Here is a 72,089-nt window from a genome sequence, read left to right on the forward strand (position 1 = left end):
ATTAAAGTCTGATATTATATTATTAATGTCATATATTAATTTCTCATGTTAGATATTAGATTAATAATATTAGATATTAGATTATTAATGTCAGATATATTGGACTCACATACGGTGAGTGTAGTCTAACGCAAAACTTTCTCCATGTAGAATAGCTAGGGCCCGAAGAACTTTTTGAACATATGGAATTATGGAGTGCTATCTTAAAGGGATCGAGCGATCGCTCTACCCCTTTTACCCAAAATTGAAAATCTTCCTGTAGTCTAGAGTTGACACTTTAAATAGTAAAGCACGAATCCTGAGGTGGCTTGCTATAAAGTTTAAATTCAATTGTCTATAACCTTTTCAATTCTTGCTGATCAAATTGGATATGACCTATCATTGCATAACTCTAGAACTCTACTTTCATCTGTAGTTTGAATGATTGCCTTAATTCCATGTAGTGAAGAAGATATTGCTGTTAAAATTATTAAATTGAGAAATGCATTTCTGATTAAGTACAATTCTTTCTTTCTCACCCTTATTTCTATTATTCCATCTTCCATCATCAAATGTAAACTCAAGACAAAAGGAGCATCTAAAAAGTTGTTTACACTCATCTTATATAATTGTTTTACTTATCTAAATACCAACTATATTCAATGTTTCCATCTTCCATCATCAAATGTAAACTCAAGACTAAAGCAGCATCCAAATAGTTGTTGGGAGCCCAAAAATATCACCAATCAGGTCATACCAATATAATCTATATATTTCACGGATGCTCCTACACCAATTAACCTTATGGATAATTAAAGTTAGGGCATGTTCATTTTACTGAGCTGAACTGAACTGAACTGATTGAAGCTAAACTGAACAGAACTGATTGGAGCTGAACTGAACTGAACTAAACTGAACTAAGCTGAAATGAATATTTTATGAGAGAGGGAAATTAAGAGCTAAACTGAACTGAACTGATTGGAGCTGAACTGAACTAAACTGAACTGAACTGAACTGATTGGAGCTGAACTGAACTGAACTGAAAATAAGTAAATATGAACAAGCCTTTACTCATATTAATGAATAGGGTTAATCTTATAAGCAAATGTGGCTATACACAAAACTTACTAAAATAAATTAGAACAAAATAAGTTCAAATAGAAGAAAATTATTTCAAATAAAATAAAACAGAGTACAATAACAAAATAAAATAATTTCATGCAAAATAATTTCAAACAAAATTATATTAGTCAAACAAAGACTTAATTTTAACTACTATGGAGTACCCTTTTTAGGGGAGTTGATATGCATAACACATGTATTAATTCAACTCCGTACAAAACGAGAGTCGAACCTTAGGATGGGGTGACTACAAAAATTGCGACTCAATAAATGTTGGTGATGTGGATATTTGCCATAATTAATTTGTAACTTAGAATACCCCCCTTGAATATCCATCATTTAATAATTAAACGGTAGGTTAGGTGACTCATTATAAAATTTGTGGGTCATTTGTGATTCAAATTTAGCATACAATGTCAATACACTAGTTTGACATAATATTTACAAAAAAATAAGCATTAAAAAGTTAATACGAGTATTATAAAACTTTATACTTCGTATTATTTAACAACATATTTCATAATTAAATTTTCTTTTACTATTCCCGCCAAAAAAAAAAAAATGGTTTGCATGTTAGTCTAATTCATAAATTCATAATCAAAGTTGATACTAGTAAAAAATAAAATTCAAACACATTGTTACATGAGAAGCTAATAAAAGGCTAGCAAATGTAACAATAAGAAACTTTTAAAAATACATAATTTCTTCATCAGAGTGCCCTATACATTATAGGTATTGCAATTCATCCACCATACCACCTGTAAATATATATAACTTTACCGACAATTCATTACAAGTCTACGATTAACCTAATTAACAAGTTCCTAACAAAAGATATAAATGTCAACAATAGTTAATCTGAGATTTTCCTAAAACTTCAAATTGTACAACAATGGCACAATTAATTGCAAAGATACAATTATTTACTTAATCAAATTCAATTACGAAACAAATTCGAATCTCTCTTCTCTTCTGCTTCATCATCTCACTTATTTTCTCTCTGCTTTTCTTCATCATTTTCAGAATCAATCTAGGTATAACTTAATCATTGCAATTTTCTACTCGCTTAACTTTGATATTTTTTGAAATGGTGTATGAATTGGTAGCAACAACATTACTTAATATTTATGGATTAGAAAGCTGCAGACAATAGAGTAAATAAAAAAACTTGTGTTTTGACCCGATTCACAATAATATTATTGTGGACCCGAGGTTCTACACGTGCGCAACTGACTTTGTATTGAATATAGTGATCCTAATATTAAATATAGTAACCTTAATTTTAACACAATAACCTTTAATAAAATTTGTGTGACTTTAACATTATTGCAAAGATGAAGTATGACGTTATAACTCTAATTTTAATCTAGTGACCTATATTATTCATATTGAGTTGTATTTTAAAATTTTCATTAAAAAATTAATCTCTTATGACCTTTATAAAAACACAATCACTTTTATTTTTACATAATAACTATTATTTTAACATGATGACTTTTTTTTTTTTTTTCAAACTAATAAAACGATCATAGTAACTCTACTATCAGGTGTATTTCAGAGTTTGTTCAAAGTAAAAGGAGGTCAAGTAATTTTGCTTATTTTGAATAGTATGAATGAGTAACTATTATTTTAACATAATGACTTTTTTTTTTCAAACTAATAAAATGATCATAGTAACTCTACTATCAGGTGTATTTCAGAGTTTGTTCAAAGTAAAAGGAGGTCAAGTAATTTTGCTTATTTTGAATAGTATGAATGAGTGAAGTAATAGGAATTTTTTGGTCATTTTGTATAAATGTGCATAAAAAAAGGTACTTGTATTAAGAAAGGGAGAGGATGAAAAGAAGAAGAGGAGGTTGGGAAAATCTATTAATCTATTAACTATTACTAAAATAAAACATGCTGACATCATTAAGAGATACATGTCAATTTCTTAATAAAAATTTTCCCGCCTAAACTATTTTTGACATTATCTTTTTTTTTTTTTTTTTTGTTTTTGTTTTTTTCCCTCTTATATTCCAAAACTAAATAAATGTAGTTTCAAAATTAATTAATGAGATTATGATTTTTTTCGAATATAAAATTGACAACTATTTAAACAAATAATAGCTACTTAATCCGTGCAATGCATGGGACTAAATTAGTTACTTACTAATTTTTGTTTAAATGAATGAAAAACGATGTTGGTTATAGGAAAAGGAAGTGAAAAAAAGAAAAAAAAAGGTTGGACAATTTTGCTCATTTCATGTCGATGAGTAATAGGTTTATTCATTTATATTTATTTATATTTATATATATATTTTTTATTTATATTTATATATATATTTTTTTGTGACAAACGAACTACGAAGTATCAAATAAAAGGAAAACAAACAAAAACAACAACTTTCATCAAAAAGCTAAAACAAATAAAAAAAAAAACAATAAATGACGACGTCGTGCTCAACCAGCCAACCAGTGAGCAAGAGTAACCCATGAACGAGGAACCTTTTGACGTCGATGAGTAATACTCCGTAGTTATTTGTTCATTTTCTGCAAGTGAGCAAAAAGAAGTTTGTGGTATAAAAAGGAGAGAAGGAGGTACTCCATAAAATGAAGAGGTTGGGTAGATTTGTTCATTTTGTATAATGAGCAAGAAAATATAATTTGCTCATTTTGTATAAATTAGCCAAAAATAAAAAATAAAAAATATTGCATTCATTTCATGCAAATTGCGAATAAGCAAATTGTGCAATGCGTAGATTTTATGTAAATGAACAAATATCACGGAGTACTAATATATCCTTGATTGCACCATATAAGGTACAACCGGTTATAACCTTAATGCAATATTTTGGTTAGTTGGCTAAACATTAAAGGTTGTTTTAGTATATTCATTGACGGGGCTTTTGAGGAGGACAAGTATTGAATGACTACGTATAAGGATTAATACTTTGTACTCCATATGTTTTATGTTTCAAATCAAATGTTATACCAAACATCAAATTTGTACATAAAAATCACAATTTGTGGTATATCAAAAATCACAATTTAACAAAAACAAAAACTTTGCAATTATTTACAAGTTTGCCAATAACATACTTCGTATACAATTACGTACAGGCATATATCTTACAAGAATTTCCCTTTCTTCAATGGTTGTAATCAAATACGAGTATTTACCTGAAACGTTTTAGAAAATAGTGTAAATTTATAAATAGATTCATAGAGTATGTAAAGCATAACAAAACATCATTGATACAGATTAGATCTTGACTTTAGAACTATTTGTTCTTTTGGGAGCATGATACTATTATTTGTTTAATACTATCATGTTCTGGATTGTAGGATCTACCATAGCATAATTGGTAAGAACAAGGAAAATAGTATATGAAAATTTTCACAAACATTAGTTGGTCTACATATACATTCGAGCATTCGGCATCAAGTCACAGCTCCAAATCCCTAACTGCAAGACACTACTATCTTTATGCAAAAGCAATTTGTGAAGAAGCTTACATGGTTGAGTTTTACAAGGGCGCTGCAGGTCAAAACTAAGTTTGTTGTAATCAGGGTTTGAGGTGTGGACAGGGAATCAACGAAGTCTTCATCTCCTATACATCGTTCTCGCTTTTCATGTCAGCTCATCTGCAATGCTCGCTTGAAGGTTACAACTATGCATCTGACTTTGAAGTAGGGTAAATCTACTAAAAGACAATACACAAGGATAGTAGTGTACCACACAACCAGAGCTTTTTCTGAGAATTAAACCAAGGAGTAGGGACCAATAGTTGTTTGACGAAGAACTTCGGAGCTTTGATCAAGGCCATGAGAAGCCACCTAAATGAAAAAGTGTTAGTGTACAATAACTTGAAAATAGAAATGCAGTATTAATGTATGACAATGGCTGTCAAAATAAAAACCCATATGACAATGGAGCAACAAAATGATGTTAAAATTTCAGCCCTCACCATGTACGTCAAAGCAGCATACCGCTCCTCATTTAGATACAGTGGCTTGCCCCTACGCATTTTAGCATCCTGCGGATAAAATACGAGTAATGGAAAATGAAATGAAGATGATGGAAACCTAAATCAACTTTGTAATTTTCTCGACATATAACAATACAACCAGTCTATCAGTCCGCCTTATGGATTAACTGAAACATGAGCATGTTGACTTAATCAGAGTGTAGACATACAGTGAGTAAAAGTATTTCACCGAAAGAAACCATCAGCTATACTTCACTGGGCTTTGACAGAACAAATACTTGCATAATGAAATCTTCTGATATTTTACTGTTACCTCTTCACCATATGCATCAAGGTAAGGCGAAGGCCAAAGAGCTTTGCGTACATTTCGCTGAAGTAAAATTGTTGTTTTCTATTCACAGGGGTTAAAAAGAAAAAGCAAAGTGAAAATCTACACAAAAAAGGTGGAGGAGGTAGGCATGTAGTCCCAAGAAAAAGAGAGAACAATGAAAATAATCGCCTGCAACAGGTCATGGAATCCTTACCCTAATTAAAAGGAACACCCCAGTCCCAGCGCCACATGACATTGCATGAGCTTGGCATTCACTTCCACTAGATACAATGATAATATCAGAAGTCAATTAAAATTTACAGTTTGAGTAAAAAAAAAAAAAATCATTATTCTCTATTGATTCAACAAGAATGGAAAGCGAAACTAACCTGCAGCAAGAATTCCAGGCTGGAGAGCACAATCTACCACACAAAAGGCACAAAGCAGGTTCATTTTGCACAGTCTCACAGATTGGACATGGAACTTTTATATACCTGAAGTATTCAAGCAGCGTCATTTCATAGAGAATTTTAGCTTTATTTAAGCAATACACTTAAAAATCTGTTTCAGTTAAATTTAACAGCAACAATGACAATAGCCCACCCTAGTCATGACAGTAAAGCGTGAACTTAACCTAGCTAACTAGCTTCTAGAGATTTCTATTTTGAGTAGAATTAGCATACCAAAATCAATTCTGAAATCACCCACTGTTGTTTAAAAATAAATAAATTTTGAAAAATAAAAAGTAAAAAGAAAATTCAGACAAAGCAAACAAAAACCTCTGCACAAGATCCTGGTAAACAGCAGGAAGACGTATCAGCTGAAATGGAACAGCTGGAGTTGAATACAGAGTACGGTGAACACATTGATCCTCAAAGTCCTTAGAAAAATGATGAAACCATTTAAACATCATAGAACGTAGACCTCCATCTTTAAGAACAATATCCAGTGGAGGAATTCTAAAAATATTGCGTAATTCCTTTGTCTCATCCCTATTCCCCAGCATACCAGCATCCTCCTGGCAATCAGAGGTACCTATTGATTTATCAAAGTCATCGACCCATGAAGGGGAAGGAGAAATTTCAGAACACTTGAGAAGTTTCTGTAACAACAGACACCTTCGGAGATATGGTAAGGTTAAATTATCAATCACATCTTTGACATGACAAGACGGATCGACATGATTTGAAATGAAAATCTGCTTTGTAATGACAGATTTTTCAGCTAGCTTGGCTATATCAGCAATCAGGCAATCATGGAATCCTAAGTCATTCACGTTGCGGTGTGCGTATGAACAGTATGTGAATACAGCCTGAAATGTTTTAAAGCATACAGAGATGACGAACAACACATAGTTGCAGCACCAATAAAGTAATATTTAAGAAATTCTAACACACCTGAATGATAGAGACACCATAAAAGACATGCACAAGAGATAAGAAAGAGTCTTGTGTTGACAGGAATGGAGAGGGAAGGCAAAATAGAACCCACATCAATGTTGAGAAAGGATCATGGATAAGAACAGGGTGTGAAGCTTGATCCCAAAATTGCATATCAGGATATGCCATCTCCCCATTTGCATGTTTTAATATCCACAAAAATTTTCCTGAAATGTTAAACTAATCAGATGCAACACGTTTATGAAATAAGCTCAGCAAATTTAAGAGCCAATATGAGAGAAAATGACGAAAGTTACAGATTTATACAGAATTGCTATCAAACTAAAATTAAAATTTAGCAACATATATATATATATATATATATATATATATATATATATATATATATATATATATATATATAAATTGGCACCATTGATCATATTGAGTAAATGAGTACTGTTCATGTACTGTGCCTCCCAAAAATAAACGCATCAATTAGCCAAATATACTTTATTAAATGAAGAGCATACTACACCATCATAGAATAAACATTATATTATACGGCGTGTATGTGGAGATTCTCAAAGAATGTTGAAGTGCAATACATTACTATAAAAGATATAGATGGGGAAGTTAATCATATATCCAAGCATTTATTCACACATTTTTTTCCTGAAGCAAGTGAATTGTCACATTACAAAAATTAAATAATATGTTATACACTTGTACACAACCCAATTTTCCCACCCGAAGGGAAAAAAACAGCTTTTACAAGGAAAAGTAGAGGTATACACTATATTAATCAACTTTTTTTGAAGATCGTCAATACTCAATAGAACTAAAATGCAAAAGTTAAAGAAATCTGCAAAAAGCAGCGAAAACTGCAAAGACAGACATAAAACTCAAACTAGGAGACCTCAATATCTGCAAGAAAATAACTTAGAGGCCAAATTAGAAAATAACACCTGTTAAAAGACCGTATTTTGATTTTAACACCTTAACATTTCAAAGTTTTATTATAACACCTACTAAAAAATTAAAATTTTGGTTTCACCACCAGAAAACGGATTCCGTGACGGAAATTTTGCATGGGCCCCACAAATTAGCTTACCCTCCAAATTTCTTCCTATTCATTTCGACTATCACCCACATTCCCAAATTGCTTCACTGAGTCACTCCACAGACTGCACCCCCCTTCTCTCCCCCCACCCCCCCTCCCCCTCCATTTCTCTCTCCTCCATTGAAGCGCATTCTGAATCCTCCATTGAATCAGCTTTCGACCTCTCTCCTCCATTGAACATTCTGAGGTAAGATGTTTTTAACTTTTATTTGTGCTTTCTATGATTTTAGAAAATCAATTTCACAATCCAGTGATTAATCAATCGTAATCAATATCCCCAGATCGTCGGCGACCTGCTTGCTTCGCCGGCGACAACACCACCACCGACGCCACCTAGAAACACCCACCCTTCAAATCCAGAACCCACCACCACGAACCCACCACCACGAACCACGAACTCATCACACCACGAAACCAAAACCCCCGACTCACCTAGCTCACCCACGCGAACCTAAATCCACGACCCACCACCCACGAACCACCCACCTAACCCACGATTCACCACCCACCAACCCACAAAACCACCAAAGTTAAACAGAACGACCTAGCACCACCACCGACGCCACCTAGAAACACCCACCCTTCAAATCCAGAACCCACCACCACGAACCCAGAACCACGAACCCACCACCACGAACACAAACTCATCACACCGCGAAACCAAAACTCTCGACTCACCTAGCTCACCCACGCGAACCCAAATCCACGAATCAAAATGGGTAATTTACTGTTTTACCATGGCATGATCTGCTGCAATTGAAGAATTTTCGATCGATTTTGCTAATAGAAAACAAAAACCCAGAAAAATAACAGTATATAAAGCTGGTTTAGAGCAAATTTCTACAGCTCTGTAAAAGAGCGTTGAACAAGCAGAGGAGAGAGAAAGTGAGAGAGATGATGAACAAGTTTATTTTTTGAGGGGTTGTTTGTTGTTGTTTGAGTATTAAATTTGAGTTAAATTTAATCATTTATTGAGACAGTTTTTTGGGCAGTTAGCATTAATACATAATTTAGGTGGACCACTTTTCATAATTTTTCTACCATTTTCCTATTTTGGGTGATAGTCGAAATGAATAGGAAGAAATTTGGAGGGTAAGCTAATTTGTGGGGCCCATGCAAAATTTCCGTCACGGAATCCGTTTTCTGGTGGTAAAACCAAAATTTTAATTTTTTAGTAGGTGTTATAATAAAACTTTGAAATGTTAAGGTGTTAAAATCAAAATACGGTCTTTTAACAGGTGTTATTTTCTGATTTGGCCTAACTTAGATTTAACTACAAAGCTTACTTAACATGAAAGCATTAGACTACAATTTTCTCATCCGTCCACCACTAATTCTTTTCAATAAGAGGAGCAATTCAGTCAATTACAAACACTGTTTCAAGATGGATACATAAGAATAATATAGAGGGAATATACATAGACATCAAAAAGATTTTCCCAAAGACAAGGGAATTGCACTCAGTCAAAAACACAGTTTCGTGATGGATATACTAATAAAGGATATAAACATCTAAATTTTTTTTTAAAAAAATAAATAAATTCTCTTACCTTCTCCACTGATTGCTCCCTCTGGGCACTTATCGTTGTTAATGCCAGAGCAAATGGATGCTGAAAAGAGTTGAAGGCCTCTAAACCTTACAAGCAAATCAGGCAAGTGTGTGCTTCTAGTGCTTTGGATGACTTTTAACAGCATTGGCAGTATAAACCCACAAGATGACCTATATTCATCATCCAAAGAGCTAAGGCCTTTTCTTGCACTTAGAGAGCTCTTTTCACAACGAGATGCAATTTCTGTTGATACAAGTGAATGCTTGAGAGTGGCCCACATAAGAACAGAAGGGCTCGCTCTCCCCGATCTTAAGAAAACGTCTTGTTTCCCTGGAAAACTCATTCCAGTTAGCAATTGGAAGACAGGTTCAAGATTAGGGCTGATACTTGTATTTCTCTGCATAGGTAAAGCCTTCAGCATATCACTTCTCGAAACAGTAGAAGCTGCAGTTTGTAACATAGACAAGGCATATTGAAGCCGCAATGAACCACACTCCTGCTTTGATGCAGTCAAAGAGCCAAGAGAATGCATTGAAGGGATATTGAAATTTGTAGGCTGCTCCCAAACATTATGAGAATCATCTGGTACAACAGGTAGTGTAGAATCTGCAAGGCGGCGACATACAGGACAGAGAAACTTGCCCTGTAAAGAAGTAATAAGTGAAAGATAACAAAAATTTGGAGAGAAAAAGCAGTAAGGATCTTATAGAACTGTACTTGATCCAAATCATCAATAAGTCTGCCTTCAGATACCATTCGTCTGCTGATAAGTCTGCAATTTATATCATCAAAATAGCTGTGAACGCCTTCTAGAGTAAGACCAGATATAACAAGACAAGAAAGCTATTACCAAACAGAATACCATACTCTCATCAACTGATTTTCAAGAATTACACTTGATTGTGCAATGAAAAGGACATTTGAAATAAATAAAAAAAAGGTGAACTACGAAGAGGCATTAGTATTTAACTTAAATGTACAGGTAGGGCAGCTGTTTATGTTAATTTTTCATTTTTTTTACTCCTTCAAACTAGCACGCTAAGTTGAATCTGTCATCGCCTGCATGATAACCAAAATTATACTTCCTCCGTTTTTATTTAGTTGCAGCACACCCCTTTGGCACACATTTTAAGGAAGATATTAAACTACGTAAAAGGATAAATTAATTTACAAAATTTTACCACCTATAAATAAGAAGAAAGGGATAAGTTGCTACGGTTTAAAATTCATAGCTTAATTCATTCGTTTACCTAGTTTAATCAGCTTCTTGAAAAGCGTGATAAAAGGTGTGTTGCATGTATACAAAAACAGAGGAAGTATAGCTTAGAAAGAACGATGGTTCAACCCATTCATTCCATTACAAATCACAATTGGTCAATTGCTGATAGCCACCACTATACTGAAAGCACTAATTGGGCCTGCTGTGTCCCGTTTTCTCCTCACAATAACATTACTTTCTGTTGATCTCAATTTGACTATGAGCTTGTGAACTTATCAGAACCTTTTGTAGTTGTGAACTTAGCTAGGCCTTATTTGATCATTTTCACTAGTATGAAATTTATTCTCCATGAACAAGTTTATTAAAGGTGAAGAGAATGAAGTCTATATATTGATAAATTGATTTTACATCTTGAACATATATATTTGTATCAATTTTATCAAGTGTGGTAACTCTGGTAAGATTAGTATTCTCATACTACTGAATTTTAAGAGAATGTCCCATGTCACCAGCTTTACTGCCAGCCCATTCTGAATGCATGCATAAGTACAATAATAATACACACCCGTAAGATTAGTGCCATCGTTCTGTTGTGCTTGCACACATCATTGTTTATGATTCGTTCTACATTCAGAATTCCAAGTTTCCAACAATTGAAGAAGCAAAGTCCACAGCAAACAACTTTTGCATAACTTCAGCAGTAATAAGTGAAATGAAACCAAGGAAAATAAACAGATAAAAAGAGGAAAAAGAGTTTTCAAAGAAAAAGGGAAAAGAAAGTTCATAGGTGCCCAGGGTTTGGCAAAATACAACTATGGGCACCTGGGTTTTCTCACTGTGGACACCTAAGGTTTACAAAATGGTTTTTTTTTTTTATCCAGACAACTCACCCCAATGTAGTTTATATTTCTGATAAATGATAACGTAGTATATATGAACTCAAAAACAATCAAAACACAAGAGAATCAGAATTATTTCATCAAAAAATCTTTATTAAAACACGTTTAAAGAAAAAAAAAAAAAAAAATCTGAAACAGCTAAAGCAAGTGAACTATTGTGCACTTTTTTTTTTCTCCAGTTAGTCCTTGATAAGCTTTATTATCTTCACCTCATATTTATTCAGCTAAAGTCATTTTTATTAGCTAAGCTGATTTTTTACTGAGTGAAACTAATCTTAATGAACACTAATTATTACTAAATTACTATCTTTTGTTTATCTAAGGTACCCAAAGTGAGAATACCAAAACCAATGGTACCAAAGTAGAATTTTGTCAAATATCTGGCACCCAGAGTAGAAGTCACAGTAAATTGAATCACCTAGCAAAACTCACCTTTCATTTGATGACAAATAACGATCAAGACATCCCTGATGAACTGCATGGCCACAAGAGGAAATATGAATCCCATCACAATTTAAGGGGCCAAACCCATCATAAGAAGGAAATATGTTGTTGTTTTGTGAAGTATCCTTATACTGTTTGGTGAGAGCAGCTATGTATTTTCCAAGCAACAGAGAGACCTGGTTTGATGATTTTGTAGTATCTTCTGCAGTAGAGATTCTTTCACCATCGCTCGTAAAACCAGAGTTGTCATTACAACTAATCTCTTTGTAAATAGATAAAAACAGATCTTGCTCTAAAGACTCAAGGGAGCATGCAGTCTTATTCCTCATCTCAGCAAGTTTTCCAGGATTTTTTGTTTTTTGAAGCTCGGGAAACTTAGACTTACAAAAAACTACAAAATTATTAAGTTCTTCAGGGTGAGCCTGTGCAGCAAACTCATCTATTGCACCTTCAACTAATGGCAACAACTCAGATGATGGTAAACTCTCCACAGAGATAGCATTAGAACCACTACTAGCAAGAGGATCCTTTTCCATACATGCTTTTACAGAGCTCTCCAACCCATCAGAATGCCAGCCTTGGTCCCATGCAGAATAACCTCTGTCAACAAAGTTTACAATCCTAGATTTCTGTTTATTTTTCAAAACGAATAAGAACAATAAATAAATTAGTGTTATAAGCAATATTCAGAAGATTACTGTAGACAATATCTATTAGCCAACAAAACAACCTTGATGTGGTTGTCTTAATAATAGTTACCACAGTAGCAAAACTTAATAAATGAATATATATATATAAAAAAAAAAAAAAAAAAAACTCCATTCTTGGATTTGAAAGCGAATTGATAAAGCTGATAAAAAAGCTGGTCTATTGAGAGATGCTAGAAAGCTTTGAAACCAGTGGGTTTCTAAGGATGCTCCTTATAAGGACTCTTTAGTGTTTAAAATTAAGTGGCATAAAGATAATTTAGAATTCCTCCTCTAGAGCTAGAAAAAAGATTTAGAATCACACAGCAAAATGCAGTTATTGGTATTTTGTTGGTTTGTGATTCCGCCTCTTAAAGCACAAAATGTGGACCAGATAGGTAAACTAAATCGGGTCATAGGGGATGAACTGACCTATATATTCAGAAATGACAAGGTTCAAGCTGCAATAACAATCACAAAGCCTTAATTCTAAAAGGATGGGGTCGGCTGCAAGGATCAAGAATTAATTTCTTTTGGTCACCCACAGATTTATCTTTTCTACCTTACTGGCTATTATCTAGTATTAAATGCTTTTGCAAATCCAATATAATTCATATTGTTTTCAAATCCCTCCATGTCATCTTCGGCCTCCCTTGGCTTCTTCTAAAATCTGATCAAGACATGGCCCACAGGATTAAGTCGGGGTGGCTTAAGTGGAGAGCGGCCATGGGGGTTTTATGTGACCGAAGCATTCCCTTATAGTTGAAGGGAAAATTCTACAGGACTACCATAAAACCAGTGTTGCTCTATAGTACTGAATGTTGGGCTTCTAAGAAGGATCACGTTAAAAAGATGGAGGTTACGGAAATGCGGATGTTAAGGTGGATGTACGGAAACACTATAAGAGATAGAATCAGAAATGAGGTTATTTGCAAGAAGGTAGGTGTGGCAGGCATTGCAGACAAACCAAGGGAAAATCGTCTGCGTTGGTTTGGGCATGCAAGACGGAAACCTGAGGGTGCATCGGTACGAAGAGTGGGATCATAGAGGGGTTAAACGAGGGAGAGGGAGATTGAAAATGACTTGGTTGGAACTTGGAGTTAGGAAGCATATGAAGTATATGAATTTGCATGAGGATGAGGCATTGGATCGTAAGGGATGAAGGAGGAGGATCTTTGTCAATGATTACACTTAATAATCAAATTTGGTTCATGTAGCCGACTCCAAATATGGGATTAAGGCTTTGTTTGATTGATTGACATCTCTTATTTCCTTTCTGGAGCATCTACTGGCCTCTGTTGTGCATGCCCAATCCAATGTAATTGGTACTCCCTTATTTTATCCTTAATACATACAGCTCCAACCTTACTGAATATCCTAATTACAAATTCTATGATGATATCACAACATCCATCTCGTCAAGCATAATCATGCTACACCCATCTTCTAAACTTAATCCTTCCTAAATGCCTCACATTCCAACCCATAAAAGAATTATGTTGTAATAACCGTCATATAGAATGTTCCATCCAAAACTACAGCCTACAACCGCAAATACAATATTTCCTGGCAGGATCAAGAATTAGTTTTAAAGAGCTGATAATCCAATAGAATGCATTGTTGATAGGATAAAAATTTCTAATAAGATGTATTCTTTGAGGTTACATTAGAAATGGAGCTTCTGTAAAAACAAGAGAGTCCCACTAGAAAGAGTTTGATATCAATATCTTCAGAAGGATGTATTCTGTTTAAATTATCCCATCCCACAGGAGGAAAAAAAACCACTCTTGATATGCCCAAGCATTGTTGTATAATTGACGTGCAGGCTGGCCATAATACTTTGACTCTTTGAGAAGTCAAAGCGGGCAACTCTCTATTTTCCATTTCAGACAAAAGGAAATTTCAAAAAAAGCTAAACCAATCCCACTAGGCCAACACCACCCCAAATTGGCAAGAAGCCAAAAGAGAAAGATAATTCATGCAGGGCTTTTCATCCATTCTTTTCTTTGCCTTAATGCCTTCGCCTATCTTAAAAATGGAAGGAAAAAAAATTCCCGAAAAAGAAAGGGCAATAAAATGGAGAAAAAAATACGCGTATTACGCTAAAACTAGGAACGAAGAATGAAATTGGCATACCTGAAGTAAAATAAGGAAAGATACTGGGTTTGCAGAATTGGAATCATGGCAAAGACAACAAACTTGTGTCTCTTGCAGTACATTAGAAGCATGTTTCACATTCCCAAAGCCAGAATGATCAGACTCAGTATCAGCTGAACCCGTCAAGTTTGCTAGAAATTTAGATTGCTCAACTTTCATTTTTGCCTGTACAATGCAAGAAAAAAATCATATCATAAACAATTATCACAACACTAAAGCCAAATATGTCAAGAAAGTGCTGTAATAGACTAGCTTTAGGAGGGGCACTTTGGGAAGTTTAGTATCATTAGGTTAATAGTCTTAGCTTTAGTATAAATAGGAGAGGGGGAAAGGAAGTGGTAGACAAAAATTGATTAAGGAAACCTAGGGAGAGTTATGGCCTAAAGCCATTGTGGAGAGTTGTGAGCTAAACTCACTTTTGAAGATTGATAGCCTTAAGCTATTAACCTATCTTTGTAACCCTTTCACCATTATCAATCAATCTTAAGCTTTCATCATTATTAATTTGCTAGTTAAAATCAGAAATTCTTGCTGTTACATTGATTTTGCTGGGTGACCGAGCTCAGTTCATCACAAGTGCCCATTCTTAAAAGTTATATAGCCACATCCAAGGGCAGCTTATAGAAAATTGTATTAAATGAAAACATAAATAAAATATTTAACTATTCAATTGAGGTACAAATCCTATCATTGACTAGCTGACTTCTGTCCTCCTGCACTCTTTCAAGCCTTAATGTCAGTAATCAGGTTTTTTATGCGTAGTATAGCCTCGGTGTCTTACCAAAATGGCAGCTTGTCTTTCCCTGGCTTTCATCTTCCGCTTCTTTGTATCGGAAGCTGAACTTAAATCCACTATATCATCAGTTCTGTAATTAACAATTTCAGGAGCAAACTGCTGCAGTTTCACCATGCATTTTGAGTCTAATTCAGCAAACTTTTTCAGAAGAATTTCTACAAAGGAAGAAATATTGAAGTTCCCTGCTTCCGTTGAGCTGACCATGTTATCTTTCCTGTGCATCCTCATCAACATGACCAGAAGTAATAGTAAGCTCGGGCAACCAGATTCATCATGCAACCCCACTTCAATTTCCTCTGTTGCAACAAACAGCAACGGAAAGCAATCCCCATCATGAGTAGATATATGGCCAGATTTTTTCTGTAAAGAGCAAATATCTAAAGCTAGCGAAAGCAAGTGCAGCGCAGTTATAAGTACCCCATCGGGAGCACGTGATTCTGCTGATCTGTTTTCTTTAACGACAGAGGATTTTGCTGATCTATCCGTAAAGACAGCATAATAGAGGACAGCCCGAATAACCTGGAGGGTAGTCTTGCAAGTAGCTACTCTAGCTATTCCAATTAATGGATGATAGACGTTTGTCCACTTTGGCAATTGAGTACTCAGGGCAGAAACCCCACAAAATCGAGAGTATCTTTCTTCAGCAACCTGCAAGTCTCTCGGTTTCCAATATGGATGATACAGATCCAGTTCTTTCCAATATGGCATTCGTAGAGAGTACTTCCCCTGAAGTACAGAAATTATGAGACAGAATGCATGAATGCTCCAGACACAGAATGGAAAAGAAAGGAGAAAAGAACAGGAAGATAAAAGGAAAACCTGATTTAATCCTGATGGACTGGAGTATGAAGCAATTTTATCTAAGACCTCCTGTAGCAGATCCAGTTTACATAGTTCCTTAGGTAGACCCTTGACAAGCTCACTATGTGTAGCATCACCTGCTGCAAGCTTGCAGATCAGTTCTCTTTGCAGACTCTGAGATGTTGTTAGTCCACACAATTGCCTCTCTTTGACTATCTGTATTATTAGAGTGAGCATTTCTTGCATTAAAACAGATTCATACCTGCAGATATGGCAGTAACAAGTAAACCAATTTGATAGAAAAGGAGACAATAAGCATCATTACTAAGCCATAAAGCCCAAGTTCAGCACAAAAATAAAAAATCAAAATAGAATTAGAAGACAAAGGCAAGTTCATTGACATTTCATAAGGAGAGCTTCAGGAAATAAATCAACAAGTGTTAGCTATGAAGTTCAAAGAGATGACATACTCACTAACATGCTTGAGATCCAAAGCAAGGTAATTGGACAATTGAAAACGTTCTAAGATTCTTGTTACATATAGGTCAGCTGGAGCAAAAGCAGCACATAGCTGCAGCAAAAATAGATCAAGCTCCGACTCTTGATTAGACCTGCAAAAAAGAAAAAAGTTTAAAAACTAAATGAGCAAGTGGCATTAATGAACAATACCTTGATATGCACCCATATGCATACAATCACAGCCACATCCCGTTGTACTTGCAAACAAGCACAATTTATAGATTGATGCATAGCGATAAATAAATGGATAGACATATTCAGATTTACAAACTATTTCTACATACCAGCGAATAGAGTGATATCGATGATACATTAATATAGCAGAATCGCCATTTTTTCCGCCACATCCCAGCACGAACCTGGGAACAAAATACCCTGCTTTGAAGAGGATGCTCCATCATGAATGAAGAAAATCCGTATGGATGGCAGCCTCTAAGTACTTTTTGAAAAAAATCAAGGTGGTCGGATAAAGGATTCAGATATGTGAAGTCATCCTTATTTGTCAGTACAAAGTCTCCATAATAGTGCCTAAGAGCCTGCTTCAAAATTAAAGACAGCAATCCATGAAAGGGCATATGTAATGATATCCCCTGTGAGCTTATATCGTAGTCAATATCTGGCCAAACAGATAAACTCAACAAAGACAAGGCATCTTTATCAACAGATGTTTCTGATTCCAAGAAATTCACATCCTTATCCACATCCCCAGTATTAACTGGGCAGTCATGTGTCAGTGTCTGAAGTGTACTCCCTGAGGAGACATCAGATGAGCCTGAAGTGTACACCCCCTTTTTGACATTAAATGAGGCCTCCTTGAATGCGGATATGCAATATGAAATGTCGCTAGTGACATGAGAAACAAGATTACTCTCTGCCAACCAACAGTCTATAGCCTTTGTTGTCTCAAAAGCCAACTGTAAGACAGAAGGCAAAACTTCAAAATCTTGATTTGCGTCCAACTTCTGTGATGAAGCTTCACCAGAAAGCCTTCCAACTTCAGCTAGTTTTTTACTATATCCGTCATCAGTGTCTTTTTTCACTCTCTCAGAAGAAGCCTCATCCATCTCTTCACTACCATGGTCAGAACCAGAGAAACTACCCTTTACTAAAAGAAAATGAATTTTGGCAATATAACTGCACATGTTAAAAGGTAGCTCAGCATTTACATCTTCTCTAAAGTTGGTTCTTTCTCGTTGTTGAGGATTCATGCCTTGCACTAAAGACATAATTTGCAACCAATCTTTGACAGTGTCGAATCGTTCATGAGTCACATACTTTAGTAGATCAGAATGGCTTAGAACATGATTAATGTCTGTCATGACACGGATACATAGATTGTGTACACCTGGCCACATGCTAAACTGCATAATAATTTCCAAACAGCATATTAAGGCATAAGATATGGAATTCCCTACCAATAGTAATTTATTTAAATAAAAATTGGTAACATTCTTCGAAGATGATAAGAAAAATGAAACAAATTAAATCTAGAGTACGAGCCTGATATCAGGAAAGAATCATTTGAAAAAAAATGGAATATATAGATAACAAAGTCATATCAAATACTCTAATCCCTTCGTCATTTAAGAGCAACAATTTCCAAAAACGGCCATTATTTTTAAAGAGCAAATCCTCCATTAGGCTCTACTCTCCTCAACTTATTATTTAAGATACAATAAGTTCATATAAGGGCGCATTCATATAAGATTAAACAAGGGTTGATAAGTTCACAAAAGATAAGATAGGGTTAATAAGTTCCAATAGAGTCTAACAAGACCTTATAATAAGGTCCAATAAAGTCAACAAGGTTCGAATATTAAAAAAAAAAAAAGGTCAAATAATATAAGGTAACATAAGATCAGATAAGAAAATGGCTAATAAGTTGAAATAAGATAAGGGCTAATAAGTTCAAAAAAGAGAAGTTTAGGGCTATAAAATAAGATAAGTGAAATTTCAAGTGAAGTGAATAATACCTTTCCTCCCATGGTCCACACTCACATTTCTTCTTATATTATTTCCTCTCACATCTTTACCTATAGAATAAAATATGAAACCACTCTCCGTAATTTATAATTTCCACACAAACCCCACTCACACAATATTTTAACAAATTTAACTCAGCCACCTAAATTCCATGCTAGACGAAGTGTAGCACTTATATTAAAACAGAGAGAGTATCACATAAATCATCAGCATACTTGCCCTCGCCTTTGTACAGAAACACTATAGAAAATTGAGAAACAAAATGACATAAGTTACCACAACAACTCTCACAAAAGCACTTGTGATCTTGCTTTAAATAGAAAGACATAGCTCTCAAAACATATCATCACTTAACCCCCCTCCCATAGTCCCAATGTGCCATCCCACAATACATCAGAGATCAAACCTAAGTAATACATGATATTGTGAGCAAGTCCATTACATTACACTTTATAACCAAGGCTCATATTACATAAGCGTAAATACAAGCTCACAACAAATAAACAGAACTAATAATAATTAAAAATAAATAAATAATATTACCTGAATACGGCCATCATTTCCGCAACAAGAAAAGAGAATCTTCCCCAGACATCTTAACAGCACAACCAAGAGATTACGCTCCTTTACAAGATGTGGGGCCAGTGTTGGCACAGTAAAAATGTGCACAGAAAACTTCATCACTAGAGAATTATGAAAATCATAGCTAGATGTCTTAAGAAGCTCAGAAACAGTAACAGGGTAATACGCTGTGAATACTTCCGCAAAATCATGCTTAAATATAGGTTCACACAGAAGCTTCAGTAGCAACTCATGCAACTTCTTTGTGACATCAGGACTTAAGAACCTCTCAGATCTTACCAACAATTTCAGTAAATCAACTGTGTGAATCAACCTCTTAGAAACAAAACTCAGCAAACTTTCACTGTGATTGCAGAAGTCCAGAAGCATCTCCACCACACTGTAGGAAAGCTCATTAACAACTTTTCGCAGCTCAGTACCATGTTTATTGGTTGACTCTCTTCTTAACATGTTGTCTTTCCAGAACTTGAGAAGCAGATCCAATACTGGTTCCACTGAACAGGCTATCTCATCTGGAAGAGGCTGTATTTGTTCTGCGCCTTTGTGCTCTGAACAAAAGCCCTCTCGTTTCCAGGCAGACTCATCGCCACAATCACAGCATCCCGCACCAGGAGTTGTGGTAAAAAAGTCATGATTCTCGTGATTTCCTTTCTGGAAACAAGGAAGACATATTGCACAAGCTGGGTCATGTCCACAGGTATTACAGCGAAATGCTAAATCATTTTCCCTCCAAATAACACCACACACACCACGCTGACCAACATTTAAACTAGCCAGGTTATTCAAAGCGATATTTGGTTCGCGCTCAAACATCAACCACTTTAACCAACACATACTTTCACGATAGAGATCTTTCAAGTTCAGATGGTCCAATGCTTTCTTAGACCCAAATTTCCTTTCACAAACAACCCCTGCATTCCCTGCAGTGCCTAGGTCTGTAGGTATAATGGCTGAGACTATTTCAGACAACAAGGGTTTGTTGTTTTTAATAAAGCACACCAAACCAGGCTGGAGATCTCTTAGGTACTCCTCGGGAACACCAATCATGGATAGTCCCTGCCAAAGAAGACAATCACCATTTAGCAAAATATAATGCCAAGATAATTGTACGTACATACTACATAAGCGGTTGTCAATTGTGTGTGGGCCATTGTGTGCATGTCATCATTCAACATAAAATATACTACTCCCTCCGTTTCTAAATGTTCTTGTTTTGACTTTTTTTTTTTTTTGAGAGAGAGAATCACTGTCAAAGCAATATGCATACACATAGACATGCACATGCCACAGAAGACATGCACAAAATCCTTGGCACACTGTGCATGTTTCCTTGGTTTCTCCATAGATCCCAAAATCCCACGCATCCAGGTTATTGTTTTCTGCTTTTAAATATAGCATTTTAAGGAAACATTTTCTTATCTGTTTTTGATGCAACCATGCGAATTCTACCCAATACAGAATGTAAATCATTTTAGACAATGATACAAGCAGATGTGTATACAATCATATACTTCAAATCTACAGCCTATAAAGAGGCCTAAATATTTCCAACACGTGTATGAAAGACAATTGTACACATACAATAAAGATTACTTAATATTAAAAGGATCTTCATTGATAAAACTTCTTAAAAACAACTCTCCACTAAAATGCACAACTCATATTTATTCAACTGATAATGGAAATCATTTATGAAGGATTTCCGAACATCATTGTTGATAGCATAACTGAAAATATTGCATAGACTTCTAATAAGAATTCCCATACCTATGATATCACTTTTTATATTCAAGCTTCATGGCTCTATAAATATCATTTAACATAAGAACATAATTTATAACCCACAACTTACAATGCCTCCCTAATGTCTCCAAGCCCCCATCCACTTCTAAGTTGCTCATTTGAGCTTTGGCATCTAGTTCTACTCAGGCTTGACTACTCATGCAGGACATGACTACATGTCTCAAGCTTGAGTGTAATATGAAATTATAGCATTTTTTTTTTTGCTGAAAATGAAGTGCCAAATTGCAAGGCGACATGAGTGCTTTGGGGATTGAAGAAAATATGATGTTGGATAGGGTGGTGTGGAGGGAGAAAATTCACGTGAACGACGCATCGTGATTACATATATACTTTAAAATTTATTTTTGTTGTAAATTTTATTTTTAGCGCACCAATGCTTTATGAATAGTATTGTTTTTCTTTGCTTAAGTTTTCTCAAACCTTTATGTTTTAACTTGAACATTTTAACCACTCTTTTAAAACTTTCTTGAATTTAATTCTTGATTCCCTTTTAAAATTCCCTTAATTTTTCTTAAATGCTCTTTCTTTACTTACTTTACTCACCTTTTTTCAAACTATTTCTTATGATGATTCATGTTAGTCAACCCTAAATCATTTTGGGACTAAGGCTTTATTGTTGTTGTTATTAAAAATGAAGTGTTAAGAATCCATAAGAATCCATTGCAAGGTGAGCGTCTAACCCGCCATAAGCTTACTCCCACGACACTATCTATGACGCATGTAATGCCTGCATAACCATGATGTCGACTACATTATTAGGGTCATACTTCCTCAGTTTTTTTATACTTGCAACACACTTTTTATCACGCTTATCGATGAGGTGATTAAACTAGGTAAACGAATGAATTAAGCTATGAATTTTAAACAGTAGCAACTTATCCCGTTCTTCTTAAGTTCTTATAGGTGTTAAAATTTTGTAAATTAATTTATCCGTTAACCTAGTCTAATACCTTCCTTAACATGCGTGCCAAGGGGTGTGTTGCAACTAAATAAAAACGGAGGAAGTATATAATTAGGGTGTAGTACTGTAGTGTGAACAAAAACCACCATAATTTGTGTAGACATTCTAATAATTACCACAAATTGTTTAAAATAAACACTTTTTGCTTTAATACCAGCCATAAAATCAAACTTTGCAATCGTTGACAAATTATGACAATCTACTTTGATTAAGTTTATTCAGCAACACTTGCATACCCAAAAAACCTACTAATCAAAATCCAAAAAACAAAGATTTTGAATTTGTTACAAAATTTACAGATATAATTGTTACTAATTGTTAATTTGTTACTCATAGAAATTGAAAGGTTAATCAAGGGATGTTAAATATCTTAGTTAATTAAAATCTCGGAAAACCTAAGATCAAATCCCGTCTACATCATTTATCCTTTGCGACTATCTCTCTACCCAAAATACAAAAATAAAAAGACAAAGACAAAGAGAAGAAGACCTGAATGATACGATGACGAGGAGAGAGAGTTGATGACGGCGAACCGATGTCCATTTTAATAATTGCACAGCCAATTCAAAGTTCCTGAATCGAAAATATTCCGGCGTCAGTTGATCATCAAACGCAATTAAATGATAGCAAGTTCAACCTCGCCGATTCCGATGATAATCGCAGTAGAATTGAACACAGATTGAAATGACAATACCTCAAGTATAAGAGTTGACGACGAAGATGATGAACAATAATTTTGGTGATGATAATTTATGCTTGCGATTTGCGAATGGCTGTAATGACTAGTGAGGGAGACTATAAATTAAAAGATGGTATGAGAGTTGGAATGTTTATTTGGCGGGGAGAAGACTTTTGTACTCATTTTTCTTTCTTTAACATTTGTCAAATAAATAAATAAATAAATAAATATAAATCAGCAAAAAAATAAAATAAAGTTTAGTTTAATATATAAATAAAAAAATTTGGCTTAAAATAATACCAACCGTGTAAAATAATACAACCTCAACTATCTACTATCACCAGTACAATCTCTTCTACACCACGGCAGCCATTTAAACATACATTGCAAACAGTACGGTAGCCATTTAAACATACATTGCAAAAAAATACAGTTGGAATAATAGGAGCAACAATATTAAGATAAAAGTAAAATAAATAATAGTAACCTGTTTATTATCTGAAAATTAATAATACAGTTGGAATAATGGTAGTACTTCAGGCAAATTCTTGCTTCTAGTATCCTATTTATCTGAAAAATACATTCCACTTAACAAATGAAAGATAGGTTAAAGATTAGGCCTAATCCTTCAGTTTCTATGCATGGTCGCAATGTCGCATAGACAAAGCCCTTAAGCATTTCAACCCTTGAAACAGCAGAAGCTGTAGTTCCTAAATCCTAATATTGACATGGAGACAAGGTGTATTGAAACTGTAAGGAACCGAACTAAATGGATGCACTGAAGAGATGTTGAAACCCGTAGGCTGCTCCTAAAGTTTATGAGAATCAACTGGCACAGCAGGTAGCATAGAATTTGCATGGCGACAACATAAAAACCCGTTAAGTAAAATATAGCAGAAAGTTGGAGAAGAACAGTACAGAAGATCTTATACAACTGTACTTGATCTGGACAACAATATGCCTGTGCTCAAATACCATGCTTCTGATTGATCTGATAGGCCTGCATTTACAAACAATCAAAATAGCTGTAAATAGACCTATTAATAGGGTAAGCAGAAGACCAGATATCAAAGACAAGAAAACTGAGACATTATACTCTTACCAACTGTTAACACTGATGAGTACATTTAAAAGACTGCTATGTATTATCATAGCTTGGGCATCATAAATGGAAGAACATAGGAAGAAGATGATAATTCTACTTTTGAGAGGTAGAATCTCTCCCCATTTAGCCTTTTAAAAGCGGGGAAATCCCAACACATTCAACAATATTCAACATGATTATCTCTCTAATTATGTCTATTTACAGAGAATTTCCCTAACAAACTAACTAAGTTCTCCTTTAATCTACTCCATAAATTGCCCCTCTCCCCTAACACCAGTTCATCGCACACTTCACTAAGAAGTACAGGAAAAGAGGAGTTAAAATTGTTTGTGTGTTTGTACTTCACTAATAAGTACAGGTAAGAGGAGTTAGAGGAGTTAAAATTGTTTGTGTGTGTGTGTACTTCACTACTATGAAGCTATACAATGGCATCCCGGCTACCAAAAATCCCCACATGAACACTTGCCACCTTTGAAGTGATGAAACCGGTAGGGATCCTTCAATAGAATTTCCCTGCCAACTGCTGCACTAACAAACTTAAAAACAGAGTGGCAATCACCAGACACGAAGGTTTTTGAATACTCTGATGATTGAGCCTTCTGGGGAGTTAATTAACCCGTAAGCAAGAGCAAGTCTCTCACTGTGGTTCCATAAATTGTGTTCCTTCTGCTCTTCATCCGTATCATGCAAAGCAAAGCTTGTATCAGGGACATAACCTGCTTCAGAAATCAGCTTCTTGACTTCTTTGAGCTTTGCATCTATTAGCTTTGTCTGAGAGTGGGTTTTGTCTCCCATTCCAAAAGAGCTGACCTTGTTCTTCAACTTGCCCCAGCTACATGCAGGCTTTTTCTTTACATTACCCAATTGCATTTGATTTCTGATACTCTCCACAGTCTCCCAGTTCCCACTTGATGCACATACGTTTGAATACAAAACATATACAGAGTCATCATCAGGTCCCATTTGAATAAGCTGCTGTGCAGCTTTTTTACCAAGTTCGACATTACCATGAACTCTACAAGAAGCCAATAAGCTCCGCCAAACAAATCCATTGGGAGATACTGGCATTTCAATCAGAAATTTCTCAGCCTCGGCGAATTTTCCTGATCGCCCAAGCAAATCAACCACACATACACAATGCTCAATTCCGGGTGGAATTCCAAAATCCCTTGTCATGGAATAGTAATATTCAAGACCTTCATCAATAAGGCCCCCATGACTACACGCACTTAGAAGGCAGACAAAAGTTACATAATCAGGTCTTATCCCTGCATCAAGCATTTCATGAAAAGTGTCTCTTGCTTGTTGAAAAAGCCCATGCCTTGAGTAAGTTGAAATTAGAATGTTCCATGATAACCTTGACCTGTTAACTGGTTCTGGAAGTATATTCAAGACATCATCCAATTCCCCGCATTTCCCATACATATCCATTGCAGCATTTATTACATGCAAATCTATGTCCAACCCAATTTTAACAGTCAGTCCGTGGAGCATTTTACCCTCTTCCAGAATTGCCAAGTTGGCTGCAGCAGCAAAAGCACTGGAAAAGGTAAATTGATCCAAATCTATCCCAGATTGTACATATTTTTGAACAGTTTCAATGCATCTTCTCCCCGGCCATGACGTGCATTAGCAGAAACTATGGCATTGTAAGTGACAAGAGTTATGTCCCTGGATATATTGAATGATACACTGCTTGAGTCAAGATCACCACATTTGGCATACATAGTAAGAAGAGAATTCTTCACATACTCGTCTGATTCAAAACCTTTACAAACAATATGTGCATGAACAGACATTCCACACATCAACAGACTACTGGAAGAAGAAAACGAAGAAAGAACATTCACTATGGTTATGTAATTTTCTTGCAAGCCTCTTCTTCTCATCAACTTATAGGACATAAATGCTTCATCAGCTTCTTCATTTTCAGCATATCCTCCAATCAAAGCATTCCATGTGACAGTGTCTTGATCAGGCATCGTCTCAGAAACTTTTTGAGCTTTAATTGTCAAACCAAAATTTGCATACATGGTAACCAACAAATTGCCGACAATCAAATTATTGGCAAGGCCAGAACTGACAGCAATAGCATGGACAATAATGCCTTCAGGAAGGAACTCTTGGCTGGTACATGCTCCTAACACACTAGCAATACTGACTTGGTTTATTGATGCCCTTGCCTTCAAAAGCCTACTCAAAAATCGAAAGGCATCCATGGATTTTCCATTTTGGGCATAACATGTTATCATTGAATTCCATGAGATTAAATCTTTCTCTGGCATTGTAGTAAATATCAACTCGGCATCATCAAGTTGTCCAGCTCCAGAGTACATGGTAAGAAGAGTATTGCACACACAAACATCTGTATGAAATCCATATTTGACTACAAGACCATGAATACCCCTGCCCCATTTTACGAAATCAACATTATCAGAAGCCAATAACAAGCTGGAAAGTGTAACCGAGTTCACCTCATCATGAACGAAACGCATCTGCCTGAAGTATCCTAGGATTCTTCACAAAGCTTGTGATGACCATATGCTGTAATTATTGAATTCCAAGAGATTGTATCACGTTGCTTCATCAAATCAAACACATATGATGCCTCATCCAAATATCCAAAGCTATCAAACATTGATATGAGAGAATTAGCAACCGACAGATTTGACTCGAACCCAAACTTTATAACATGTCCAAGAATTTGCAGACCCAAAATTGGATACTGAAGCATCCCACAAGAACTGATCAACACAGTAAATGTATTCTCATTGAAGCCTACCCCCTCTTGCCTCATCTGTTGATACATATCAATAACTTCCTGAGGTTGCACCTATCAGAATACACAACCATCAGCGCAGTTCGAGTAACGACACTCTTATATGGCATGCCCTGATAAAGAATCTTAGCTTCCATCAAAAACCCATTAGTACCGTAAAAATGCAGCATAGAAGTAACAACAAAGACATCATCCAATAATCCTGACTTAACAACAAAACCATGTAATTGAAATGCTTGAGAAATCATACTATTTGATCTACTACAACCAGCGATCAAACTCGATATCACAAACCCATTCGAAGCAAAGTCAGAAAAACTTCTCATTTCACAAAATAACTTAAAAGCCTTCACATACAAACCAACTCTTACAAACCCAGAAATCAAAGTATTCCAAGAAGGCTCATTTCTTTGCGGCATTTTATCGAACACGTGGTGGGCAGCATCAATACACCCAAATCTCGAATACAACCAATCAAAGTATTTGAATGAAATATGCTGAAAGGGATCAAACCCTTGAAGCAAATGCAATGCAAAGCCTTCCCAATGGATTGATTGGTAATATTTGAGAAACCTTTGGTATAAAATTGAGAAATTTCTGGGTTTGGGTGATAAGAAAGCCATGATGGTAAATCTGTATCGTTGAATTTATGGTCTGAGGTATTATGTTGGTCTAAGAATGTCTTAAATGCACGCTTATATAGCGATATTACAGAGAATTGAATTTGGGGATGAAGAAATGTTGCAACTGATCTTTTTCTATAACAATTCATTGGCAAATGAATGTTTGGACTTTGGAGGTCTATAAATTTGGTTTTTTTTTTTTAATTGAAGTAATCATCAAAATAACTCTTAAGTTACACGTGGCAACACCCTATTAAAAAATTTTCATTTAAAAGCATTTTTTTTGTTGTCATTTTTTTCATACAAAAATAAAAAAAAATTTATCAAGATAAAAAAATAAGATAGAATTATTTTTTTTTCAACGTATATAATTCTATTTCCAATTTGATCGAATTTAAAAATAAATAAATAAAAGGTAAGTTACACATTGATATTTCCATTTATTGACCATTATACAAATTTTACTTTTCATGTTATGCATAAAATTAATCCAACCATGTATATATTGAAAAAATCCGAGCATGGCTCGGGCATTAACTAGTCTCACAATATTCGGTACTCTGCCCTTCCGCCAGTAAAGAGCTTTTATAAGAACTTTTATAACTTATTGAGCCCTATTAGAGGTAAGAGGTTTGACAATTTTTAAAGCTAACTAGTGTGTGGCCCGAGCGATATCCCGGGTTGCTAGTTTGTACTTGATTACTTGTTGGTTTAGAGTTTAATAAGTCTTGCTATAAACATTTTTTAGTTGTCAAACCCAATCATTACATAATGGAAACAAATACTCCATCTGTCCCTTAATACAAAGCCTCTTTTGAGCATTTATTACTCACATAATAAAGAAAAAGAGGTTTTTAATTTAGGGACGGATGGAGTAGTATAATAAAACACCAATTAACTTATCTAAGTTAAATATACTTTCGTGAATAAAAAAAACACAAATAATAAATGGCTAAGATGGTAAGACTTGTTGGTCTTGAGTTCGATTCTTGTAATAAGCATTTTCTAGTTGCAAACCTAATACATGTTATGAAGGTGATATGTCATGTTTATAGTGACATGTGGCATATATTGCTTACATGTCGAACTTGAAAAAGGTGACATGTGGAACCTATTCTGTTTTAGGAATGTTTTTTTTTAATATATAAGTATATATTAGTGTTTAGCTAGGACGATGCCTTGGTCTATACGTTAAATATTCTTTATTTTAAATTAAGTTTTCTTGTATTATAATAATCTTAAATACTTTTATTATAGATTTAGTTGAAGAAAAAAAATTGTATAAAAAAAATCTCACGTCATGCATTAACTACGAGTATATTAAGGGACAAATACAAGATAATCTGCCAGATAAATGAATTTTCGTTAATCTGGTGGCATTTTTGTAAATATATTGAAAAAGCGTACGCGTGGTCATTTATTCAGTACTTTTGGTGAGCTGTCCAATTAATGTTCACAGCTTGCATTTAGAAAATAACACATGTACCCCTCAACTAGTACATGAAAAGACGCATGTACGCCTCCACTAGTATTTGAAAAGACTACTATACCCCCAGATTTTGTTTATCTGGGGAATTAACTAGTCACAACTTATATTTAAGAAACATAAATAAACAAAAGTATTAGATAGCAAAGATGGTATGACTTCTTATTTACTTCGTATTTTTTAATGGACTCGAGTTTAATTCTTGACATAAATATTTTTTAGTTTACATCTGCATTAATATAATAAAAATATGAGAAAGAAAATATTTAAATATGAAATAGTTATAATGTGCAAGTAGATATTTTTAAGAATTTTACTTTAGATTTTTATATAAAATAAAAATCATAATCTAAATACAATCTTATTTTAATATAATATTTTTTTTGGAAAAATACACTTTAATAATCCCAACTATTGCCGATTTACTTCTAATTATCCTAACTAAGGTTTATTTTTTTCAGGAAAAATCGCAAATAATAATACAACATTTGGCCAGTTCTTTTTTAATAATACAACCTTTTGATTAATTATTAATATTACAACATTTGGGGGATGTTGAATTTTAACATGCAAAAACCGGCTGATAACTTGTTTTAAAAACGAACAACATAGAGAATATTGGGTAATCAGGAAAGGGAATGAGAATCAACTGGCCCGATTCCCTTTGTTGATGTTTGTTTAGCACTTTCTTTCATTCCCTTTCCCCTCTTCATTACCCCAAATCCCTCTAAGTTCATTCCCCACCCCCTAGACTTTTCCATTCCCATTCCCTAGCACCAACACACCACCACATCACCACCTTCCTACCTCCATACACCAACGAGAAACCCAACCACCGCACTACCCACGATTCGCCGCCTATCCGACGACCGTCGCCGCCTATCCGCCTTCCCGTAAAACTCTCTTCTCCTCACGCAAAAACATCCCCAACCCCTAGAAATCCCTCCCTATCCCCGCAAAACCACCGTCCGACCCTCCCCCACCCTCGAAACCCTAGCAGCTAGGGTTTCGAGGGTGGGGGAGGGTCGGACGGTGGTTTTTCAGGGAGAGGGAGGGATTTCTAGGGGCTTGGATGTTTCTAGGGTTTTTCTGGGTTGATTTTTGGGGAAGAGAGAGCTGCGCGAGGCCGGAGAAGGGCGGTGAAGGTGCTGCGAAGGGTGGCGAAGGTGAGGCGACCGGCACTGGAGGTGCGGATGGTGGTTTGGTGGACGGATGGTGGCTAGAAAAGGTAGAAAATGAATGAATTAGGTGGTTGTGTGGTGGTGGGATGATGGGATTGTTTCCCTTTGTTTTAAGAAACAACATATAGAGAATATTGGGTATTTTCATTCCATTCTCTTCCATTCCCTTTGTTCATTCCATTCCGTTTACCCTGGGTGAACCAAACGACCCCTTAATATTTATGGATTAGGAAGCCACAGACAATAGAGTAAATAAAAAACTTGTGTTTTTGACCTGGTTCACAATAATATTATTGTGGACCCGAGGTTCTACGCGTGCGCAATTGACTTTGTATTGAATATATAGTGACCCTAATATTAAATATAGTAACCTTAATTTTAACACAATAACCTTTAATAAAATTAGTGTGACTTTAATATTATTGCAAAGATGAAGTATGACGTTATAACCCTAATTTTAATCTAGTGCCCTATTGTAGGGAATATTTCAAGCGTTATCCCAAACTTGAACCTCACTGTGATCATACACTTAAGCATGGTGGCGTCCAAAGGGAAGGAAGCTAGAGCAAAAGAGTCGCCAACAAGTTTTAGGAACTTGTAAACCATTCACAGGGTGAAGGTTACACCCCTTAACGATCCATGAGATCGTTAACTCCAATAGGTCTGGAACCATGACTAGAAGTTCGGGGATGAGGGTACGAATCCAATCTAAAAGAGAAAGAACTCGCCCTATAAAATAGGCCTCTACTTTATTCTTCTCGTATTCATGTGCGCTTTCTAACTAACATGCAATCAATAGGTTAACCCTAAACCTGTTTAATCTATGTTGGTTGAATATTAATGCACAAACAAAACTATTATTGGCGATCACTTAAATTATAATCATATTAGCCCTAAACAAGATTATTAATTATCTTATTAAGCATGATTACAAGTACAAATTCCCTTTAAACATGCATAAAAGGTGTGATCAAGCAATAACAATCAATAATCAAGCAATATAATAATAATAATAATAATAATAATAATAATAATAATAATAATAATCATGTTAAAGCATAATATTATTAGCAAGACCCTAGACATGATACTAACAAGATTAATAACAAACCCTAGCATGCTACTAATCAATAAAGATCAAAGCTTTAGCCCTAACATGATACTAACATGATATGATACTAGAAAAAGCATCATAACATGGTACTAGGAACCAAAATAACAACCTAAACATGATTTCTATATCAAAATATCAATTAAACCAATTAAAGCACTTACTTGGATGCCTCGTATCTCTTTCTAATAACAAAATACACACGTTAGTAACTTCAAGAAAAATATAAACAAACACTTAAATTAAATAATTGAAATAGGGATTTAGGACCAAACCCTCAAAAATATCAAACCTTTCACGTCTAGGGAGAAGGCAACTTCGAACTTGGCTAGGTGTGTCTAGTGCTAATGTATGAGGATTTGTGTTTATAAAAGGCTAGGCTAGAAAGAGGGAGAGAGAGAATAAGCTTTAGCTTAGAGAGAGAGAGAGAGAGGGAAGAATTAAAGAATTTTGGTTATTAAAAAACGGAGGTCCAGGGACCGCATTTATAAGAAAATAGTCCGGAATTGATATAAAAGAATCAGAGTTCGAAAAGGAATAAAACACCTCTCTGCCGCCAGGCGACAGAGCTTGTCTCCAGGTGATAAACCTGTCGTTTGGCGATGTTAGAAGGTTTTCCACGCGTTTTCAACACGTAATCTACTTTTTGATAAAATCAAGTTGTAAAGTCCGTACGAAGGGTAAAATCATACTTTAGTTAAAAACACTTCTTTTATTCCAAAAAAACTCATAAAAAATAATTATCAATCCTAACCCTATTAGGATTTAAAAGAATCTTCTAGAAGATTCTAGAACACTATAAGCAATCCTAATTGCATTAGGAATGATAATTCATAATAGGCCCTCCTCTAGATCATTGGGCCGCATATAAGAACCAAAACGGGCCCAGTTTAGTATTTTAGTCATAACTTCCTCATTATTCATCGAATTTGGGCTTATAATATATCGTTGGAAAGCTCTTTTCGAGCCCAATCCAACTACACCATTATTGGACCTTTTTTATGGACCAAACTAAACTATATTAGATATTTTCATAAAATAGAGTATGTTTTCAAAAACAGAAAGAAAGATTTTAAATAAAAACTAACCACAACATTAGACTTTCCACACTTTCACTTCATTCGATTATGATTCGACACGAAAGGTATTCATCACTGGATTTGGTTTTGGGGAGACACAAATGTGTGTTTATAGAAGCCCCCACTTTAATTTGATTGAGTTTGGAGAAACGCAAGTTTTGAAAACAAAAGTCAAAGTATCGATAGGGACGGAGAATGATTCAGAACGTTCTGCGATCCTAAATCATTTTTGTAACGCCGATACCTGCAAACTAGAATTAGTTAAAACAGATAAGAGAGTTAAGAAACGCCTATCTTGCACCGTTGAGCACACGTGTCTGAAGGTAACCGATTTGTTGTGACGATCTTCCTTAAGCTAGGGGATACCACTTGAATACTGATACGCTTGTAACTGCCTCTAATTTCCGCTGTGATAGTCTTCTGCAAGCCAGAGAACACTATCAAAGATTGCTTCGCTTGAAACGATCTTCATTTTCCTTGTGACCATCTTTCGCAAGCCAGGGAACATGATCGAAGATATTTTCGCTTGAAATCACCACCTGCTTTTGAAAACCTTCCATAAGCTAGGGAATTATGTTGAAGATATATTCTCTTGATGTCATCCTCATTTTTTGCGATAATATTCCGAAGAAAATTACCGAGACCAACGTTTATTGATCCTTGAAGCTCGCTTGAACTTTACTTCCGCTATGCCAGTATGTCGGCGCTTTTGTTGCTTGTGAACCATTATGTTGGTGCCTTTGCTGTTTATGAACCATTGTGTTGGTGCCTTTGCAATGAGTCAATGTTTAGGCGCTTTAAGCTAAGTTAGACGATCATTTATCAGGTCGATCACTTTATGTGATTGTAATCAAGCCGATTACTAAATCATGTCGAATTGCTTAAAGGGGCTAACTGGCGTACCAAGGAACCCAAACTGCTGCATGAGGTCCACATAACCATACTACGGGGCCACATATATACTCCGTCGCCGCACCAGCGCCTGCTGGAAGGCCTTGTTGCCGAAAATTTTGCTTGTCTCCAAGCGACAATTTCGTCGTCTGGCGCTGCATTCGGGATTTTTCGAATAAATCCCCTTTCTTCTTCATTTCGTCGTTGCTGCTGTTATTTGTTCGCAAATAGTTCGAAACTTCAACTCACTCGTTCTCGCTCATTTCTCAACCAAATTCGCTCAAAGTTTTTGCAAATTGAAGCTTGTTTCATCTAGTTTGCTGATCTATGTAAGTTTTCTTCGAACTCAATCGAATTTTGCTGAATTTTCGTATATTATTTCACAAATTTTTCTAAAAATTTGAAATTTACTTTGCTTAATTTGCTCTGTTTGTTGAATTTTATGCCATGAAATTGCTTGATTATGCTTGTATATTGCCTTGGGAGTATTTTGAGACTCTTTTTTACTCAATCTGGTGGAGAAACGAACGATTCACAATTGTTGAACCCCTTGAGGTCGTGAGAACAATGCGGCTTGTTCTTCGCGTTTTTGCTAGCTATTCTTGTACAATTTGTCACAATAATTGTCATAGTATTGCAAGAAATTGTTTAATTGCTTGAAAATGCCATATATGCTTGAATTGAAATCGTGCTCTATTTTGGTACTACGTACTCTGTTTTGTTGCGAACATAGTATCATGTGGCTAGGTGAACCTTAGATACTATAGAGCCTTAATTTTTGTCATTCTGTATAATATAGTATGGCTAGACAACGCGTTTCCGGCTCTCGGTCTAGGGATACCCGACGGGAGCACGAGCCTGTCGATGTGGGCGAGGAGCCATCCACCTCTCTTGGACCATTCCCTAAGTGGGATGAGCGCACTTTGTTTTTCTCTCCCGAGAACTACATCTATGAGCGGGTGCGTCGCGGGAACGTCAGCGAGAGGACTCTAGCCACAGCTCTGGCAATGAGACCATTGGCTATTTGTACGACAAATATTTTTGCAACGATGAGGAGTTGCGACGGTTCTGGGAGTCTCGTGGGCTGACTGCCATGTTTCAGGCCACTCAAGCCATGTACTCTTTTGACGCGAGCCACCACGTGGTTCAGCTTTGGTGGAGTTCTTCTGGGACACCACCAACACCTTTCACTTTCCTTAGGGCGAGATGACTGTCACCCCTGCTGACTCTAGTCTTATCTCGGGACTGGAGTTCCGTTCGACTGCACTACCATTTGACAGTAGGATTACTTCCCTTTCTCCGATAGTTGAGGAGTTGTTGGGTCCGATTACCATTCGGGCCCGTGCCGAGGCTGAGCCGACACGACTTAGTGCTCGGTGTATCCGCCGGTCTACTCTAGCGATGGCTTTTGAGGATGATGCGACCACAGGTGAGCAGCGGGTGCGCATTTTCGTTCTTATCTTGCTGTCATGGACCTTTTCTCCTAACAAAGGTAGCTGAGTACTTCTCTACTACTTCCCTGCTCTCCGAGACCTTCAGCTGGTCGGGACCTATGAGTGGGCCAGCTTGGCCTAATCTGATTTTTTGTCGGGCTTGCGACGCTCCTATCGTCACAGAGCTTTCACAGGAGATATCGCACTCTCCAGCTTCTTGAGAATCGTAGAGGTATACTTTATCCCTTTTTAAAGTTAGCTCTAGATTCTTACTAGTATTCAATGATCTTATTTTGTTTTTGTAGATTTGGTTCTACGAGTATTTTCCGTCGCTAGCGTCGATGAGATCTTCTCCTTGCGAGCTCCCTATTGGCGGCTGTTGGGGAGGTCGCATTAGTGATCAGGCTATTACTGCCCATGTCCGAGAGTTGATCCTCTCGGTATGTTCTTTTTGGACACTTGTCTCTTGTATTGCCTTTTAATAGACTTTATCTTACAGACATGTTTTGTAGGAGCCTGATGTAGTGTATCGGCCATGGGCCGATCCGGCTATTCCTGTGCTGGCTACGCAGTACACTATTGAGTGTCGCTACTTTCAGAGGACGTACGAGGCCGTGGTGTACCTTGGCGAGAGAGTGGTTGTTAGCACTCTTCGGAGATTTTTTCCGTCCCTGCTCCTCTGCCTCGACGCACATTCGATGAGGCGATGCTGATAAACTTGGCGGAGAGGTCGCCTGCTGGTACCCCTTGGCGATCTCATACCCGTCCGAGGCGATGCTACAAGGAGGATTTGCTGCCACTGCTTGCTCCGGCCCCTGTTTTATCCAAGGAGGCAGCGATATGCTTTTTTTATCTTTTGCTTTTTGCTAGATAGCCCCCAAGTGGACTTTAATCACTTAGATTTGTTTTTTTCTAGGCTGAGCCTACTGAGTTCGTTCCTCCTCGGATGTCTATTAGCTATCAGGGGACGTATGGCCCAATTGAGGAGATGATTCCTCCGGCTCATGAGGATCAGCGTGTAATACCTATATATTTTATGATTTAATAAAAGATAAAATTTGAGTTGTACTTTTTATTTGATAAATTTGTTAAACTACAAAATCCTACTTTTGTCCGTTGGAATCTTTATATGATAAATTAGATTTTTATATGTATATATAAATATTTAACTTTATTTAAAAAAAAGGGCTGTCGTTTTCTTTTAATTACTATGCGTAAGTTTCATAAACCAAAACCATCTTTATCCTTATTCATATATGGTTTATGCTTTGATTCATTTTATTCACCCATATTTTTGGAAAACGTTTATTTTGCTAATACTTTCAATTTGGTTCACAAAGTTTGGTTGTGCAATCAAGTACTTTGATCTACAAGGTAATCACACGAAACTTTTTTTTTTTTTGGAGATGTTTGTGATATACTTTTGTATAGTTATGTGCAAATATTATAATTTGTTGTTATTCGTATGATGGTAAAGTTCTGTGTATATATAGGTTAATATGTCGTGATATATAATTTAATTGTTGTATTATTCTGTTGTATGATTGATTATATTGATTATGTTATTATTTTAAGATTTTTTTAATGTTGTTGCTATAGGGAGTATTGTTTTGAGGTTTAGGGTTACTAATACGGAGTATTATTTTTGGGTTGAGATTTGATTAATTTTGGGTACTAGTTTGATTGCCCTAAGAGTTGAGATATTTATTAATCGAATTGTTATGTAATTAATTTGGGAACTCGTGCCATTATTGGGATACTATGTATTAGTTTGTGAATGATTATTTGATCGAAGTATGAGATCAAAAGGTTGAGAATTATTGTTTTGTTCTTGGTTTGAGACTCGGCATTATACACCTTAATCTTTGGCATGATGGTAAGGAGATGATAATCATGAGTTAAGAATGAGGTACTATATATATTTATTATTTATTTTTCTATGGTCCCCTACAGTGGGAATCAGTGGTGGATCTAGGATTTTCAACAAAGGGGGGCACCAATATCTACCAAAATAAAAGGATATAGACGATTTTTTTTAAAAAAAAAACTTCTATTCATAGAGGTAAATTCATAATGTAATAAAAAATTTCGATCATAACAAAGTTCTACTTAAAAAGTAACAATTGTTCTCGTCGAGTTTTCATATTTTGGAATCGGTTTACGATAGCATCTATGCTTACATTCAAAAACAAATTTTTTTCAAGACTAGTAACCAAACAATCATTCAACAACTGATCTCCCATGTTGTTGCGCAATTTGCTTTTAATTTGAGTAATTCCTGAAAAAGCTCTCTCAACACTTGCTGTCGCCACAAGTGTAACACCCTAGAAATTCCTTTCTTTTAAAATACCTATTTTGCCCTGTTTAAAAATTTAAATAGGAATATCTAACATATTACCGCCACCGTGAAAACGGCTAAGGCAACCATCAAAGACACACAGCGGAAGACTAATTTCAAAACCATTCAAAACAAGTCAACTTGAAAAGTCAACCAACGAAAGTAAAGTCAAAACCAAAGTCAAACGAAGTAAAATAAAACCATCCTACAACTTGGAACCATTGTAGGCCCTTATTAAAACCAAACCAACTTTAAAACTTTTGCGTTAGTCATGCATGATAATAATATCATAAATAATTAAGCATTAAACACATCATATACTTATAGAAACTAGCATGATTCGCTCTTCACTCATGCCCATTCATGAATATGCTTCATCACCTGAAAACCTCCTCTCTACTTGTCCCCACTACTCGCCATTAGAAAATGGGTCGTCGTAGGGCCAAAGTAAAGACATGGCCAAACACACAAACACGCACAATCAACAAAGCTGAGTACATAAGCGTAATTAAACACACTAACATGCTTTCACCTATCAACACACACTTACCTCATTGCACCTGTTTACAAGCATACACAACAATCAACAAGACACATTAACTAGACACTAAATAATTCATTTAGCGTTAATTACGCATCGAACGGGTTTTCCAACTATACCTCCCCCAAATAAATTGAGGTTAACTGACACGGGAGCTAACCATGCCAGCAACAAAACCACTCAAAGGTGGCGGAATTCCTGCGCATAATAATAAATAAAAAGGAATGTACAGCGTCCTGTACTCCATTAGAAGTTATGGTTAAATATAAAACCCCATAACTCCCCCCATTATTCATACTCAAGGTATATACATTCCAAGAGTTTTGGTGCGTAATCTCGTTCACTTTACGTTATTTACGCGTTATTGGACTTGGTGATGACTCTCAAAGCATAATAAATCAATCAACAATAATTATTCAATCAACCAAACATACCAATTTAATTCTTGAATTATTAGTGACCACATATTATTTAATGTTGAACCCCTTTTAATTCTACCTCAGTGTCAAAGACACCTTAAACGCATAAAGCGCCAAAAATCCTATCCCTCGGTGTTAAAAACACCTTAAGTGCACAAAAGCACCAACATACAATTTATTCCTCGTGTACATAAACACTTATATAGCTCCTTCCTCATGCTTAAAGCATCAATAAAAATTATTTGAACCATAATAAAATTCCTTTTCAATATTCCTAACATAATTAAAATGTAGTTTAATTAATCATGCATTCTAACATGTCACAAATAAAAGTGTGGTTCAAACACAACATGCCTAAAATATAATTTTCCAATCCATAAACCATCACAAATAATTCATGCTTCACAATTCAATCACCAACACCATTTGTTGATGTTTAAAGGTTTTGATGATGAGGAACTTAAACTACAACAAACTCATTTAATAAAGGTTTTTCAAGTGTTTGTTTAGTTTAGGTGAAATTGATCTTGGAGATGAAAAGTAACTGAAACTAAGAAGACTTGAAGAAGTTCTTTATTCAAGAAGGTTATTCGAAACAGAAGAAGTGTTCCCTCACAGGAACTGAGTTCCCTAACAGGAACGTTCCTTTACAGGAACTTGAAGATGGTTGGCTAAGATCTTTGGAGGAACTTAGTAAGCGTGGAGCCCAAGTAAACCTACCAGTACAGAAGTGCGGCGCAACAATGATTTAGTTAAAGATTTTATCTTCTAGATTCATTGTTAAATATGTTAAGTAGGATATGCATGAAGTCTATTAGAAGCGTGACAAGTTAGCTTGGCAAATAAATTAAAATCGGAAAAGATAAAAGATAGAATTCGAAAAAGATTTTCTTTAAATGTTTATTTCTTAAAATCAGTTTGTTAAAAAGATATTATGCTTTTTAACTAAATCTTTCTATCTTATTTTTCGGAAAAGATTTTCTTCTAAATGATTTACATAAAAACCGTGTATAAAGATAAGTTAAGTTTAACTTATTTATCTTTAAGAAAACTTACTTGCTATACAAGTAATGCTTGTATAAATAGTAGAGAAAAAAAGGAGTTTAGGTTTTTTGTGAGTTTTATGCGTGAAGAATTTACAGAGCTTTAATTGTGTAAGTTTGCCAAGCTTATCATCTTGTCATATTAGTTTCGGGTTTCATGCATAGCTTGCCGATCATATACTAGGTGTCTTTACTTGTAATTGGTTCGGGTTATTTGGGTGAGAGTGTTTTTGTTATCATTGCATACAGAGAGAGAGCTTCTGTTGAGAAGTTGAGAAGATCTGTGCTTAGGGAGTACGAGAGAAAGTCTGAGTGTGGGACTTAGACTGGGTAAAATAGAATCCTATTCCGTAGCAAGTTCGTTCAGGAACTTGTGAGTAGAGGTTTGATTATAATAGGTTGTAACTTGGTGTTTGCCCTATTATAGTGAAATTGTTTGTGTTCGAAATCCCTAAGGTAGGGTCGAGGTTTTACTTCTAGTTGGGCACTAGAAGGTTTCCTCGTAAAATCCTGTGTGCTTTGCAAGTTCCTATTTTATTCTATTTTATATTTGAAAAAGTAGTCACTAGGAACTCACCTACAATTCACCCCCCCCCCCTCTTGTAGTGTTCGTCTCAACTAACACCATTAATTCACAATTCCATACATAAACCTTAGCATGATACTACTTGTAATTGATTGAAATCAAGCCTAGCATGATTCTACATCATCAAAATATTCTAAGTACGCGAACGTACCTCAAATAAGCCCTTAAAGTAGCCGATTACACTACAACAATTCTCGAATTAAGTCTCCTACATAAAGGGACAATAATACTATATTAATTCTCCTTGTATACACAATTTCCAGCAACTTAAATTTACTTTAGACTACTTAAAATAATCTAAAACTTATTTAAAAACCCCTAATTAAACTCATTTTTAATGGGTAATCACACCCTTTTATTAAAATCACAATTATACTACTTTAAATAAAATTCCAGCATTTTAAACTAATCAAAAAACCTTTAAAACTTCATCAAAATACATCTTTATACTTAAATTATCCATAGAAACATTAAATTATCTCTTACCCCTTTTAAACTCAAGGATAAAATTTAAAGCATAAAAAAAACTTCGTTAAAAATCAAAAACTGCCCGAAAATCATATTCTTAAAACGTTGTTTCCACACGAAAAACACTATTTTTTTTATCAAAATCGGAGGAGTTCAGAACCTGATCGGGATTAAAACGGGATTAATATTAACGAACGAAAATCTATTAATTAAAACATGAATTTACGTGTTCAAAATAATATAGAATTAAGTTAAACTAATAAGTAGTTATAATCACCAAAATTTCAAAACGTCATTACTTTAAAAGCCCTAAATCAATTATTCATAAAAATCCTAAAATCATGATTTTCAATAATTAAAAACCCTAGTTTATAAAATTTACAAAATCTAAAAATTATAAAGTTTAATCATCAATATACAATTTGATACTAATTAAATTAATTTCAAACAATAAAATCAAAACCCATAAATCAATAATTATAATTACAAAAATTAATAAAACAAAGGAGAGAGAAAATAAGACTAACCTTTTTGTGTGGGAAATTTTTGGGGATTCATGAGGTATTTATAGAGTAGAGAGTATAGGGTTAAATTTGGGCTTATAAAAATGTGGGATTGAGTTAAGGGATATCTCTTAAGTTATGGGTTTTGGAATGGGTTATTCCAATAAGAGTATGTAGGAATAATTTACATTGCCCAATAATTAATAAATGTTTGGCCCAAAACATATTTTACTTTTATAAAACTTTATATTTAAAATACTTTAACTCTTTAAAATATTTAATTAAAATACTTGAGCCCTTGACAATACATTTTATTAATACTTAAATACTTTATAAAAATACATAAACATACGGGGTATTACAAAAGGGAGAAGCAACACTAACTTCAAAAGCAGGTATACTATCGGATGAGTTTCATTCTTTTGTGTCTCAACAAGTTTCATGGAAAGCTCATTAAGGTTCTTCAAATTCAAAAATCTCTCATCACTTTTTATATCCACAATAAAATTTTTAAGTGAATCTTCCATAAAAGAAATTTCAACACTCGAAAATTCATTGGGATAAAATTTAGCAAGTCGGATCAATTTGTTAATGTCAAAAGAAGAAAATTGGTTAATGGGATTGAAGCAAGACATGCATATAAGTAATTCCTTACTTACCTCATCAAATCGATAATCAAGTTCTTGCAATTGTAGATCAATGACACTTAGAAAAACTTCAACTCGAAAATGGTGAAGATTAGTCGCTTGTGGCTTACCACCACGAAATTGTCGTCTCCCTGGGACAACATACTTTTCCTCCATGTTAGGAATTTCAATGTCATATTTAACCATAAATGTGGTTACTTTTTCCATGTGAGAATCCCAACCATCATCTCGTAACTCTTGTAAATGTCTCTTAGTTACATCAACCATTGTCATTGCATTCACAATATCTTGATCACTTTTTTGTAATGCCATGTTCAACTCATTTGTAATAGAAAATATACTCTTCATCAAATGTGCCACAAAGATAAAATCAAATGTCATCAATAAGTGAGTAAGTGACTCAGCTTTATTCCTATTAACACGATCAGAATAGCTCTAATGTCATCAAGTGACTCAAGAACCGTGGGATACAAATTAAGCACATTCAAAATGGTTCTAAAGTGAGAGTCCCAAATAGTATCGCCGGGTCTACTCAAGCTACGCTCCTGATTTAAACCAGTTTCCGATTCAAGTTCACCCAAAGTTAGTGCCTCCGCAACATGTTCAGCCTGTTTTTGTCGAAGAAATTCTATTCTCTTAGGTGAACCACCCACAAAATTCAATAATGGTGCAAGCACATCAACAAATAGCCACCCACAATCAGCATTTTTCTTAGCTACGGCAACAAGAGTCAATTGGAGTTGATGGACAAAACAATGAACAAAATATGCAGATTCAGATTCACTTTTAATTAAAGTTTTAAGGTCGTTAATTTCACCTTGCATATTGCTGGCACCATCATAACCTTGACCACGAACTTTAGAAAAAGTGAGATAATTCTCCATAAGTAAAGATTCTATAGCAGCTTTTAGTGTCAGAGATTTGGTATCAGCAACATGGATAATACCAAGAAAGCGCTCAGTCACCTCTCCTCTTTTATTTATGTATCGCAAATAAAGAGCCATTTGTTCTTTATCAAATATATCAGCAGACTCATCAGCAAGAATAGCAAAAAAATCACTTCCCAATTCATCAATTATTGCTTTGGTTGTTTCTTTTGCACAAGCATTAATGATGTCTTTTTGAATAGTTTTCTTTGAATATATGCTCTCCTAACAAGATCCCTGTCATCTGGATGAAACTCATATATCTTTTTTCTTAGTCCTGGATCATGAGGAAGATTTAGAACATCAACTACAATTAATCTTTCTTCATCGTTTGGAGCTTCAGTCCTAGGATTTGAACTAGCTCCAATTTCTGCTTCACCTCCTAAATTTTGAGGGCTACTTTCAGTTTCTTGATATGGAGGATTATCAATTGGTTGAGAAATATCATTTTGACTTGCTTGAGAATGGGGAGGATTAGGACTAGAGGTAGCAATAGATTCTTTATGAACTCTTTTGGAAAAAAAACTTGTAATATCTTGTTTTTGTTCTCTTCATACTGTAATTTGAATGAGTATAATTAGATTTTTTTTACAATTACTTTAACAAGATACAATTATTTTGTATAGATTTACAATTAACTGATAATCCCTCAAACAAATTTACTATTTACTAATAGTATAAAGTACCACCGTAACAAATTATTAATATGTGCAATATTCAACAGATTATATAATTCATATCAATTTCAATTATAAAATTTATTAAAATTATCAACATTCAAAAACCAAATCAAGGACAAAAATTAGAACATTAAAGAATAACAAAGGATAATAAGAAAGTAACTGACCTTAATTTGGTAGACGTGACACCCACAAACAAGAAATAATACAAAATTACACAAGAATTCGGCCAATTTTCACTTTCGTCAAAACCTAAAGATTAAAACTATTGAATACGGAGTAATTGCAATTTGCAAACTACTCGTAGTCTCGTATTTTTTTACAGTTGGGACAATGTGTTTTTAGTGTTGTTGGGGACCTTCGGGTATTGGGGTTTGGGGATTTGTACGAGTAGGAATAGTGGGATTTTGGGAAGTAGAAAAATTGGAAACATTAGATTTTAGGTAAATAGGGGTTAGGTGTAGAATCCTAGAAGTAGTAGTATTTCTTTTTTTTTTTTAATTGTACTTTTAAGGTTTTTTTTTATTATTATTTTTATTTTACTTTTTGTCACTTGTCAGAGCCTCAATCAAAAGGTAACTTACTACTTTAATAGAGTAATAGTCATAATCTAATGAGATGTTCTGACGAAAGAATGTGGGGGCACGCTGATCAGAATTTTTTTTTAAGGGTCAATCAGATATTTTTTTAATAAAGGGGGGGCACGTGCCACCCAGGACACTGTGTGGGTCCGTCATTGGTGGGAATTGGCCTGTATGTGGTCTGGTTCAAGGTACTTTTTGGTTATTGGGAGTATTCAAGTTTTTTATACTTGTTGGTTTTATTCGAATTACCCATGTCCAAGGCTAGGTATAGAACAAAGACATGAGTTAAGAATGAGGTATAATCTTTATTATTTATTTTTCTATGGTCCCCTACAGTGGGAATTGGCCCGTATGTGGTCTGGTTCAAGGCATTTTTTGGTTATTGGGAGAATTCAAGTTTTTATACTTGTTGGTTTTATTCGACTTACCCATGTCCAAGGCTAGGTATAGAACAAAGAGCATGACACACTATTGGTTTTGAGTTGAGTAAAGGATTATTATTATTCGAGGTTGAGTTGATAAAGGTTTTTTTTTTCAGAGTACAATGTGTAATGTAGTTTCGAACTACATTGTTTAATTGAGCTAGTATTGTCAATTATTCAATTATACTCTATACTCTGATATGTGATGATTATTACTCAGTTTTTGCTGACGTGTGTATTGTTTTGTTGTGCTATTTGTGTTTGCGGCCATGTCTTTTTCTTATGGTGGCCCTACGACGATGTATTTTGGAATTTGTCCTTAATGGTGAGCAGTCAAGATTTCCTTAGTAGGTTTGATCAAGTGGTCGTAGCTAAAAGAGCTCAAGTGTTTCGATTAGTATAGTGTCATGAGTTTGTAAAGTTGTATAAATAGCCCACCTAGTTTATTGGGTTGTATTATTGGGATTTTGTAAGCCTTAACACTAAATATGGGCACGGGCCGTGTCGGCACGCGGGCGGCACGGGCCCGGCACGATTCTGGCACGGCGGCCCACCTGTGGGCCATGGGCCGTGCCGTGATCAATTTTTTGAAATCGGCACAGGCACGACACGTAGCACGGCGGGCGGCACGGTGGCTGGCACGTGGGCCGGCACGCCGGCACGGCACGACACGTCACGAGGCCCACAAGGCACGACCCGTGCCATATTACCGTTGGAAACTAGCCGTTTTTGGCCGTTTTCCAACATCTATTAACGCCTAGTTTTCCACCCAATTTCCCACCCAAATTCCCTATAAATACCCCATTTCTTCCTCAAAAATTTTCACAGTTCATCAACTCATCTCTTCTCTCTTATTCTCTAATTTTCTTACTCTCAAATTCCTACAATCTTGCTCTCTTTTGTGAAAAGAAAAAAAAATTCCTACTCTCTTATAAATTTTACATTTTTACTATTATTACTTTTATTAGTCTAGTACAAAAAAAAATGTTATATTTACATTCGGAAAATTATAAATTCGGGAAATTATAAGTTCGGGGAATTATAAATTTGGGAAAGCATTGAAGCGTCATTGTAAGATCTAACTCAACTTTATTTTAATTTTTTAATTGTTATTGTTAATGTCATTGTTAATGTTATTGTTGTTATTATTATTATTATTATTATTATTATTATTATTATTATTATTATTATTATTATTATTATTATTATTATTATTATTATTATTATTATTATTATTATTATTATATTCTTGGAACTACTTAATTATATAAAAACTACTTTCTATTTTAATTGTGGGTTATTTGGATTGTTGAAATCTGTCTAAGGCGGGACCTGGGCTCTGGACAACGTCACTCCTAACCTCTCCTACCTGGGATCTCATTGACCCAAGTAATTTACTATTATTATAATTATTTTTAAAAATTTAATTTATATAAAAACTACTTACTAATTCTTATTGTTATTGTTATTGTTATTATTATTATTATTGTTGTTAATTGTTATTATTATTGTTATTGTTACTTTGTTATTGTTATTTGTATTATTATTGTTATTGTTACTTTTATTGTTATTATTATTAATATTAATCATGGCATCAAACCCGAACCCTTCCTCCTCCTCTAGAAAAGCCAAGTCAAAACGTAGGGAATCACTAAACCCAAACACTTCAATGCCTATGCCCCCCTAACATGCCCTTTCCCTCCCCTAACATGCCCTTTCCAAAAACTTCCACCCCTTTCTTTCATCCCCAAAACACGGGAGGGCATGAACAAATGGATGATATGGCTCCTTGGACCCAATTTCAACAAACCCAATTCTCACCTCATTTATACGGATCACAAAATGAATTTCCTTTTCCTCCTCCTTCCCAAGGTAGCCAAACACAAGCCTCCGGGTCGAGTGAACCATCCACCCAAATGCCCAACACCCAAAATCCTAACATATTAGAGTGGTGTACCGAAGAGGAATTTGCTCAAACCAACCGAAAGGGTGAAGTTTGGGCACATTATCAATTGGGTAAAAATGAACAAAAAGCCAAGTGTCGGACTGGTGGTAAAATTTTCTCGGCCGATACCAAGGGAGGGACGGGACACCTTAGTAGACATTCAAAACAATGTGGTGGACCATCTAGTGATCCAACCCAACCCAAGATTTCTCAATTCCATCCACAAGGCTTCATTTACAATTACGAGAGAGATAGGGATGAACTTGGGAGAATGATTATACATGCCGAACAACCTTTTCTTTTCGCCGAAAATGATGCCTTCAACAACTACATTAACCGAGCACTACAACCAAAACACAAAAAAATCTCCCGAAAAATCGTTCGATCTGCTGCCATGAAGAATTATCTAGAGTATAAATTGAAATTAGTAAATGAATTGGCTAATCTTCCTAGTAGAGTTTCTTTAACCGCCGATGCATGGAATGGTGGATACGGACTTCACTATTTATGTGTTACTTGTCATTGGTTAGATAATGAGTGGTTGTTACAAAAACGCATCATTCATTTCAAAATGCTTGAATACCCTCATACCGGTCTTAACATTTCACATAATTTAATGGAAGCCATTGATGCATATAGTCTTAGGGATAAAATCATGTCTATGACTTTCGATAATGCAACTTCTATGACATGTAGTGTGAATTTGGTCAAATCCCAATTGACCGATGTTATATTAGATGGAGATGCACTTCATGTTAGATGCATTTGTCATGTTCTTAACTTGTGTGTGAAGGATGGAACACAAGCAATTGGTCCATTTTATCACAAAATAAGGAATGCTATTATGTCTATTAATAGATCTAACTTGAGATATCAAGAATGGAAAGGTTTTTGCAGGCAACAACGGATAAAGACCATAAAAATAGCACCGGATTGTCCAACTAGGTGGAACTCCACCTATGAAATGTTGAGTCGGGCAATCGAGTACAAGGTTCATTTAACACTTTTTTTATAATATGAAATTTCCACAATGTGCTTTACTAGAAGATGATTGGGTTAATTGTGAAAAATATATGCAGTTTTTACAAAAACTATATGGTATGACACATTGTTTTTCTTCTGTATATAACCCTTGTTCTCATTCTTTTCTTAGCAATGCATGTTTACTTGCACAACTTTTTGCGGAACACCGATCACAACATGATTATCGTGGATATCTTCCATCCATGGAGGAAAAATGGCGTAAATATTACACCGATATTCCTATGATTTATATTTTTGCTTCTATTTTAGATCCTAGGCAAAAATATGATGGCACTTTTTTATTAATTGATATTTATTATAGTAACATGAATTTTGAAGATGATGTTGAAACTTTTAAAAATAAGGTGACTAATGAGTTTTTTCTTTATATAGAGTTTATGAAAGTAAATATGGAACTGTGTCTCGATTTTCCCCTTCTCAAACATCCAAAAATGTAAGTAAACGGGCCAAAGGTTTATTTGCACAAGCTGCTAACATGATGTCCAAGTTTTCAGGTACGGAATCATCATCAAGTAAGAAAACACAAAGCGATGTTTCGGAGTGCAAATGTACCTAAGTTACAACTTCATGAAAGGCATGGATGATGAAGAGAAGTTTGGCCTCGACATCCTTGATTGGTGGAAATCACAAACCGTGAAACATCCAATTTTGTCGGCAATGGCTCGTGATATTTTTGCTATCCAAGTCTCTTCCGTTGCCTCCGAAAGAGCTTTTAGTGCGTCGGGACGAGTTTTAGACGATAGAAGAACAAGACTAAAACCCGAAACACTTGAAATGTGTGTTTGCTTCAAGGATTGCTTGGTTGGATGCCGAAACTCGTTCTCAAGATCGTACTTATGCACAAAACGAAGACAGCGATGAAGGAACGTCGACTTCTTTTAGTTCTCATACTTCTCAATCAACTCAATTGGCCGATGAACTTGAACCACAAGGAGACGAAGACGAAGACGACCAATAATAATTACATGATTACATATTTACATTATACACTATTGTATAATTTTGGCATTATCGAACTTCGTATTCCGTATAATAAATGAAGTTATTCATACACTATTGTACGATTTTTAATTATCATTAATTATTTTGTATTATTGAATTATCGTACCGGCTACCGTCATATAATAAAATAAGTTATTCTTCAATTTTTTGTGTTTTCGGATTATCGCACTCGTATTTTTTTTTATTATATGCATTGTTGTTTTTTGCTAAATTAATAAAATTATTTTTATTTGTTTATATAAACTTAAACATAATTAGATATATAATTTATATAACCTAAATTAAAATAAAGTTGTTCAAAAAATCTAAACAAAATATATAAACATTAACATAAACATAAATTAATCACATATATTAAGTTGTACTAAAAAAAATATATCGTTTAATTTGTTTTTTTTTCATTTATTATTAAAAAAAAAAGTGGCACGGTTTGGCCCGCGGCCCGGCACGGCACGGCCCGCAAGGCACGTGTGCCATGCCGTTCCATGGGCTGGGGTGTGCCAATTTCAGGCACGGCACGGCACGACACGACCCCCACCGCGGCACGGCCCGTTGCCCATGTTTACTTAACACTTGACAGGTTGTTGAGTGTGGCGGTGATACCTCCGATTTAGGTGTATACTTCCGCGATATTATTTAAAGGTTATTTTTTTTTTCTTTTAATTCTTGTTTATTATTAATTATTAAATCGGGGGTGTTACACAACACTTCATCGAGCGGTTTATTCCTCGTCATTAGACTCGGGTGATTTACTTTCTTACTGCTTATTTGTATTTATCTTGTATTATTACTGACTTTGTTTTTGACAGTTTTCTCGCGAGGTGGTGACAGCGATGGCGAGGTGCATAGACGCCTTTCAGAGTTAGCTGGTGAGGATGAGGAACATAGCTTCATGTCGTCGTGACGACGTTGCTGAGGAGGTATTTTTTTTTTTCATTATTTTGTATCGTTTGTCCTCTTGTTTTCTTTGCATCTGACCTGATTTAATTTTGCAGGGACAACCTATTCTCTCACGTACTCGGGCGAGACCCGAGGCTAGGAGGAAGCCCTCCTGGTTTGGCTCAAGGCGTCGTTGCACTACTTTTGGTGGCCGAGGTGGCCGATCTGATCCTGCTCGGACCGAGACTTTGGAGGGTTTGGGTTCTTCATCTGAGGGTGCACAGACTAGGCCGATGGGCCAAGGAGGCGCGACATTGGCTCCTCCGGTGTGTGGTGGGACGTATGAGTTTGGCTCGTCGTCGTAGCAGCCGCAGCAACCTCATGCTTTGTCTATTCAGTACCAGGGTGAGCCTGGGTGGACTAGCCCTGAGTTGAGGTTCCCGCCTACTGGCAAATCTGGAGCTGGTGAAGAGCATACTCCTCGTCCTGCGATGTTCTTCGACATGATGAAAATTCCTCCTTATTTGCGTCCTCCGGCACCATAGTTGTACATGTGCTTTATTTATTTTGACTTTGTAGGACTTTGCAGATTGTATTATATGACTTGTACATTGTACAGACAAACTATTATCTATTATGACTGTATTATCTTTGCATTTTTATTTTTCATTTTATGTGCATATGTGTGTGTGTATAAAATTTGTGATTAATTTTGCGCAAAAATTTCCGTCATTTTTATTATTAATGGAAGCTATCCGACTTTCTCCCCCAAAAAGAAAAAATAAAAAGACAAGAGTAAAGTGTTACGATGCATGTTGAAATGAGTTTAAGCAACTATACGCGTCGATGTTGTATCTTGGGGTGCAATATCCTAGGCTATCTTGAAAGCATTTCGGTAACTTAGGCACAGAGGCTAAGCACTTCATACTTCGTGATGCAATGATGGTTATAACAATGAGTGATTTTAATATGACAAAGTATGCTTCAACGTTGTGTTAAGATTTCATGACAAAGGGTTCCTAAGGGGAAGACTATTTGGTCATGTATCTGTGCAGTGTGTGAAAGTGACACTAAGGTTAGGCCGCAAGGGCTAACGGTGGAAAAGTATTTTGAGAAGAGTCAAGAGATGGTGACTCTTAGGCTAGGTAAGCTTAACAATGTAGGGATCAAGCTCCTAAGTCTAGCTCTAAGTAGATATGGATAAGTATAGGGGATCCCTTGATATGATCAATTATGAATGTAAATGTGAATGCATGTTTATTACGGCCGCACCTCGGTGTGAGGTTGCCTACGCATCCGTTAGGAATCAGGCCGAACGTAGCTCTAGCCGAACCTCGCACAAGTGTGTGTATACTTCAAAGAGGTCTTTTAAAGGTTGTAACGTGGTTAGGTTAATGGTTGAAGAAGAAAGGGATAAAAGCTCAAGACCCTAGATAAGCCCCCAAGGTGTGAAACCTTGCTTTTGAATCTTTATATTATTATGCTTAAGGTTTCTCACTTAGCTTTTGAGCTCTTTCTTTCCTTTTTTTTTTTTTTCTCTTTTTTTCTTTTTTTCTTTTTTTCTTTTTTTTTTGCTTTTGCATTTTTCATATTTGAATCTTTTTCTATAAGCGTGGGCAATCTCGATCATGCGGTCTATCACTCACTTGGCATTCATGTTGCTCAGGCACGGTACCGAGCACTCGATAAGAGAGGCAATCTGAGACGTGTTCATATCAAAGATATCGATCACTACAAGAAAACAGGGAAATAGCGACGAACTAGTTGCGACGGACACTTTATTCCGTCGGAAAAGTGAAAATTTCCGACGGATTTTTATTCTGTCGGATATTTCCGACGAAGTCAATAATTCTGTCGGAAATTTCCAACGGAATAAAAATCGGTTGGAAATTTTTCCGTCGGAAATTACATTTTCCGACGGATTTCCGACGGAATATAATATATATATATTTTTTTTAAAAACCCCTTAAGAAAACCCTAAATCCTAATATACTCTTCCAGTCTTCCGCCCCTTCTCCCTTCCTCTTTCCTCTTTCCCTTTCTCTCTCCTCTCTCCTCTCCCCTGTCCTTCTCTATTTGTTCTCTGCTCTCTCCTCTTCTTTCTTCTTCTCTTTCCTTCTCTTTCCTCTTCGTTCTCCATCCCCGTTCTCCTTCTCCTCTTTGTTCTCCTTCCCCCTTCTTTATCCTCTTCTTTCCCCTCTTTATCTCCCACCACCAACTCTAACCAACATCGCACCAGTACCACCAGCACCGAAATCAACAACAACAACACCAACATCAATAATAACACCAACATCGACTACGAATCAACAACAATTTCCTCCAATTTCGCCCTTTCTCTCTCCTCATGATGAAGAAAACAAAGGTTTTTAGGCCAAATTCGACCATGAAAACTATAGATCTAGAGTTTTTGTGGTTGAATTTGGCCTCCTAAACCCAATTTCAAGGTTTTATTATGTCGAATAAGGTATGTGTAATTTTTTTTGATTTTTTTTTGTTGTTTTATCAGATTTTTTTTTGAATTTTGGTGTTCAAATTTTGGGGATTGGGTCGGGATTCTATTTTTTTTTTTAATTTTTGGGTTGTGGTTGGCTTGTTTCGGTGCCGTTAGTGGTGGTTTTAGGTGGGTGGTTGATTGTAGATCAGCGGAAGTGGTGGTTTTAGGTGGATTTCGGCGGCAGTGGTAGTTTAGGTGGGTGGTGGTTAGGGTTGTAGATCTGGGTTTATTTGGGTGGTAAATTTGTATTTGGGTGGGTTAGGGTTAAGTGGGTAGGGGTTATGGTACAGGTTTTGGTGGTTGGGTAGTGGGTGGTGGTGCAGGCTGGTGGTGCGATTTAGGTGGGTGGTGGTGTAGGCTGGTGGTGCGATTTAGGTGGTGGTGGGGGGGTGGGAGGCGGTTTTTTTTTTTTGTTTTTTTAAAAGCATTTTCCGACGGAATTTCTGGCGGAACACAGTCTGTCGGAAATTTCTGATGGACTTTCCCGACCCTGGAATTCACTTCCGGCAGACAGAATTCCGTCGGAAAAGGCCCTTTTTCCGATAACATGTATTGCGACAAACAGTTTCGACAGAATTCCGTCGGAAACCAGTTTTCCGACAGAAAACAAGGTGTTTCTGACGGAAATTTTACGTCATAATTCGCCTGTTTTCTAGTAGTGTATTTTCATATTATAGGCATTGGAACACTTGCCCTTTTGCACACTTTTATTAGTTTTTTTTAGCTATTTAATTTTTTTATTCACTCAAGCTTTGGTTCTTTGAAGATTGCATAAGTTACACACCATCCCATCCCAAGGTTAGGTAGATGTGGGTTGAAGAAAGAAAGGTATATCGTTAGACGAGGCTCAAAGTGGTTTATCAAGAAAGAATTGCATATTTGAAGGGTGAAAGGTGATATGATGTGGCTACAAGGGGTGCCTCAAATCATTGGTATACCTTGTGCTTAATTTGACATGAATTTTTTTATTTTTTTTATTTTTTTATGCGATGTAATGAAATGATCATATGCAAGGAAATAAATGCTCATTTTTATTAAAAGGGAAAAAGAAAAATCTACAAAATAAGACCTAAGGAAAATAAAAGGTGCTTATGTTAGACTTATTGGGGAAAGGAAGAATGAAAAAGAAATAGAAAAAATAGGTCAAGAAATCTTGTCGTTGAAGCTTGCCTATAGTCGTTTGCTTTATCATCACCTGGTCTTCTTACTACCTAGAGGCAATGGGATCTTATTTGCTTCTATGAGATCTTGAATGAGATTTTGAAATCTGTAACATTCATCCATGGTATGACCCTTTCCTTAATGGTACTTGCAATAGGAGTTGGGATTCCATCTCGGAGATCGCTTTTCTGGCGTTAGATCTTTAGTAGGGCCAATAGGTTTAATTAACCTTTGACCAAAGAGACGATTGAAAGCAATATCATAGGTTATTCCAATGGGTGTGAGCTCTCTTTTGGGTTTCTTTTTAGATCCTTGATTGTCCATGGCTAAGATTTCGTTAAGGTCAAAAGTACCAACATTGTTACTAGAGTAGGTGTTTTCGGAAGAAGAAGGATAGTCGTTCTTCTTTCCTTTCTAGCCACTGTTATTATTGTTACTAATCTTGGCCTTCTTGTTGCCTGGAGGAACATGAAGGAGATTTGAATCAATGAAGTCTTGAACGCAATCTTTGAGGATGAAACGTCCTTCGATAGTGTGATCATAGCCTCTACGGTGTTGATAATGAGAACGTTGTTCGATAACCATTATCCAATCTCTTAATCCTTCTATTGCACCCATAAGCGTGACAACGGTATTTCGTAATTCCTGAACATCCTCTTCTAGACTGGATGAGCTTTCACTAATATTACTTAAGAAAGTTTCTTTTTCACCGGCCATTATCATAACCCTTTTTGTTTTATAAAAGAGTGATGCTTTAACAAAAGTGTTATCTCGGTTAAATGCTCTTCTCTCCTTGATCAAGTGCTGACAAAAAGTAAGTGTTTTATTATTATTTTTGGCTCAAGCTCAATTCAACATGCAATCGGTAAGACGAGAATAGGAATGAATTGGACCCCCCTAAAAAAATGACGGAAAACACCGCATACAAGACTCTTTAGACATGGTCAAAATATACATTCATATTAGTGTGCTTTATTTGTGAGTGCGAGTGACATGATTTGACTCTTGTGTATAACCATGGGACTAAGTTCTTAGACTCAATTAAGGACTAAATATGGCTATTGCCATTAACAAACTGGTCAAACTGATTAATAAACTGTTTAATTAGACTCGTCGTGATGACTCGAGCAAAGAACAGAACTATCGCCAAAGCAACAGAACTGTTGCCGCACTCTGCAGTGCAGTGCCAGACGACAGGGTTGTCGCCCGGCGTTGCAGCCCAAATTTTTGCGCCATTACTGGAACATTAATCTTGGACTGTTTTCAATATTTTTACTCTACAAGGACAGGCCTAAAGTCGTACTAAGTCATTTTGATTAATTTATTAGACTTTAGTTACTCTAATTAATTGATTTATTAATTAGGCAAGGTCCTTTTAGTCATTAATTAGTTTATTTATACTTAATCACAAGTCAAACAAACGGTTAGGAAAAACACATAGAGTATGCACATTAAGGAATGCACAGCAAGGAATGCACAAGTAGTCAAGTAGGCATAATATGATGCAATGAGTTTGCAACCTAACCATAGCTCTACTTCTATAAAGTTCAGGATATGGGTTAGTAAAAGAAGGTCCATGGTTATGAGTCCGAATGCACCGCGCGGAAGCCTTACCTTTGGAAGGGTTGACGCGTGTGGATGGGACCCCGCGAGTTAAACTCGCTTCCATGGTTTGGAGAATTCAACATTCTCGGATGTACCCTTTGTTGCTCAGAGCGTTCAATCGGGGAGATGGAGCATGAATTCCCAGAGGGTTATTTCCATACGTAGAACACATATGGGTTTCAGAAAAGAGAGAAAAACTCAATTAGGAAGTAGAATCGAGCCAACAGTGCGAGAACTAGTCAAAACAAGAAGGCAGATTTCTTGCTCAGTATTGGAAGAACACGATGCCAGACAACTGAGTCTGTCGCCAGAGAAATAACTCAGTCGCTAGGCTACGAAGCCATTTTTCAAGAGACGAACGCTGTTTTCTAGACGCTTGTTCCTACATGCCTCTGCAGCTTTACGTGTTCTTAGAATTTTCCAGTTTTCGCAGTATTATTTCGATTCTAGTTGTGAAAGATATGTATCAAATTTCCTACGTGTAAAAATCCTATGTTTTTGACTCATTACAGATGGTCTTTCCAATGAGAATCTTTTTTATGCATATGACAATAATGTTAATCAAAATTACACACATGAAATACTTAGAACTTTTCGGGTCTCATCCACTCATTCTAAATCATTGCCAAAATAAATTTCAGGAATTAAAATAGAAATCCTCCCCATTGGAGTCGCCAAAAACTGTAGGGAATATTTCAAGCGTTATCCCAAACTTGAACCCCACTGTGATCATACACTTAAGCATGGTGGCGTCCAAAGGGAAGGAAGCTAGAACAAAAGAGTCGCCAACAAGTTTTAGGAACTTGTAAACTATTCACAAGGTAAAGGTTACACCCCTTAACGATCCAAGAGATCGTTAACTCCTATAGGTCTGGAACCATGACTGGAAGTTCAGGGATGAGGGTACGAATCCAATCTAAAAGAGAAAGAACTCGCCCTATAAAATAGGCCAGGCACGCCTCTACTTTATTCTTCTCGTATTCATGTGCGCTTTCTAACTAAAATGCAATCAACAGGTTAACCCTAAACCTGTTTAATCTATGTTGGTTGAATATTAATGCACAAACAAAACTATTATTGGAGACCACTTGAATTATAATCATATTAGCCCTAAACAAGATTATCAATTATCTTATTAAGCGTGATTACAAGTAAAATTCCCTTTAAACATGCATAAAAAGGTGTGATCAATCAATAACAATCAATAATCAAGCAACATAATAATAATAATAATAATAATAATAATAATAATAATAATAATAATAATAATAATAATAATAATCATAATTAAAATAATCATGTTAAAGCATAATATTATTAGCAAGACCCTAGGCATGATACTAACAAGAATAATAACAAACCCTAGTATGTCACTAAGCAATAAAGATCAACGCTTTAGCCCTAACATGATATTAGGAAAGAAAATAGGAAGTATCATAGAAATCATAATTTATATAAGAAACTTATTCTTTACCCTAAACATGTTACTAGAAAAAGCATCCTAACATGATACTAAGAATCAAAATAACAACCTAAACATGATTTCTATATCAAAATATCAATTAAAGCAATTAAAGCACTTACTTGGATGCCTCGTATCTCTTTCTAATAACAAAATACACACGTTAGTAACTTCAAGAAAAATATAAACAAACACTTAAATTAAATAATTAAAATAGGGATTTAGGACCAAACCCTCAGAAATATCAAACCTTTCACGTCTAGGGAGAAGGCAACTTCGAACTTGGCTAGGTGTGTCTAGTGCTAATGTATGAGGAATTGTGTTTGTAAAAGGCTAGGCTAGAAAGAGGGAGAGAGAGAATAAGATTTAGCTTAGAGAGAGAGAGAGAGAGAAGAATTAGAGGATTTTGGTTATTAAAAAACGGAGGTCCAGGGACCCTATTTATAAGAAAATAGTCCGGAATTGATAGAAAAGAATCAGAGTTCGAAAAGGAATAAAACACCTCTGTGTTGCCAACGACAGAGCTTGTCGCCAGGCGACAAACCTGTCGTTTGGCGATGCAGAAGGTTTTCCACGCGTTTTCAACGCGGAATCTACTTTTTGATAAAATCAAGTCGTAAAGTCAGTACGAAGGGTAAAATCGTAATTTCATTAAAAATACTTTTTTTTATACCAAATAAAACTCATAAACATAATTATCAATCCTAACCCTATTAGGATTAAAGAACCTTCTAGAAGATTCTAGAAGACTATAATCAATCCTAATTGCATTAGGAATGATAATTCATTATAGGCCCTCCTCTAGATCATTGGGCCGCATATAAGAACCAAACCGGGCCCAGTTTATTATTTTGGCCATAACTTCCTCATTATTCATCGGAATTGGGCTTATAGTATATCGTTGGAAAGCTCTTTTTGAGCCTAATCCAAATACACCATTATTGGACCTTTGTTATGGGCCAAACTAAACTAGATTGACTATTTTCATATAATAGAGTAGGTTTTCGAAAACAGAAAGAAGAATTTTAAATAAAAACTAACCACAACATTAGAATTTCCACACTTTCACTTCATTCGATTATGATTCGACGCGAAAGGTATTCATCATTGGATTTGGTTTTGAGAAGACACAAATGGGTGTCTACACCTATATTATTCATATTGAGTTGTATTTTAAAATTTTCATTAAAAAAATTAATCTCTTATGACCTTGATAAAAACACAATCACTTTTATTTTAACATAATAACTATTATTTTAACATAGTGACTTTTTTTTTTAATTAATAAAACGACCATAGTAACTCTACTATCAGGTGTATTTCAGAGTTTGTACAAAGTAAAAGGAGGTCAAGTAATTTTGCTTATTTTGAATAGTATGAATGGGTGAAATAATTCGAATTTTTCGGTCATTTTGAGTAAATGTGCATAAAAAGGTACTCTGTATTAAGAAAGGGAGAGGATGAAAAGAAAAAGAGGAGGTAGGGCAAATTACTTACTAACTTTTGTTTAAATGAATGAAAAATGCTGTTAGTTATAGGAAAAGGAAGATAAAAAAGAAAAAAAAAAGGTTGGACAATTTTGCTCATTTTATGTCGATGAGTAATAGGTTTATTCATTTATATTTACTTATATATATATTTATATATTTGTTTATTTATTTATATTTATTTTTTATTTCTTTGTGACAAACGAACTACGAAGTATCAAATAAAAGGAAAACAAACAAAAACAACTTTCAACAAAAATCTAAAACAAAAAAAATACAATAACTGACGACGTCGAGCACAACCAGCTAACTAGTAAGCAAGAGTAACCCATGAACGAGGAACCTTCTAACGTTGATGAGTAATACTCCGTAGTTATTTGTTCATTTTGTGCAAATGAGCAAAAAGAAGTCTATGGTATAAAAAGGAGATAAGGAGGTACTCCATAAAATGAAGAGGTTGGGTAGATATGCTCATTTTTTATAATGAGAAAGAAAATATAATTTGCTCATTTTGTACAAATTAGCAAAAAAAATCGCAAAATTCATATTCATCTTTATGATAAACAAACCTTGTTCATCATGAGGGTATGAAGGTGTAGGGAATAATTTCAAGCGTTTCCCCTAGCTTGAATCTCACTGTGATCATACACTAAAGTACGGTGGCGTCCAAAGGGAAAGAAGATAGAGCAAAAAAGTCGCCAACAAGTTTTAGGAACTCGTAAACCGTTCGCAGGGTGAAGGTTACACCCCTTAACGATCCAAGAGATCGTCAACTCCATAAGGTCTTGAACCAAATAAGGTTTCGGGGATGAAGGTACAAATCCAACCTAAAAGAGACTGAATCTGCCCTAATAATAGGCCTCTACTTTATTTTGATCGTATTCATGTGCGCTTTTTGACTAACATGCAATCAATAGGATTACCCTAAACCTGTTTATCTATGTTGGTTGAATTTAATGCACAAATAAATCTATTATTGGCGATCACTTGAATTATAATCATATTAACCCTAAATAAGATTATTAATTATCTTATTAAGCGTGATTACAAGTACCAATTTCCTTTAAACATGCATGAAAGGTGTGATCAAGTAATAACAATATAATCATCAAGAAACATAATAAATAATCAATAATAATAATAATCATAATCATGAAAATAAAAAATAATCATCATTATAACAATTATAATCATAAAATCATAAAGTATAATCATAATAATAATCATCATAACAACAATCATATTATTAATAATAATAATCATGTTAAAGCATAGTAAGATCCTAGGCATGATACTAACAAGATTAATAACAAACCCTAGCATGTCACTAAACAATTAAAATCAAATATTTAACACTAACATTATACTAACAATCATAAATATTAGGAAGAACATAGGAAGCATCACAGGAATCATAATTGATATAAGCAAATCACCCTAAATATCATACTAGGAATCATAATAACAATCTAAACATGATTTCTACATCATAACATCAATAAAAACCATTAAAGCACTTACTTTGATGCCTCGTACCTCTTTCTAATAACAAAATACACACGTTAGTAACTTCAAGGAAAATAATAATTAAATTAAATAATTGAAATAGAGATTTGGGACCAAACCCTCAAAAATTAAACCTTTCAAGTCTAGGGCGAAGGCAACTTCTAATATGGCTAGGTGTATCTAGATCTAATGAATGCGGAATTTTGTATGTAAAAAGATAGTTTAGAAAAAGAGAAAGAGAGAGAATAAAAAGAAAATTGAGAGAGAGTTGGCGAATGATTAGAAGAGAATGAGAATGAAAACTGGTTGTAGGTGAATATTGATGAAAACTGGTTATCGAAAACGGAGTTTATAATACGTTATTTATAGAAAAATCAGCCAAAAAGATAAAATTATCAAAACAGAGTCTGGCGCACAAAAAACCAGAACCAGCGCCAACGCTGACTGTTGGCTCCAAGCGCCAACACTAGCGCCAGGAGCCAATGCTGGCGCCAGGCGCTACAGCTGGCGTTTGACGTTGATTCAGAAAATCACGCGCTTTCTTAAAGTCAGATAAAAATTGCCGTACAGGAGGATAAAATCGTATTTCCCTCAAAAATACTCTTTGATTTTAATTAAAACTCTGAAAAGTCAACAAAAGTCAATTTATCAATGCTAATTGAATTAGGAATGAAAAGAACCTTCTAGAAGAATCTAGAAGACTAAAACCTTTCCTAATTTCATTAGGAATGATAAATCATATTAGGCCCTCCCCTAGATCATTGGGCCGCATATAAGGTTCAAACCGGGCCCATTTTAGTAAATTGGCCATAACTTCTTCAATATTCATCGGAATTGGGCTTATAATATATCGTTGGAAAGCTCTTGTCAAGCCCCATCCAACTACACTACTATTGGACACATATCATGGACCAACCAAACTGGATTGGCTGTTTTCTTAAAATAGGTTTTCAAAAATAGAGAGAAGAGAAAAGAAATTAAAACTATCCGCAACACTAGACTTTCCACACTTTCACTTCATTCTATTATGATTCGATGTGAAAGGTACTCATCACCGGGTTTGGTTTTGGGGAGACACAAATGGGTGTTTACAGAAGCCCCCACTTTGACTGAGTTTGTAGAAATGCAAGTTTTGAAAACAAAAGTCAAAGTATCGATAGGGACGAAGAATTATTCTGAACGTTCAACGATCCTAAATCATTCTTGTAATGCTGATACCTGCAAACTAGCATTAGTTAAACAGATAAAAGAGTTAAGAAACGCATATCTTGCACCGTCGAGCACACGTCTCTGAAAGTAACCGATTTTTTGCTGCGTTACTGTTATTTTGATGACCTCCTGCCAAGAGAATGTCATCCCGCTTGAAAACTGCTATGCTTGTAACTGTTCTCAACTTAGAAGACTGCTTCGCTTGAAACGATTCCCTCCCGCTATGATAATATTCCACGTCCAAGGGAATACTATCGAAGATTGCTTCGTTTGAAACAATCCTAATCCGCATTGATAATATTCCACGTCCAAGGAAATATCATCGAAGATTGTTTCGCTTGAAACAAATCTTCGTCCGCATTGATAATATTCCACGTCCAAGGGAATACTATCGAAGATTGCTTTGCTTGAAACAATCTTCTTCCGCTTTATGATCATCTTCCACGTCTAAGGGAACATGGTCGAAGACAACTTCGCTTGAAATTACCTTCAGTTTCTTTTTGACAACTTTCCACAATCTATGGAACGCTATCTTGCTGCTTGTTTTGGCGATCTTCCGTAATCTAGGGAACGCCGTCGATCAATGTTGCTACATCTCAAGCCTTTTCTTGAATCATAGTGACAACCTTTCCAATAATAGAAAAAGTCATCGAATACCGCCTCATCATGAACCGCTCTTCTCATATCTTGGTGACAACCTCCACAATCTTAGTGAACGCCGTCGTAGACCGCCCATCTCGTGCTATCTTCTCAAATCTTTGGTGACAACCTCCACAATCTTAGCGAATGCCGTCGAAGACCGCCCATCCCGTGCTATCTTCTCAAATCTTAGATGACAACCTCCACAATCTTAGCGAATGCCGTCGAAGATAACTTTACTTGAAGTCATCCTCAGTTATTGGGATAATATTATGAAGAAAAATTTACGAAGACCAACGCTTGTCGATCTCTAAAGCTCACTTGAACTTTGATTCCGCTAAAACCAGTATATCGGTGTTTCCGTGATGAGCCAATTCTTAGGCGCTTTAAGCTAAGTGAGACGATCTTTCATCAGGTCGATCATTTATTTGCGGTTGTAATCAAACTGACTACTCAATCATGTCAAATTGCTCATACATAGGGGATATCTGGCGTACCAAGGAACCCGAAATTGTTGTTCTGAGAGGCTTTGAACTCTGTCGCTGCTGAAATATCTCTGGCGCCAGGAACCGGCTCTGTCGCCAGACGCTGCAATCTAGCACCAAGTGTTGAAATCTATTTCCAGACGCTAGATGTTTTCGTCTGGCGCTGGAGTTAGAGTAGGGTCTTCCCTATTCTGCTTCACCTGTATTTATTTTTGACTATAGAACTTTGCCAATCTCTTTAATTATCTTAGGGTTGACCTAAGGTTTAGCGTCACTTGACTCATCGACTCGACATGACTTAAGGCATAAACTTGACTCGCTGTGATTGACTCAGGGTTGACTCGACTCCAAGTGTTTGACACATGTGTTAGACTCAAATCAAGGTGATATCATGACATGACTCAACGTGTACATGTAATCCCTCGTATTTTTAAATATTTTATAAATGAAAATTTATTTTATTTATAATATTTATTTGTTATTTTTCATAATTAACAAAAGTTTCAAATTATTAATCTGGGTCGAAAATTATTTGAACAAATTATTTTATGCACCTTTATTCTACAATTTATGTCCAATCACACAAGCCTAACCCATTTGTTTACTTAATCGACCCATTATTTTTATGAGGCCCAATCTTTCTTTTTACCCTACAATAATTCTCTCCTATAAATACCCCATGAATCTCCAAAAATTTCCCACACAAAAAGGTTAGTCTTATTTTCATCCTCCTTTGTTTCATTATTTTGCTTAATGTTAATTTAATTGTTTTGGGTTTTGATTTTAGTATAAAGATTATATTTTTAGTATCAAATTATATTTTAATGGTATAAAGATTATAAATTTCAGATTATATTTATGTTATTAATTTCATATTTTATGAATTATAAACCTAGGGTTTCAATTTATTGAAAATCATGATTTTAGGGTTTTTATGAACAATTGATTTAGGGCTTTTATAGTAATGATGTTTTGAAATTTTGGTGATTATAACTACTGATTAATTTAACTTAATTTCAAATTATTTTGAACACGTAGATTCGTGTTTTAATTTTTAGATTTTCGTTCGTTAATATTAATCTCGTTTTAATCCCGATCAGATTCTAAACTCATTCGATTTTGATGAAAAATTAGTGTTTTCCATGTGGAAACAACGTTTTAAGAGATACTCGCACCATCCTCTCGTGGCCAAATTCAGCCTCTAAATATGATTTTCAGGCAGTTTTTGATTTTAACGAAATTTTTTTTATACTTAAAATATTATCCTTGATTTTGATTAATAAAATTAATTATGTTTAAAGTTAATTAAGCATAAATATATGTTTTTATTGAAGTTTTAAGTGTTGGATATAATTTCTAAGTACTACTTCTGATGTTTTATAAAGAGGGTTTAATCACCCATTAAAAAGGGAGATTTTAGGGGTTTTTATATAATTTTCAGATTTTTATTAGACTTTGAACTTGCTGTAATTTCATGTATAAGAGTGTATTTTAAGGTTTTTATGAAGAAAATTTAAAGAACTATATATAAGCCTTTAATTTTGACTAAAGGGAAGGTTTTAAAGTGTTGTTTGATTTGGATTTTGAAGGTTTTAAAGTAAGTTAGTATTGTTGTAAATTTGATTGATTGGGTATTGATTGAGATGTTATTATTTGGCTTAGGAGAGGAGTTTATTGAAGGTGATTTCTAGTTAGTAAAGTGGCATACCAATTTGTTTGCTCAAGGTACGTACACGTTACGAAACCTTTATTTTAGGTGCATGTTTAAGGACGACGGATCGAGAACTTAGTATCATGTATAGGGATGACTGAGTTAAATTGTTTGGTTATACATTGTGAATTTCGTATGACGTGCACTATTTTATATTGCAAGTATTATTTGTGCTCTAATTATGCAAGGTGCGCTTAGAGGCAAAGGTATAAGATTGGTGTAATAATTAATTTATTACTCATTCATGATTATGCAAGCAGGATGAGTAAAAGAAGAATTTAAGTCTTCTAAGACGAGGTTAAGGTTTTGGGGTGCCTTATGCACTCAAGGTGTTTATACACCGAGGTAGTAAAGGAATAAATAATAAATGTTGCTTGCCACTAATAAATCAAGAATTGAAATTGAAAAGTTGTTTTACTTGATTGAATTGATATTGGATTGTATTGTATTGTTATGCATATGAGTCATCACCAAGTCTAAACCTGTAAATCACGTAAAGTGCAAGATGGATGAGCAATAAAACTCTGGATTGGTGCACTTCTGGAATAATGACAATCAGGGGTTGGGGTACATGGGTTATTAGCCGTACTTTTCTCGAGGCCGTCTGATCTACGAGTCTCTTATTTCAAATATTTTTCAAAACTAGGAGTTAGGTGAGATCTCATACTAACTACGGTCACGGAGTCGCGCCCGTGGTCGTTGGATGTTTATTGATGTTTTCGAAAGGAGGCATGGGGTTTTTCTTTTATTGATGTTCCAAATGGAGCATGGGTTGGACAACCTTGTCTATTGCGTAATCCAATGAATAAAAATACTGATTTACCTATTATTGATTAATGGAGTCTTAGTAATATAAGTAGTTGAGTCGTGTATCGAGTCTATAATTTAATGATGCACGATGATTGATTATTAGTAGCATGTTATGGATTTCTTAATTTATTTCGCAGCTTGTATGTACTCAGCTTTGCCGATTGCGTGCTTTGTGTGTCTTTCTTTGGTCATGGCCTTCGCCTTTCAATGACCCTGTGACGATCCAATTTTTACACTTGTAATATTAGGGAGCAGAATTACCACATGTTCTTACACGTGCAACATTCATCAGGGTTGTGGGATCTTGAGTAGAGAGTTGGTTGTTTGCATTTTATTTCTTTTGAAAGTTTGAATTTATTTTAATTCGATTTTATTCGACACTATTTCTTTTGGGTTTGAATTTATTTGAACACTGAATTTAATCACTTACTACTTTTATTGGGTTTTGAATAAGGGCCTTAATGGTTCCAAGTTGTATGACTTAATTTGGTTTCATTCGTTGGTTTTGAAACTTATTTATAACTGATTTAGTTTTTTCGCTGCTATTTTCTGATAAAGCCTTAACGTTTGAACACGTGGCGGTAGCAAGCCAGTAATTCTCTTGAATATTGTTCAGGGTCCTCACAGGTTAAAAGAGAGAATTATTGGGGTGTTACAGTACATGACTCGTGTGTGAATTGTAATGTGATCATGCGATTCGAAAATGCAAAAAAACAAAAAATTTCTGTCATTTTTGTGGAGGGTACCGACTTTCTCCCAAAAAAGAAAGACGCGAAAATGAATCAAAGTTTTTGAAGGTGCATGTTGAATGAGCTTAGTCAAATGTTGTTTGATACTATCTCTCGAGATGCAAGGATTAATTCATCCTAGGCTATCTCAATGGTTGACTCAATGATGAAAGTATTTGGGTAACTTAGGCACGGAGGCTAAGCACTTCATACTTCGTGATGCAATGACAATTATGAGTGATGAGTGATGTTGATATGACAAGGCATGCTTCAGCGTTGTGTTAAGATTTCATGACAAAGGGTTCCTAAGGGAAAGAATATTTGGTCATGTATCTGTGCTGTGTGTAAAAGTGATTCTAAAGTTAGGCCGCAAAGGATAAATGTGTGGGAAAATATTATTTTTAGAAGAGTCAAATGATGGTGACTCTTAGGCTAGGCAAGCTAATGATGTAAGGATCAAGCCCCCAAGTCTAGCTCTACATGAATAGGGATGAGCATAGGATATCCCTTGATATAATCATGGTGTAAGTGTGAATATGAATGCATTTTTATTACGGCTGCACCTCGATGTGAGGTTGCCTACGTATCTGTTAGGAATCAGGCCGAACGTAGCTCTAGCCGAACCTCACACAAGTGTGTATACCTCAGAAAGGTCTTTTTAAGGGTTGTAACGTGGTTAGGCTAAAGGCTTGAAGAAGAAGGGGATAAAGGCTTAAGACCCTCGATAAGCCCCCAAGGTGTGCAACCTCGCTTTTGAATCTTTGTATATTTTTTTATGCTTGAGTTTCTACTCTTTTTTAGCTCTTTTTTGCTTTAGCATTTATTTTATTTTAATAAGTGTGGGCAATCCCGATCATGCGGTCTATCACTCACTTGGCATTCATGTTTCTCAGGCACAGTACCGAGCACTCGATAAGAGACGCAATCTGAGACGTGTTCATATCAAAGACATGTTTATGTCAAAGACATTGGAACACTTGCCCTTTTGTACACTTTTATTATTTTCTATTTCTTTATTTATTTATTTTGATCTTTTGAAATCACTCAAGCTTTTTATGATATTGAACACTACATAAGTTGCACACTATCCCATCCAAAGGTTAGGTAGATGTAGGTTGAAAATTGAAGGGTTTATCATTAGACGAGGCTCAAAGTGGTTTATCAAAAAAAAGATTGCATATTTGAAGGGTGAAAGATGATATGATGTGGCTACAAGGGGTGCCTCAAATCATTAGTATACCTTGTGCTCAGTTTGACACAGATTTTATTTTATTTTATTTTTTTTATGCGATGTAATGAAATGATCATATGCAAGAAAATAAATGCTCATTTTATTAAAAGGAAAAAAGAAAGAATCTACAAAATTAATCTAAGGGGAATAAAAAGGTTCCTATGCTAGACTTATTGGGGAAAGGGTAAAAAAGAAATTGAAAAAGAGGTCACGAAATCTTGTCGTTGAAGCTCGCCTCTTGTCTTGTGTTGTTTGCTTTATCATCACTCGCTCTTCTTGTTAACTGGAGGCATGGGAAGCTTGTTATTATCAATCAAATGTTGGATAGCCTCCTTTAGCTTCAAACAGCTCTCAGTAGCATGACCCCTACCTTGATGGTACTTGCAGTGTTCATCTGGGTTCCAACTAGGCAATCTCTTTTCAGGTGCGGGATCTTGAATAGGTCCAATGGGAGTAATGATTCCTTTGGCATGGAGTCAATCGAAGGCAGTATCGTAGCTCATCCCAATGGGGGTGAAGTCAGTCCTTAGTTGCTTCTTAGATCCTTGGTTATCCATGGCTAAAACTTCACTGAGATCAAAGGTACTAACATTGTTACTAGAGTGGGCATTTTCGGAAGAAGAAGGATTGTCGTTCTTCTTTCCTTTCCAGCCACCGTGGTTACTATTGTTAGTGGCCTTTTGCTTTGCGAGGTCATCTTCGATTTCAATTCCGATGCCATAGACGGCCTTAAAAGTATTCAGATTGTGTTGATACTTTAGATGCTTCGAATACTTCTCTTGGAGATTCTTGATAAACATCCTCACAGATTCTTTTTCAGTGGGCACCTCAATCATCTTAGCGGAAGTTTCCCTCCATTTATTAAAGAAAGAAGTAAAGCCTTCATTCTCTTTTTGTCTTAGTATCTCAAGTTGTCTATGATTGGTTTCAACTTGAATATTGCACTTGTACATCAACGAAAGCGTTTACTATTGATTCCCAGGTAGAGGTTTTCTCTTTGTCCAGGGAGAAGTACCATTGTTGGCAAACAGTTTCAAGAGATAGTGAGAACAGAGAAGGGAAAACCTTCTTATTGATACCCTTAATGTTCATTATAGTTTCGAAAGCTCTTAAATGGAAGTAAGGGTTATATGTTGCCTTGAATTTAGGGATGTCAGTGGCGTTGAACTTATGCGGAAGAAGTTCCTTGTCGAGCGATACCCCTTGTGAACTCATGCCCTGAAATTTATAGTCACTAGATAGCTTTCTCAAACTTTCTTGCATGAAGTTCATTTGTTGTTGCTTCACGGGATCATCGACCTTAAGTGTGAGGAGCTTCAGTGTTTCAGTCACGGTAACCAGTCGGTTCCTAAGCTCATTAACTTCTTCTTAAGTTGCCATTATCTTTTTAGCCTTCCTCTTTTGACGAATCGGTTTAGCGAAAAGTGAAACTTGACTAAAGAGGTTGTCCTTGATTAATCGCCCTTCTCTACTCGACCAAGTATTGTGGAAAACGAATTTTGGGATATTCATTGTTAATTATTTGATTCAAACTCTATTCAACATGAATGGATGGAGGAAGTGAAGAAAGATTGGAATAGAATGTGAAGAAAAATGATGGAGGTGGAGGGATATGAAGAATTAGGAATAGGATGTACCCCCCAACTTAAATGACGGAAAAAAACCGACTCATGCATGAACCTAAGACATGGTCATGGTGCCATATACTCAAAGTGCGTGCTAAGACTAGTGAGTGTAGGTGATATGTTAAGACTCGTGTCATGACCATGTGGCTAGACTATGTGACTGGACTCAATTAATGACTTAACAAAGTGTTATTGACAGCGAAATTTAATTGAATTAATTAGCAAACTGGTTAATTAGACACTAGGTGATGACTCAATCAAAAATCCGAACTGTCGGCAAAACTGGCGTCGCACTGTGTAGCGTAGCGCCAGACGACAGAACTGTCGCCAGGCGCCACACTCCACAGAGTGACGCTACAGTTCAGACTTTGGCGCCAATGTTGGAGCTTCAATCTGGGACTGTTTTCGGTGTTATTAATCAACAGGGGTATGTCTAAAGTCGTACTAGGTCAATTCTGATTAAAACATTAGACTATATTGACTCCAATTAATTAATTAATTAATTAATTAATTAGGCAAAGTTCTTTAAGTCATAAATTTAATCTCAACATAAGTCAAACAAACGATTAAGAAAACATAGAATATGCACAACAAATAATGCACAATTAGTCAAGTAGGCACAATATGATGCAATGAGTTTGCAACCTAACCATGGCTCTAGTTCTCTAAAGTTTGGGATATGGTTTATTCAATAAAGGGTCCATGGTTAATTTTCCGGATGCACCGCGCGGAAGCCTAACCGTGAAGGGTTGGCGCGAGTGGATGGGACACCGCGAGTTTTAGAAAAAACTCGCTTCCATGGTTTGGTGAATTCAACAATCTCGGATGTACCCTTTGTTGCACATAGCGTTCAATTAGGAAGATGGAGCATGAATTCCCAGAGGGTTATGTCCATATGTAAAACACATATGGGTTTCAGAAAAGTGAGAAAAAATTCAATCAGGAAGTAGGATCGAGCAAACAATACGAAAAACTGGTCGAAATTAGAACGCGTATTTCTGGCTCGGTATTGGAAGAATTTGGTGCAGCAAACAGAGACTGGCGCCAGGTTTTAGCTGTAGCGCCTGGCGCCAATTTTGGCGTCTGGCGCCAATGTTGGCGTCTGGCGCCAATGTTGACGTCTGGCACTACGGTTAAAATTCTGGCGCCAATGCTCTGGCTCCTGGCGCTAATTCCTACATGCCTCAGCAGCTTTCTGTGCTCGATAAAATTTTCCAGTTTCGCGCGGTGTTATTTCGGTCCTAGTTGTGAAAGATATTTCTCAAATTTCCTACGTGTAAAATCCTAGGTTTTAACTAATTACGGATGGTCTTTCCAATGAGATCTTTTTTATGCATATGACAATAATGTTAATTAAAATTACGCACATGAAATACTTAGAACGTTTCGAGTCTCATCCACTCATTCTAAATCATTGCCAAAACAAATTCAGGAATTAAAATAGAAATCCTCCCCAGTGGAGTCGCCAAAAAACTTTAGGGAATAATTTCAAGCGTTAATCCCTAGCTTGAACCCCACTGTGATCATACACTAAATTACGGTGGCGTCCAAAGGGAAAGAAGTTAGAGCAAAGGAGTCGCCAAAAAGTTTTAGGAACTTGTAAACCGTTCACAGGGTGAAGGTTACACCCCTTAACAATCCAAGAGTTAGTCAACTCCATAAGGTCTTGAACCAAAAAAGGGTTCGGGGATGAAGGTACAAATCCAACCTAAAAGAGACTGTATCTGCCCTAATAATAGGCCTCTACTTTATTCTGATCGTATTCATGTGCGCTTTTTGACTAACATGCAATTAATAGGATTACCCTAAACCTGTTTATCTATGTCGGTTGAATTTAATGCACAAATAAATCTATTATTGGCGATCACTTGAATTATAATCATATTAACCCTAAATAAGATTATTAATTATCTTATTAAGCGTGATTACAAGTACCAATTCCCTTTAAACATGCATGAAAGGTGTGATCAAGCAATAACAATATAATCATCAAGCAACATAATAAATAATCAATAATAATAATAATCATAATCATGAAAATAAAAAATAATCATCATTATAAAAATTATAATCATAAAGTATAATCATCATAATAACAATCGTATTAATAATAATAATAATCATGTTAAAGCATAGCAAGATCCTAGGCATGATACTAACAAGATTAATAACAAACCCTAGCATCTCACTAAACAATAAAAATCAAATATTTAACACGAACATGATACTAACAGTCATAAATATTAGGAAGAACATAGGAAGCATCACAGGAATCATAATTGATATAAGCAAATCACCCTAAATATAATACTAGGAATCATAATAACAATCTAAACATGATTTCTACATCATACCATCAATAAAAACCATTAAAGCAGTTACTTTGATGCCTCATACCTCTTTCTAATAACAAAATACACACGTTAGTAACTTCAAGGAAAATAATAATTAAATTAAATAATTGAAATAGAGATTTGGGACCAAACCCTCAGAAATTAAACCTTTCACGTCTAGGGCGAAGGCAACTTTGAGTATGGCTAGGTGTATCTAGATCTAATGAATGTGGAATTTTGTATGTAAAAAGCTAGTTTAGAAAAAGAGAGAGAGAGAATAAAAAGAAAATTGAGAGAGAGTTGGCGAATCATTAGAAGAAAATGAGAATGAAAACTGGTTGTAGGTGAATATTGATGAAAACTGGTTATCGAAAACGGAGTTTTTAATATGTTATTTATAGAAAAATCAGCTAAAAAAGATAAAATATCAAAACAGAGTCTGGCGCACAAAAAACAAAACCAGCGCCAACGCTGGCTGTTGGCGCCAAGCGCCAACACTAGCACCAGGCGCCAATGCTGGCGCCAGGCGCTACGACAGCTGGCGTTTAGCGCTGATTCAGAAAATCAAACGCTTTCTTAAAATCAGATAAAAATTGTCGTACAGGAGGATAGAATCGTATTTCCCTCAAAAATGCTCTTTGATTTTAATTAAAACTCTGAAAAGTCAACAAAAGTCAATTTATCAATGCTAATTGAATTAGGAATGAAAAGAACCTTCTAGAAGAATCTAGAAGACTAAAACCATTCCTAATTGCATTAGGAATGATAAATCATATTAGGCCCTCCCCTAGATCATTGGGCCGCATATAAGGCGCAAACCGGGCCTAGTTTAGTAAATTGGCCATAACTTCCTCAATATTCATCGGAATTGGGCTTATAATATATCGTTGGAAAGCTCTTGTCAAGCCCCATCCAACTACACTACTATTGGACCCATATAATGTACCAACCAAACTAGATTGGCTGTTTTCTTAAACATGTTTTCAAAAATAGGGAGAAGAGTAAAGAAATTAAAACTATCCGCAACACTAGACTTTCCACACTTTCACTTCATTCGATTATGATTCGACGTGAAAGGTACTCATCACCGAGTTTGGTTTTGGGAAGACACAAATGGGTGTCTACAGAAGGTAATATCCATAATACGTGCACTCCAGGTTAGCAGTAATGTGTTTGCTTACGTGTAATCAATGACCAGGTCATTGCGCACAGTCACCAGTTTTCAATTAACGCCTTCAAACGAGTCCCTATTCATAAAGGACAGGAGATTAAATGCTTCAAGTGGCGATTTGTGCGAGGGGGATATAGGTAGATCTGCTTCACCGATAGAAAGGTCACCGACTGTCTATGCCTCGGATACTGGAATTCGAAGCACATCACAGACCTTTGCCGTATCCACTATCCGATGTAAGTCTTATTTTTGGGTTTAATTCATATTGTTGTTATGTTAAACTGGTTACTTTGATTTAGAACACATCTCCTTGTTCCTTTTATTTTGGTTAAATTGTTGCTGAAACATATAAGTAAGGGTGTTGTATTTGAAATCTTAACACGAAAAAGGGTTGGTGTTGAAATGGAATTCAAAAAATTAATTTAAGTTTGCTGTTTAATTATACAAAACAAGGGTTGGTGTTGTTTGGTGAAATTGCAGTTGTAAATTTAAATTAAAAGGTTTTGATTATGGTTTCAAATGAAAGGGATGGTGTAGGTGTTCCATATTCAATGGTTTTAATGAATTGGTATTAGAATCATGTGGTTAGCACCGTTTTTGGGGGCTATCTGGGATCTGATGTGTGTTGTTTAGGGTTTGCTTATAAAGGTTAGCTTTGCTACATCATTATAGTAATTAATCTTATTATATCCGTCAAAGGTTGGTGTTGAAAGTCCTTTTTAGCACCTAATCTTGTGTAGTCCTTGTTCGTTAAACTGGTAGTCGAAATTTAATTGGTAGTTGTTTCAATGTAATGATGTTGTATGAATTTTGTATTTTGTGAAATTAAAGCAAGGTCTTGCTATTTCCTTATAGTAGTTTGATTTGACTAAAACATGAATTGCATAAATCTTATCTTCAAGTAAACATCATTATTAATATAATCAAGTGGAGGAATTCATATGTGTGTTGTCTATATGCAGTTCCAAGACTTAATTTATGGGTAAGCGATTGAGGGAAGTCGTCGAAATAGAAAACAAAGATGTATGGTATCATGAATCTGAATCTATTATTTGCGAAATGTCTTTAGAGTTCAATATTTTATCTACAAAGTATTGCCTTTTTGTGCAGATTAGGAATGAGGGTTGCTGTGGAAAGATAATTGAATTACACCCTGCACTCTTTAAGGTTTGTTTCACCCGCCTTGAATAATATAAGTTAGTTAGAATTAACAAAGGCATTTGCAAAATGCTAATTATATTACTAATATGCAATGCATTAAGTAGGACAATAGCATGAGCAAGGGAGGTGTCGTCAAGGCAAAGGGACAAGTTTTGAGGGAGCATTCCAGATCAATTTGTAGAGTAAGTGTGCTAGTATTGTATTTGCATATGATATTACATTAATTTGTGGTATTCTATTTGCATATGATATTACATAAATTTCTGTTAAATCAATGTCTATAACTATGAGTTGTATTTGAAATCCAGGTTTCTTGTTCAACTATTATGATCCACTTTGTCCAACACTATATGCAAGTCACAAATTTTTAATAAGGAGTTGTTGACATATATTGTTGTTTTTAGGAACAAATTGTTGTTTTAATTTATGAAACATTAGGTTGTGTGGGTTGGTCATAATGATGAGTTAGGTATTTTGATTTATGTTTTCAGCCACCGAGTATCATTGCCGTATTCAGACATTTGGGCGTATTTGTAAGAAATTTGATGAAAGAAGGACGAATGGGTGAATCAGATGGGGTTTGGGGGCAT

At 35.5% G+C, this 72,089-nt stretch overlaps 2 protein-coding genes and 1 pseudogene across 2 annotated transcripts; all 3 read right to left on the bottom strand.

The window, feature by feature from the left end:
• Positions 1 to 4,006: 4,006 nt before the first annotated feature.
• LOC110730902 (E3 ubiquitin-protein ligase PRT6-like) lies at positions 4,007 to 23,099 on the bottom strand. The gene is given in 20 exon segments (XM_021910727.1): positions 4,007 to 4,263; positions 4,600 to 4,728; positions 4,820 to 4,920; positions 5,052 to 5,120; positions 5,386 to 5,463; positions 5,597 to 5,663; positions 5,772 to 5,876; positions 6,162 to 6,694; positions 6,780 to 6,988; positions 9,435 to 10,077; positions 10,152 to 10,206; positions 11,985 to 12,625; positions 14,819 to 15,004; positions 15,621 to 16,361; positions 16,455 to 16,698; positions 16,907 to 17,047; positions 17,240 to 17,292; positions 17,294 to 18,316; positions 19,482 to 20,576; positions 22,774 to 23,099. Coding segments are annotated over 18 exon segments (6,012 nt in total). The 5' UTR covers positions 22,828 to 23,099; the 3' UTR covers positions 4,007 to 4,263; positions 4,600 to 4,728; positions 4,820 to 4,845.
• Positions 23,100 to 23,437: 338 nt separating this feature from the next.
• LOC110730903 lies at positions 23,438 to 27,978 on the bottom strand (annotated as a pseudogene).
• Positions 27,979 to 41,576: 13,598 nt separating this feature from the next.
• LOC110730784 (zinc finger MYM-type protein 1-like) lies at positions 41,577 to 42,200 on the bottom strand. Its single transcript, XM_021910605.1, has one exon. It carries the CDS (start codon positions 42,198 to 42,200, stop codon positions 41,577 to 41,579), a length of 624 nt encoding a protein of 207 aa, XP_021766297.1.
• Positions 42,201 to 72,089: the final 29,889 nt, after the last annotated feature.

This window comes from Chenopodium quinoa, unplaced genomic scaffold (genome assembly GCF_001683475.1).
Source record: "Chenopodium quinoa cultivar QQ74 unplaced genomic scaffold, ASM168347v1, whole genome shotgun sequence".
Classification (NCBI taxonomy): Eukaryota; Viridiplantae; Streptophyta; class Magnoliopsida; order Caryophyllales; family Amaranthaceae; genus Chenopodium; species Chenopodium quinoa.

What these genes read in the sequence shown, in the direction of transcription:
- LOC110730784 (XM_021910605.1), bottom strand. Translation starts at nt 42,200, where the DNA reads ATGGCTCTTTATTTGCGATACATAAATAAAAGAGGAGAGGTGACTGAG.